This window comes from Lissotriton vulgaris, chromosome 3_1 (genome assembly GCF_964263255.1).
Source record: "Lissotriton vulgaris chromosome 3_1, aLisVul1.2, whole genome shotgun sequence".
In the NCBI taxonomy this organism is placed as follows: Eukaryota; Metazoa; Chordata; class Amphibia; order Caudata; family Salamandridae; genus Lissotriton; species Lissotriton vulgaris.
The window spans coordinates 840963087-841035175 of NC_141689.1; positions in this window are offsets into that span (position 1 = coordinate 840963087).

The following is a 72089-nucleotide window of genomic DNA, read 5'->3' on the forward strand; positions in this document are numbered from 1 at the left end:
TCAGAGTCAATTAGGATTATAGGATGTTATAATCAAACTGCCCATTCTGGCCTATGAGGACAGGTAGCCTTGCAATAGTGAAAAACGAAATTGGCGCCAGGATGCTCCTTTCGGAGCGACAGTTTGCGCTTTATAAATACCGAATAACAATAACAATAATCACTATCTGGACATGCCAAACACATCAGGGCATGTCCTACCTTACACATACAATGCACCCTGCCCTAGGGCCTACCTTAGGGGTGGCTAACATGTAGAAAAGGGAAGGTTAGGGACTGGTAAGTGGGTGCACTGCCCAAGTCACATGGCAGTACTAGATTGCACACAGGCTCTGCAATGGCAGGCCCGAGGCACACTTTACAAGATGCTTCTGTGGGTGGCATCAAGTGAGTGAAAAAATGGTACAACTAGTTATCGGAAGGAAGTTTGGGTCCATGTCAGTTCCCGGCAAAGGCTCGGAGGTCAGGGGGGATTTCCAGTGACACAGGGAATAAGTAAGTCTAAGCTATATAGACCCAAAGAGCCAAACTCTTGCAAGAGACACAATGCCATCAAATATCCTGAAGTTTCATCTGCCAAAATAAGCAAAAGGTCATCAGCATATAAGGAAATAATATGCTCTTGCCCCCAGTCTTCAGACCCATGCCAGCCCACTGCTGATGGAAAAGCTGGGCATTGGGGTTCAGGCAAGCACGAATAATAGAGGGGATAAGATGCACCCCTGGCATGTGCCACAGAATATTCTGTACTTTGGGGACACCGCCAGAGTATAGGAGCTTAACCCAACTATTCCACCTTTCCCCAATCCCATTCTCCTCATGACTTCAAATAGAAAGTCCCAGCGTACTGTGTGGTTTTGAGGAGAGGGATCATGATAGTGTCCCGGAGTGTGGCAGGCAACTCCCCTAATTGCAGAGACTCTGTATATAAAGACTCCAGTCTGGGGACTGTGTTTGCAGTGAATGCACAGTAGATCTCTGCAGGCATGCGGTTCAGGTCCGTGGTCTTACCTGCCGCCATACTTTTAATGGCTTTAAGGACTTCCAGGTCTGAAACTGGCCCTCTTATCTTGCAGCCCAGGGGGGTTCCCACATTGTTAGTTTATCTGGGAAAGGTGCTTCAACCTCTATTGTGACTGGGTCCAGTTCACTATACAGGGTTTCATAGTATTCCCAAAACAGGGCATTGATAGCCCCCAGGGTAAACAGGGAGTCACCAGTAACCGTCTAAACATGTGTAATGGGAGCCCCACAACGATTTGGGTCTAGTGGGCCAGGCCAGCAACATGCCTAGACGTCCATCCTCATAGTGTGCTCTGCCAAGGTAAGCTTTATAATCATGGCAGCAGAACCACTCAAATGTGGTGTTATATAATTCCCTGGCCTTTGGGTGGTTATCAAGGCTGGCAGTGTCTGCGCCCTGGGCATTGTCCAGCTCATGCAACCTATCATCAAGGTCCCGGAGCTCCCAGTGCAATTCTTTCTGTATAGCAATCAGATGACCTAGGCAATGACCATGAACCACCTCCTTAAAAGTTCCCACTCAATCAAGCCTGTAGATTCTGACTTTTGATTAAGATCAAAGTAGCCAGTGACCGCCTCCCCCAAGGATTCACGTAAACACATGTGTTCTAGTGACAGTGGATTAAGCCTCCACCGGGGTATCAGCGAGCATTTCCCCATCGGTCTGAAATCCAAAAAGAGGGCTGTGATCAGTGAGAGTGTGTCTCAAGTGTTCAGTATTGGATATGAATTGCCTAAGTCTGTGAAAGTCCATAAATGCATCTATTCTCATGTGCAATTGATAGATGGGGGGTAGTATGTGTAGTCTCTAGTGTGTCTGTGCTGCATCCTGCAGGCATCTGCTTAGGCCCAGTGTCCCAGTCATTCCCTAAAGCCTTCGGCAACCCTACAAGTAGAGGCACCCAGAAAGAGGGTGGGATTAGAGTGATTTAAAAATACATTGGCTTTGCAGGTAAAATCCCCAACAAGCAGGAGATTATCTGCCACCAAAGGGGGCCAATGAGGCTGAAAGCATATGGAGGAATGTCACCCCATCTTGGTTTGGAGCGTAAATGTGACCTAAGGTGAAATCCCGGCCCAGCAACTTGCCTTTGAGCAGTTCATAGCGGGCTTCCTTGTCCATAGAGTAATGGATAGGTTCAAACAGGACACCCACCCTAAACCAGATCAGTGGTCCTCATGTAAAGGTTGAGTAGGATGTGGCAAATAACCGCCCTCACCATCTACAGTTTAATCTCACCGCGGCTGTCTGCATGAGATGTGGATGGCCATCTGTACACTCCGCCTCCTCAAATACCTGTGTATATTAAAGCGTTTAGGAGCCAAGCCAATCCTTCAAATTTTCCAGGACAGAAATGTTAATGTGTAAGGTGTTCCAGAGATAAAAGTGTGGCATATGTGTCCCTCTCCTCGCCTATCCAATCCCTCCCATATCAGGGTTAACATCCATAATCTTCATTACAATCTTTGCAACAGAAAACAAGAACAAAACCCCCAAGCATTAACTTATATCCCAAGAGAAGCCCAGCAATGGTCAGCCGCCCAAATCTGAAGCATGTAAACATTAATATTGGAAGGACTTCACCATTTGCCTGGACCTAGACTAACCAAAGGGGGTAGGGTTCGACAATTAGGTAGCAGGCTCTTGTCAAGTCAAGTCTGCGCCGGCCCAGTTTAGCAGTGGTGACCAGGCGTTTAAGTAAGCCCATAGCCCTTCATCTGGATGACATACATAACCCCATGCCATAAAGCCAATAAATATGTGCATCAAATGAGTTTGTTATAATACCTTTCAGATATTATTAGACCTGGGTAAAATAAAAGATGTTTAAAACTGGTATTCAATTCTATTATTGGGGTGCTGGCATTTCTGCATGTTTGTCTGATGGTCTTGCATCTAATAGAGGGGCATATTATCAAGAAAGGGCGTTACATTATCGCCGCTTTTATTGGCAGGAAACTGCTGATAAAGCGGCGATAATGGGCTTGATAATATGCTCTATTGAATTCCAATCGAAGCCCATGTTAAATGTCTTGACATCTAACATGGGCTTCGATTGGAATTCATAGAGCATATTATCAAGCCCATTATCGCCGCTTTATCAGCAGTTTCCTGCCGATAAAAGTGGCGATAATGTAATGCCCTTCTTGATAATATGCCCCAGAGACTCTAACTGGGGCTGGTAGCCATCACTGTGAACCAGTGGCAGAGCCAGATGAAGTTCTACTGGGGAAACCCATCACTTCCCTATCTCCGATTGGTGTGGGGAAGCACAAATAATTTCTAGCAGATGCCCTGCATCTGCCAACCTCCCCAGTTTGCAAGGCATTACAGAGATGCATGTATGAAACATTTTGAATTAGGTCAACAGTAATTGCGCACTTAATCTGAATGATAGGTTAAAATGATTAGGATGATTCCTAAGTTACTTTTATGTTTTCTTTTGTTTTATAGAAAATAAAATTTTAACCTCATTGGAAAAAAGAACAACACCCCATTCTAACCAAAACTTACATTGAGGATTTGCGACAAACAATCCCTTCTTTGTGTCTCTGTGGCCACCTAGTTACATGTATTTCCTATGTAGATTTAGTGGCAAGAGGTGTCTGGCTGATTTTGCACTAGATGTTAGTTTTAAGCCTAGCGTTTGTGCTTCCAGTTCTATATATGTCAGTTTTGGAGGCTAGTTGACCAGCAAGGGGCCAAAGCCTAATATAAATACCCAAGTAGTACTTGAGAATTTTGTAGTGAAATTCGTAAGAAAAGAGATTTCCATTTATCGTAGCACCATACGTTATTACATATTTGCAGGGAAGTCTATTCTTTGCTACTGGATTCCTACTGTTGGAAAGATGTTTCTAACAAATGCTTTTTTGTTTATAGGTGTAAGTACCTGCTCCTAATCTCTAACCATACATCTAATGCCTGGTTTCAAATATTGTATTCCTCCTGATACTCATTAATAAACGCATCCAAAACGCCTCTGCACGACTGATCCTCGACTTACCGAGCCACAGCCACATCACCCCCCACCTGAGAAACCTGCACTGGCTCCCCGTCAACAGGAGGATATCCTTCAAGCTCCTCATCCACGCACACAAGGCACTCCACAAGACCAGCCCAGCCTACCTCAACAGACAACTTTCCTTCTACATCCAAACCTGTCAGCTCTGCTCCGCCGACCTTGCACTCGCCACTGTCCCTCGCATTTGAAGAACAACCACCGGTGGGAAATCCTTCTCCCTCCTTGCACCAAGACCCGTAACATCCTCCCAATGAGCCTACAACAGACCCAAGACCTGCTGACTTTCAGTAGTCTACTCAAGACCTGGCTGTTTGACCAGTAGGGCCCCGCCCCTCCTCCCAGCGCCTTGAGACTCTCACGGGTATGTAGTGCGCTCTACAAATGACTGATTGATTGATTGATTGAATAAAGGTTGGGCCATGTGGAATATAAGAAATAGCAAATTCTCCCCCTGTTAATGCTGCCTGGTGTTCTTTAATTCTCCTGTGTTGTTATCATGTAATTTACTTGGTTGGGTCTCCCTGGCCTCTTAACTATCTTTGTATATTTACCAGTCAAATAGCAACTCTTATTCTTGAACAGTCTGGTAGATGTAAAGATGTGTATCATGTTCCTTGTCAACAAAGTATCAGAACTGTGTGCACCAACCATATTCCCCAACTGTGACTCATGGGTCTGCTGACATTCAGAGAAGTGAAACCTTTCCTTTTCAGTTGACTTCTTCATTTGATACATAGTGATTGTGAGAAATTGGGTCACTGGCTGAAGGGGTAAAACCCTACTCAAGCATAAACAGCAATCCTTGTCAGGGTGAAGTCAGAAGCAATCACTAAATTGACTTGTGCTCAACCTCAGGGTAGCAAGGCACAGCACTGTCAGGCTTAACTTAGAGGAAATGTGTAAAGTATTTGTGCATTACTACGAAGAGTAATACAGTGAAAACACATCACAAAAGGAAGGGATTCCACACTAAATTTAGAAAAGTAGATTACTCTTTAATAAATACAAAAAGACCAAAATGGCAAAATCCATGCAGTAGAAACAGAGAGATGTAATTTTAAAGATGTTGATGAAAATAGTGCCAAAAGCCCAAAGCACCAACTGTGGAAATCTGGTCGCGCTGGACCGGGGCAAAGTCACCAGTTCAGGCTGACTGCGATGGAGCTACAGGAACACAGTAAATCCCGTGGAGCAAGAGTGCCTTAAAACCTGGTTGCAGAGAGCTGTGAAGTCCTGCATCGAGGATACATCATGTAGTTGAGGCAATGCGTAGGTTTCAAGGAGGTATGAAGCAAAAACTTGCATCTCTGTCGAGGCTGCTGATGAAAAGAGATTGATGTGAAGGCATGCATTGGGGAAGCTTCACATGGCAACGGTTCTCATGTGGGCTGCAAAATTGATGCGCAGTCCTTGCACTGAGAGAAATCTCGTTGCAGAATCAATTAGTTGGTCCTGCAAGCCGCAGGAGAGGAGATGCATTGATGCTGCTTTGTACACAGATGGACTTCAAGTGTTTTTTCAGTCTCACTTCTAAGGGTTCAGGACAGGGGTGGCACCACTTGGCATGGTAGGACTCACAGATCTCAGAGTCCAGGTGCTGGGTTCAAGGTTGTTTGAGCTTTCTGTCACTGAGGCGCTAGTCAGGAGGCCAGCCAACAAGGCTTTGGCGTCACTTTGGAGTCCTGGGTTGAATAGATGCAGGTCCATCTGAATACCTGCTCCCTTTTGGAAATTATCACTTATTAAAAGAAATAAGGTAAATCCAATGTCAGGCTGTGGGAGAAGTAGGCCCTGCAGTAGTGAAAGACGAATTTAAGTGTTTTTCACTAACAGGACATGTGACACATACTTCTGTATTATTTCATTTTTAAATGCACTATACCCTGCCTTTTTGGCTGTCCAAAGCCTACCCTAAGGGTGACGTATATGTATAAAAGGTTTTTTTTGCCAGGTCAGGATAGCAGTTTAAAACTGCACAAACAAAAGCTGCAGTGGCAGGTCTGACACATGTTTAAAGTGCTACTTAATTACGTGGCAAAATAAGTGATGCATGACCACTAGTACCATTTAATTTATAAGCCCTAGGTACACATAGTACCACTCTGCTAGGGACTTCCAAGTAAATTAAATATGGCAATTGGAGGAGAAGCCAATGTTATCATGTTTTATGGGGTAAGCACACGGACTTTAGCACTGGTTAGCAGTGGTAAAGTGCATAGTCCTAAGGCCTGCAAAAAAGAGAGCAGCATAAATAGGAGGCCGAAGGCAAAAAGTTTAGGAGGGAGACCACCCTAAGGCTGACAGGTCTAACAGTTACCATGCCTATGTATCACAGACAAGCATGATAGAATTTTGTTTCAAGCAGTACCAGTGAACTATTAACTTTATCACTTGCTACAGGTACATTTTATATCTCTGTGGGCTGACATTAAAAGGAAATATTGGAGCAGGCTTGGGTTCACTGGCCATTGACCTCACTGTCTGTGGCAGCAGCATGAGCCAATTAAGCCACAACGGGGAAAGGCTGAACACTGATTATAACGCTCAGGGGTACAGTCTTGTTCTTGGCAAGATATGTAAATTCAGCAGCAGCACAGACAGGCTGCTGTCGGCAACCAGATATGCATGACATGCAAAACACACTGGCCCTCATTTAGTGGATTTTGGCATAGAGCCACAAAGCAAGTCAGCTTGCTGCACTGCCCTCCACCAAAGTGAAAGGGCAGGAGTGTATTGTTTTGATGCAATATGTGCATTCCTTTCCTTTCTCAATGCGCTGGTCCCATTTCGGGACTGCTAACGTGGGCACCGTTGCACAATGGTGCCTCCTTTGCATGCAGGATTGTTTTTGCACTGGAACGGGAACCTTCCTGCATGGAAACAATCCCAAGAGGCGTTTTTACTACGTGTGCTGCAGAATGTGGCACACATAGAGAGAGGAACAATCCAAGAGAAATAAACATATTTCTCCTTGTTAAGCCTCACCTCTGGAGGCATAAGGATTTGTCACCTCCCCAGATTTACATGATTTTGTACATCTGGGGCAGTGACAAAATCCATGGGTGTTGCATGAAAACACCCACGCAGTGCCCATGGAACGACTCCAGAGAGCAGGGTAAGGCAACGCAACAATTTGCAATGCGCCACCTTACTCAAGATTTTGAAGCCACTTTAATCCACATAGGGTGGCTTTGCATGGCTTCATAAATCTGATTCAGAAACCTGCGTCACATATGTACCACTTTATATGGCGCAAAAGTGACGCAAGGCTCCCATAAATAAGCTTTACTGTTCTCTTTTCTAAAAAGTTTGAATCAAGCGTTAGAATACTTCTATGGCCTCCTCACACACTGTCATTTGCTCCAATGAGCCCACACTCTCTTTTGTTGTATCAGCCATAAGTATAATGTTGTTGCACTTGTGGCAGATTAACTAATGATTTGCACTTAATGCTAAATGCTCGAGTATGAGGAGGCTTCTATGTGTTATTAATGGTGGAACGAAACCTGAGGGGGCCCCCCTGCAAAAGCACAGGGTAGGTCCCAGGTGGGCAATCCGTGAGCCCCCTTCAGACTCAGACAATAGCTCTCTAGCTACCTCTGGAGCTTGCCAACCCCTGCACCGCACGGCTGTGGGTTATGTTGCGCCATTTTGTTATACATCCTCCTCTACAGCATATTTACGAGAACAGGAATTTAAAATAATAATCACAAAAAGTCCTTCAGGATAAACATTTTAAGATATAAGAAAACGAGCGTCGACTTGTGTACCTTAAACATTATCTCCGGTCATGCAGATATTTAGGGGCAGATATACAAGCCCCTTGCACCACTTTTGCGTCATTTTTAAAATGGGAAAAGTGACGCAAAGGTGGCGCAAGGGGCTCGTATATCTGCCCCTTAGCACATATGCTTACTTTTGCCTTGAATTTTGTACTGCAACTGGGAACCTTCCCAACATTTTTCTGCGCCACATCCCCCAGACAAGACTTAGCTTTTTACTTTCTGAACAGGTTTGATTCTTTTGTGTAAAAAGGAATTAACAGCATTGTATCTTAAGACCAACCTGCAGTCGGCTTCTGAAATGTAGTCATTTAATAGGAGAGGTGTTCTGAAACCTACACTGTATATTAATGACAACAGAGACAAAAGGAGAAAAGAAAGCTGTGAAAATATAATCAGCTCCCGCCCGCCAAGCTTCGAGTTTCCTGCTACTCACTTTGAAATTGCTTACCTCTAGGGCTCTGAGAACACACCGGAAGCACTCATCCTACTACTGTGAAAGAAAGAAAGAGCATAGGATAAAAACAATAAGGAATGACGTCAATGCTACCACAGCAAACAGTTTTCTCTAAAAATAAATTCATTATATTTTTCACAATCCCAGGTACATATCTTAATTTAGCCTCTGCGAATATCACCACAGCGGTGCTCAAAGTTCTTTCCCAGGAGGAGGTTTTTGGAAGACAAAAAAAAAGAATATTGACAAATTCAGAAAAATACACCTGCTGTTTTCATTCCAGGCCACCTACAATAATAAAATCAGCAGTACAGAAGGCATACTGGTATGAGGCCCATTAAAGATATCAGTGGAGCACCAACGACACGTGTTAACACCTGACAGTCTATTGTACTGATTTCCATTCATAGAAAGTATATTCACATGTTAATTATTCCAGCGAACCTCACAACATCGAATTCCGGCAAAACAACATATATCTTTTGTTCAATAATAACTCCAGTTTATATAAAGAAACTGCGAAAAGGAACCTACGACGAATGATTGCAAAGATTGTTATTTTAGTCTCTGCGTTGCTATTTAATAATGGTCCTATACAAAGGAAAAATCATTTTTTTTTATTTCACTGCTGAGAACTTTTATTAGTGCAACTATATGAATACATGCCAACATTTTAGAAAAGCAAAGTAGGAGATGAAAATAAAATATTGGGAGAATGCATTTCCCCCATCAACTTTCATTGAAGAAGAGGCAATTTCATGCGGGAGACAAAATAAAGCCATTTGTGGCTTCAAAAGCCGGGAGTCTCCAGTCTGAATCGGGTCCATTGGTATGTACGTAAATGGCATACAGATGCCCATACAGAGTGCAACACCAGCAATAAACTCCTCTTCTCCTTTCTCGTCCCACCATCCATTCCATCACTGAATGCATCAATGTATCATTCCCCACACATTGTTTCAAAGCTGTTTTCTCTTTCCATAGGTAGGTTGAGGAACTACCCACAGAACCATTTCTCTTCCTCTTCCTTTTTTGGCCCTTTTCCCTTCCTGATGTTGGGCTATTTCTTTAGTAATTGCTGTGCCAATCTCCAAGTTTTGGATGCCGGGCCCCTTTGCGGTATGTCATTTATTTAACTGGTATTATATCAGGAGTTTTCACCCTACCAGTGTTTCTGTCCCACGTTGTCTTTATTTCAGCTACCTCCGATACTCTTGCGCTGGCATTGTTTGTTTGTGGCGGCTGCCTTCATGCCACGCAAACTTTTCCTTCATTATCCAATCCGGTCTCAGAGACATCGCGATATTCATGACCTTTTGATACTGAGTTCTTGTTTGTTCTGAGGCTGCTCTTGGCACAGTGTTTCCACTATTTTCGCCGGTTACTACAGGGTCCTTGTTTATTTTTTGGTTTCCTTTGACTTTCTCGGCGGTAAAGTGTATTCCTATTCCACGCAGAAAAATCGGGTTACGTGGAGAGGAGAAGAGCCTTGTGGTAAGCGAGTGTCTAGTTTTCTTCACCTGAGGGAACCAAATTCACGCACCATCAGCTCCCCCCTGGACCAAATGTGTGCTACATAGGTCTGCAGAGGGGAGCAGAGTCTTGTCTCTGTGGCACTCTGACTCCAAAGGTTAACAAAGATTACAGACTCTTCCCATTGTTGGATCTTGAGCAGCTTCCTTATTGGCCAGCTGGAAAATAACAGGATTTTTTCCCCTTGCTTACTAACCCTTGTTTTGTTTGGATGGTTGCACGTAACTAGGTGATAATTTATTGCTTACCTTCAATCTATACCCTTCAAATTAATAAATAACTTCTGGCTCTAGGTTTGGCGTACTACTTTGAAGACCACTACGGGTATATGAGGAACCTGCCCTCTCATTCCTTTTGTTATTCACTCCTTTGTGATTGCTGACTCCCTATGAGAAAGCATTCTAGGAAGTCGAGCCACATTACGCCAACTCAAGAGGGATACCTGCATGGTCTTAGAGACAACAGATCTCTTTTTTTGTCCTGTTATGAAAAGAGACTTGGACATGGTTAGATCCTTCACTGAGGCATACAACTGGCATTGCAAGAAGATTTCCCCTTCTCATGATACTCTATATTCCTCTGATGGGCCTGCATTTATGGTATCTTCTTCATCATCTTGGACCCTCCAGAACATGTTGAAGAAGATACTGAATTTTCGGAAGACCCATCTTATAAATTGGGCCTTTAAGGCCAGTTGTACAGAGCATTTTTCTGGTTCCAAGTGGCCCCATTTGCAGAATCAGGCTGTTTGCAACTGGAAAAATGTTTTTTTTCAAACATACAAATCGCAAAATGTGGCAAATCGGTATTTAAAAAGGGGCATCCCTTCTAAACACTGCATCGATATGGTATGTATTTTTTTTGCGACAAATTCTTGTCGCAAAATAGTAATACTTTGCCACCAATTTTAAAAGTTGTGTTAACCCTTTGGCAAATGGGAATGCCTCCCCTAGGGATCCTCTCCCCTTTGAGAATGCTGAAAACAATGTTTTAAGAGCAGGCCGATGTCAAACAAAAAGCAGCCTACTCTTAATAAATGAAACTTTAAAGTTTCATTTTATTTCTTTTTAATGCATACTGTTTTCCTTTAAGGAAACAGGCTATTTTAAAAAAAAATGTTGCTTTATTTAAAAGCAATCACAGACATGGTGGTCTGCTGACCTCAGCAAGCCACCATCCTTGCGATGGCTGCAATTCCTAATGGGTCATAAATTGCGATCTACCCCATTATTAATCTTGATGTAGGCCAATTGCGACCCATAAGGAATCACACATTTTCTTACATAAGGAATTGTGATTTCCTAATTGCGAGTCTGTGATATCGCAATTTGGAAATAACAATTTCTATTTTTTGTACATCTGGCACTTAATTCTTTAAGTCCAAATCCACAGATATATACTTCTAAAGCCACCAAGACATTAGTGGAGGAACTTTCAGATTCATATAGTGTTGAGCAGAGGCCAAGAATATGGGCAGGTCCAGTTACCACTGGTCATCTCTGCAGTTGCAGTAAAGTCCTCTTATATCTTGTTGTATTTTTGTAGCTGGAACAAGAGGTCAGCCTTATGTACTTTTGAGTCCACTTTTTTGGCCTGTGTGAATGAGAGAGCAGGTGCAATCCTTCAGGGCTCCTATCAGGTCACTGACAGCAGGTTCAGCCCCCTTCTTCTCTGACTCAGGTCCAAGAGTGTTCTGAAACAAATGACTGGAGGTGCTACATTTAAGTCTCACATGAGGAAATGGATGTAAATGATTCCTAGGCACACGATAACCAAACGAATCCTACCCACTTTATACATTTTCAAGATGGTGATTGTCTTCAGTCACAATGACCTTGGGTTCTGAAGACTGTCTGTGTGTATGTGGGGAGTATACTGTAGTAATACTAGTGTCCTCCTACATATAACACTAAAATCCAATTTGGAGGAGCCACTGTTCCCTTCTCAAACTCTCAGACAGAATTCTGGTAGTACAAAAGAGAGTTGATCAGGAAACAGACAGTGCGTACTCAAGAATTGTTTTGCCATACTGTTTCTGCCTTTTCAAGTGCACCTCCAGTGTTATATGTAAAATTTTGAGACTTAGGTCTGGTGAGACAAAGCAGGGTGCTTCAGCAACCAGACAGTGGAAACACATAATTATCTTGGCATCTTGTTCTCTATGTTTCTAGTGTGCCCCAAAGTGTGGTATGTAAACCCAGCAGACCTGTCAAGTAGGCTTTGATACTCAAGCAGGATTTGACACCGTAACATCAAAAGTATGCTCACAGCCACCACCCTGCATATTCCTGGAGGTTCCAAGGAACCACCTCTGCCCATTCAGGTAAGCCTAATATTTGATTCTCTGAAGCATTTCACACATTTTCATACCTATTCAAACGCAAATTAGTGGCTGGAGAAATATTGGGCAAATACAGCAAATTAGCCTCAAGAAACCTCATACAGAAAAAGGTAAATTTTGAGAAGTTACTGTTCCTCAATGTTTATTATAAATCACAATTAAATTAGATTTTTAATAATTAATAGAAATTGTTGTTTCTTTATTTTCTAGTTAGTCCCCTTCCTGAGATACAGTGTTAGGATTATTAATCTTCCATTCCAACTTTGAAGACTGATTTCAACAAGTTAAGCAGACTCAAAGCATTATTGTTTAAAAAGGATGTGGCACTTACACCTTCCCGAGAAACCTTTCAATTATAGGTTTCAAGGACTTCCAGCGAAATACAGTCACTTTTAAGCACAAACCTGTCACAGCATTTTGGAGAGATTATGCATCGCATTTTTAACGCTTCCAATATAGCCGGTATCGCACACTTTTTTAAGGCAATCAGGACTGCCTTAGTCAGTACCTTCCAGAAACACTTTAGAATCATCCGGCCATCACACATTCTCCCTTTTTGGGTATGTTCGTGGGCATACCCTTTGTGTTATTTCCCATTTGTGACATGTTGGTTCTATATTTGCTGCTCCGCAATGGATGTTTAGATTCGAAACCCACTGGTCATGGAATTACCACAAGTAAAGCTGTGCCATGAACGCATGATACAATTTTTTTTAGCCCCCCTGCTCCAGGAACTGAACGATACAATTTTTTTTAGCCCCCCTGCTCCAGGAACTGAACGCTGACTAGTCCTTGCCTTTCAGACCCACCTGTTTTACCTGTGCGCAACCCTTGTTTCATTGCCTCTGGTGTCGCTTTGAGTTGGAACGCAACATCTGTCTCACAATAGACATAGACCTGTTGATAACTCAGATAAGGACCCATTTTTGGTGGTGTCCCATGAACTTGCACTTGTTTCAAGAGACATTCTATGAGCTATTTCTTTTTGAGAGTTGGATGAATTGGCTCCTAGACTCTTGACCTTTGGCTCTAATGACATGGATGCAGGGCACAGGATAATACTTTAGCATTGGCTGATAATGAGGATCATATCAGTTCTTTTAAGCTTTTGAATGGGACTATTGTAAATGTAAAATGTAAATTGACACTTGTATAGCGCACTACTCACCCGCAAGGGTCACAAGGCGCTTGTACAAATACCGCTGTGGAACCCATCATGGCTTTCCTTGTGAGGTGTCCACTCCTGGGCACCCCCAAGGTGGAGGCCAGGCATCCTTAGCGTTGTGGGGGTCGTTGTGGAGATTAGGCAAGCTATTGCCCAGAGTGGGACTCCATGATTGGAATAGGCACCGAGGCGAGAATTATCAGGTCCGTGGAATTTTGAGCCCAAGACCCACCGAGGCGGGGAATTGAACCCTGGTCCCGGGCTACACCTCTGCATCAGGGTCTGCCGCTTTAATCATTGAGCCACACTTCTCCATTGTGAAATCATCCTCTGTGGATGCTGAATCCATTCTGGAATTGATAAACATGGACCTTATGGATGAGATCTTGGGTGCCCCCCCTTTTTGAATTAAATATAACTCCGTTTTTATGACTATTTTTTAGTTTTTATATATTATAGAATGGCATTGCATTTGCTTGGCTTGTGATTCTTAATATTTCTTTAGAAACTGTTTTCCTTTCACGTACATTGCTCTGGAAATATGCTGTATATGTTGCTGGTTTTTCAGAGATACTCCCTGGGATTTATTCTGCACAGACTGTAAAAGGCTGCTCTGAATAGGTAACAACATAGTGTATTGTTTTTCTCTGCTTGTTGAGTAACAGCACCTAACGTTAGACATAACATGATCACACAGTTGCATCTTTCCAAGTTAGTATTTTTATCATATAAACTGTTTCCCGTTCCCTTGGGAGCTGGAGAGGAAGATTCTTGCAGAGAGGACTTCTCCAGCGACTGCAGAGCCTGATATGCCACCCTGCAAAACCTAATACAATCATGATATGGACCACCTAAATACATACACCAGGTACAAGGTTTTATTCCAATACCAGAGATTGTAAATATATCCCTGTGCTCACACTGTAAGTGTAGGCTTAGCCATAGGGATCATTTGGCATGGTTGGGATGTTTGTCCTATACATCCTGCTAGTAATGCAAATTACTTTGTTTAGATGCAGCTGCCTGATGATGGCAGCAGATTTGCTTAATAGACTATATTAAGTTGAAATAAATATTTTGTAAACCTCCTTTGTGTGTTTTCTGTATTTATCATGGGCCTGCATGAGTGAATGCGTAACGAAGGGGGAGGATCTGTTTCACAGTTCCCTTAGGGACTGCAGGGTCATGTTCGAGGTTGCCAACATCACCTGTTACTCTAAGAAGATTAGGAGTTCAGGTGAGGCACTGTGAGCTAGCCAGGATTTGGACAAATAGCTATTGACATTGTAAAGAGACTGTTAGACTTGGCATATTCTGCCATGTGTCCCCTGAGTTTTTTTTTTCCGCCATCCTGGTTTTGACTCTGTTTTTGCTGGTATAACATTTCTGCGCGCTTTTCACACTGCAGATCAGTGGTAAAGCGCTGGTGCTCCTGTGGTAAATTGTGTTATGATTGGATGTGCGACTTACTTGTCAGCCCCAAGTAAAGGGCACTACGGGTGCCACGGCTTGTGAGTCCACCGCTGCTTGTGGGCCTGCAGCACGGATTGTGCCACCCAGTTACGTAGCCCGAAAAAGGTATAAGTGAATGAAGTTTGGTATCCCTGGACTCAGCGTCTAAAGACGCAGCCTTTAGCAACGGTGCCCTTTTCATTCTGAGTTCATAAAGGACACTTTTAGAAAGTGGGTACTACTAGACCCACACCAATCAGGATTCAGAAAAGGATGCAGCACCAAAACCACAATCTTAAATGTCCTAAACGATCTTCACGTGTCACTTGACTCTGACCAATGTAGCCTTCTCATCCTACTTGACCTATCAGCCGCGTTCGACACAGTTGACCGCAACCTGCTCCTCAAAGTCCTCCAGGAGAGAGCGGGCATTGAAAGGACGGTACTAAAATGGTTTTCCTCCTTTTTTCACAACAGCACACAAAGAATAAAAATCAATAACTTTGAGTCTTACCCCCTTCCAATAAACAATCATGATGTGGACCACCTAACTACATACACCAGGTACAAGGTTTTTACGCCAATACCAGAGATTGTAAATATATCCCTGTGCTCACACTGTAAGTGTAGGCTTAGCCAGATGGATATTTGCCATGGTTGGGATGTTTCTCCTATACATCCTGCTAGTAATGCAAATTACTTTGTTTAGGTGCAGCTGCCAGATGATTGCAGCACATTTGCTTAATAGACTACATTAAGTTGAAATAAATATATTGTAAACTTCCTTTGTGTGTTTCCTGTTTTTATCATGGGCATGCATGAGTGAATGCGTAACAAAGGGGGAGGGTCTGTTTCACAGTTCCCTTAGGGACTGCAGGATCAAGTTCGAGGTTGCCAACACCACCTGTTACTCTAAGAAGATTAGGAGTTCAGGTGAGGCACTGTGAGCTAGCCAGGATTTGGACAAATAGCTATTGACATTGTAGAGACTGTTAGACTTGACATCTTTTGCCATGTGTCCCCCGAGTTTTTGCTTTCTGCCATCCCGGTTTTGACTCTGTTTTTGCTGGTATAACATTTCTGCGAGCTTTTCGCACTGCTGATCAGTGGTAAAGCGCTGGTGCTCCTGTGGTAAATTGTGTTATGATTGCATGTGTGATTTACTTGTCAGCCCCAAGTAAAGGGCACTATGGGTGCCAGGGCTTGTGAGTCCACTGCTGCTCGTGGGCCTGCAGCACGGATTGTGCCACCCACGTACGTTGCCCGAAAAAGGTATAAGTGAATGAAATTTGGTATCCCTGGACTCAGCGTCTAAAGACGCAGCCTTTAGCAACGGTGCCCTTTTCATTCTGAGTTCATAAAGGACACTTTTAGAAAGTGGGTACTACTAGACCCACACCAATCAGGATTCAGAAAGGGATGCAGCACCGAAACTGCAATTTTAAATGCCCTAGACTATCTTCACATGTCACTTGACTCTGACCAATGTTGCCTTCTCATCCTACTTGACCTATCAGCTGCGTCCAATACAGTTGACCACACCCTGCTCCCCAAAGTCCTCAAAGAGAGAGCGGGCATTGAAAGGACGGTACTAAAATGGTTTTCCTCCTTTTTTCACAACCACACACAAAGAATAAAAATCAATAACTTTGAGTCTGAACCCCCTCCCGTTAGCAGAGGAGTTCTACAAGGGTCAGTACTCTCCCTACAACTTTTCAACATCTACATGGAACCCCTCACCACACTTCTAAGGAACACCAACATCCCTTCCACCTCTATGCGGACGATACACAACTTTATCTGGACACCACCTCGATAGAAGACATACACAGACTTAACGTCACGCTCAAAGAGGTTCAACATTGGCTCTCAATGAACAACCTCTAACTCAACCAAGAGAAAACAGAAGTTCTCCTCATCTCTAATCGACGACGAAAACCCTCAAATCGAATATTGGCTCAAAGCCATAGACGCCCTCAATGGTGCCCTTGCTCCAATGGACTCTGTGAAATACCTAGAGATTACCCTTGACCCCAAGCTTGACATGAAAAAACACTTCTCAAAAGCTGTCAAAAGTGCGTTCCTAAATCTGAAACTGCTTGTACAAAATAAAACCCTTCCTCCCCCGGAAGATCTTAAACAGGCCAAACAGGCATTGGTGCTTTCCAGAATTGACTATGGAATCGTAGCACTGACCGGGACAGCAAAATCTCACCTAGGTCCCCTGACCACTACCCTCAATGCCGCAGCAAGAATGGTCACAGGAACTAAGAAATATGAGCACATTTCGTCGGCACTCTGAACTGAAGTGACTTCCTATTGATCAATGAGCCTGCTTCCGCACAGCCTGTCTCAATCACAAAGCCTTGCACACAGGTGAACCAGAATATCTGGCCACCAAACTTAAAAGGGCCGGTCAGTCCAGGAACCTCAGAAGTTCCAATACTCTTCTACTCATCCCACTGAAATCACGGAAACACAAAACAGCAAACAAATCCTTTGCGGGTAATGCGCCCAAGATTTGGAACTAGATCCCCCCCATATCAGAATGACCACCTCCTTCCTGAAATTCAAGATACTACTCAAAGCCCTCTTCCTAGAGCGCTCTCGATTGTAACAAGTAATCCACAAATGACTTGGGGAAGGACAACTTACTAACCCCACTCTTGAAACCACACAGCCTGAAGATTTGTTCTGTAACTGTGTACATATTTCTTAAGCTGGTAAACTGAAGACTATTAGTTTTTTTCTCTGTTCTTGTTTTCGGCCCAAATTGTCTTTTGTTCATAAATGTACATGCTGTGAAGCGCTCTGATACCCTCGGGTCCAGCTAGCGCTATACAAAACTTCAATAAATAAATAAATAAATACATTTAGCTTGGTCATCCCGTGTGCCTCCGCTGGAATGTGGATTGCATGTCTGGTTTATGGAACGACAGATGGCTGGGGAGTCGGGTGGTTCCCGATAGACAAGGTAGGTCAGGAAAGGGCTAAATAGACCTGGGTTACTATGGGGGAAGAGGGAGGGAATCTCCTTATACCTCAAAGGGCCTGGTCTGCCTCTGACAAAGCCGTCTCCATGAAGATCCGGGTTTTAGAACCCAGCGACGCCAGGGGCACGCCCAATGTCTTCGGGTTTACCTGTCTTAGAATACAGAGACACGGGATACTTCTCGGTTACGTCAAATACCAAATTTATTGGCTGCAACCAGGAACAGAGGTCTACGAAGCACAACACGGGTGGTTCGTCAGAGACTGTACAGTTGTAGTATTGCGAGACATCGTCTTTTATGCCAAAATTCACATTCCTGACTAGCATCAATTATTTACAAACTGTCCAATCACACAGTGACATTTCAAAAGATATCGCATAATGACAAGCCCACTTTCAGTTGTCCAGCCCACCATAAATGTCAAGGCAAAATCCAACATTCTTGCTTGGACAGGCCGGACAAAACCCATAATAAAAGGACCTCAACCCAAACCATAAATAGGCCATAAAAGAAGGAACAGAAACAGATGAGAAAAAAGATAGAAGGGTGTATGCATGTACCATAAACTCAGCAATGTCCTGCTCTTTGATCTCTATCTGACCAGCTACCTAACAAGGAACAGGCTCAACAAGATCAGCTTCGGGCAATGGAGTCAGTTCGTTCAGGTCACACAGAAGTCAGCTAAAGGTGTACGTGTCCCAAAGACTCGTTCGGCTGTAGTCATCGGCTTATATGAGGGCAACCACAAAATGTCTGCCGAGCACAAAATGGAACCCGGAGGTTCGAACGAAATCCCTGAATATGCAGTGTATCCTTCAATCGAACATGACGAAAACACTTGTACATACCGCACTCTTTATTTGCGGTCCGCTGATACCAAAATCGTCTTGATACGACGACCTTTATTGAACGGGTTCAGAATCACGGAACCTCAGACCCTCCTTTTGCCCTTACATAGGCAATAAACCCAAACTCATCTCAGTCTGAATCCAGGTCTATATTCATCAGATCATCAAAATGTTGCTGTAGCATCAATCCTATTACTTAGACACTCTCTCTGGACAGGTCTCCTAGCAAACGAAGTAGCACAAAGGCCACATATAGCAGGAGCACACTGAACGCAAAGACAGAACAGGAAAAGGATAGCTAAGATCATCCCAATTACCTAATCTTCCATCCCCAGGTGGATAACAATCCCCCAAACCATCCCATCAACAACCAATCTCCCTCGTCCACATGTACAGACTTGGAGATCTTATGTAGCTTGGAAATGGCTTGGTACACTGTTGGAGCGGTGTCTGGAATAAAAACACAGCAGCTTGATTGAATCAATTTACATACCCCTCCTCTATCTGCAAGTATGACATCTAACGCAACTCTGTTCTGAAGAGTCATAAGACGATCCGACTGGAGCTCAGCAGTCAAGTTACTAAGGGCACCGGCAGCTTCAACTATGGTGGACTCAACCACTCTCGTCAATTATCGAATGTTCCTGCTGTTAATCATAGGTCCCCAAAACGGCAGAAAACCCTTCAAGAAATCTCCTAATTCTTGTCCTGCAGTATCTTCCTTACTGAAGACACCTCTAACAACTCTCGTCTTGTGGTAATCTGCTGCAGCTGTATACGTAGGAGGCAACAGGAACGAAACAAAACATGTGCCCGAGAAATCAGGGGGCAACCATGTGTACGCTCTATCATAGCAAACAAAATAGGTACCCCTAGCTGCTAGAAACGATGGGGAAGTCTTGGACGCAAAAACATACGTCTCAGTGCAAACACTCTTCCCTAACTGAGCTCTCAGACTCTTGCCATTACCTTTCAGACAGTAATGACTCTGATGGGGTACAATCCAAATCGGAGAGGATCTTTTCGCGCACTGGTTCTGACTCAGACTAACTCCATATCCAGTAACGTTCCATCCAATATATGCTAGTGTCTCATCTCTCGGGATAGTCTCATAGGAACTAAGGGGCATATTACCAACAACTAGCGATAATTTTTGTCTCTAACTTGTTTAGAGACAAAAATTATCGCCGCACATCGGCGATTTTTATCGCAGATAAACCTTGCTATTAACAAGGTTTATCGCAAATGCGATAAAAAACGGCCGAAATGCATGAATATCGCTGAAAAGTCCGCGATATTCATGCATTATCGAGCAAATGCTCTTAGCCATGTTATCCACCTCCCATTGGATAACATGGCTAAGAACTGCTCAGGGCAGGTGTTAGCTTTTGGAGATATTTCCGCTTAGCGCGAATATCTCCAAAAGTTGGTAATAGGAGATAGCGATGTTAGCGACTGTTTTCAGTCTCTAACATCTTGGCACGCCACTTTGCATCTCATTAGTGATAAATATCACTGACATGCAAAGTGGGGCCCAAGATGGTCGCTATCTCCTACTAGCTGTTGCTAACTGGTGTTAGCGACAGCTTGGTAATAGGGAGATAATTTTATCTCCGCTTTCTTGGCTTTTAAAGCCAAAAAAGCAGAGATAAACCCCCTTGATAATATGCCCCTAATTCCTCTAATCATATCGACTATACCCTTGACTAGAGCACTATTCTTTGGACTATCCTTCACAGAACGTAGGGGGTAAACTTCACGAGCATAGATGAACATCGTTCTTTATGCCCACACAGAACCATTGTAGCTAAAAGGCAGAACCAGGTAAGGAATACCTTTATCAGTAGTATGAGGCATAAGACCACACACCCAACAATTAGTCGTGTTCACTACTAGCTGGTGTTGGTGCAGAAGCTGAACAAAGGAATTATTGACGAATTCCAATCTTCTAATAGATTCATGTTCGGGCAGAGGGTGAAAAGAATGCGAAGAAACAGTAGGAGGAGGCATAGGTTGTGTAGTGGGTGCAAATGTCACTTTGAAAGAGAATATTATATATCCCATCAGAAACATCATTAAACTAAACAGCATCAACAAACATAATATTAAAAAACGTTTTCTGCTCATCACTGTACATATTTTGCTCTTGATGCTCATTTTTTCAACAGGTCTCTCCATCTCGAAAAACTCCATCCTCTAACTGTGCTGTTCGCGGCGGTTGGGTCTTCAGTGCTAAGGAATGCGTCTGTCAGTCCAGGGAACGCCCTGAGACCAACCAGAACCGTCGACCTTGTGTCTTCGGCTTGCACTCCCAAGTCTTTGCACCGCGACCTTACAGCTGAACCAGGATGGCGGTTCGAAAAAACAAAAATCAATCAAAACAGTTCCTCAGAGGAGAGAACATAATTTCAAAAATAGCAAAGAAAAATAATTTCATTTTATTCGTCCCACGACTCTTGGTCGCAAATTATAATGGCCTTTGCCAGGCAATGTCTGATCACGGAACACAAGTTCAGGTTCAGAAGTGTCCAAACGATTTGACGGAGGCACAGCTTCTTGCAGAAGATCGCCGCTTTCTCGTTCAGAGTTTGTCCCAATTAAACGTGCATCGCTAAAAGGCAGAAAACGAGGCACGGTTTCAGTTTCAGAGTCAGGAATACCATTCTGGACCCTCTGGTCGTACGGCAGAGGCAAAGGGGCCCTCTTACAATGTACGCAGTGGATCCAGTTTTTTTTACCGCGCACTCGCACTGCTGATCGCTTGGACAGTAGCACCAAGTAGGGTCCAATCCAGCGGGGTTGATCGTTCTTGGTCCGCTGGAAATTCTTTACCAAAACCCAGGTTCGATAACATGTCCTGGATCTTCAGATGCTTGTGGCAATGTATCATGAACCTGTTGGTGCAAAACACGCAATTTAGGCGTCAATTCGTAAAGGTAATCAAGCAATACAGGGTGCTCTACTTCACTAAATTTGGTCGGCCGCGGCACTCCCCATATATTTGCCGGGCGACCAAAAACAACTTCATAGGGACTAAGTCCCATTCGCGAATGTACAGTCATTCTTGTAGACAGAAGTGCTAATGGCAAGGCATCGGGCCATTGTAGACCGGAGCTCGCCTGAATCTTGGCCAGTTTTAGCTTAAGGGTGCCATTATAGCATTCTCCCAAACCAGCTGATTGGGGGTGATTTGCAGCATGACATTTTTGGCGGATTCCTAAACCATCACACACTCTCTTCATCACTTGACCCACAAATTCACTCCCATTGTCTCTCCAGACCATTCTCGGCAATCCAAATCTAGGGAAGAATTCCTTGACAAGGGTTTTAGCTGTGGACAAAGCAGTGTTATCTTTCAGGGGATATGCTTCTACCCATCTCAAAAAGGCACAAACAACCACAAGCACATATTTTAAGTTGTTGCACCTCTCCATGTGGATGAAATCTAGCTGCAAAACCTTGAACGGATACGTCGGAGGTGCAAAATGACCAGCTGGAGTTGGAGTTCCGTTACCAGGATTGTACATCAGACAAACCATACAATTCTTAACCAGGATCTCTGCACACGTAGGAATTCCAGCATTTTGCCATACTGGAGCCAACAACTTACAAATCCCTTTCACACTGATATGAGCCATTCCATGCGCCATCGTAACCACTGGAAGCACATACGCATCGGGTAACAACCTTCGCTGATGCTCTGACAACTCAACCCAACAACCATTCGAATCCAATTTACCCGTACTTTCTCTCCATTCATTCAACTCTTTCTCTGTAGCTTCAGCTTGAATGGACTTCACGCTCTCTATCGTATCTTCACACATACTTCTATCTGGAACCCATCTCGCCGGACCTGCAACATACATTCGACTCATTACATCTCTGGCTGTTTCTTTCGCAACTTCATCTGCAAACGCATTACCACGACCAACATCATCAGTAATTTTCTTATGCGCACTGCATTTCACGATCGCAACTTGCATTGGCAAAGTAAGTGACTCAAGAAGTTCATTCACCAACTGACCATGTTGAATCTTGGTTCCATGCGAAGTCAGGAACCCACGCTCTTTCCACAAACGTCCAAAACTATGAGCCACACCAAACGCATATTGGCTATCAGTGTACACAGTCACTCGTTTCCCTTTCGACAACACACACGCTCTTGTCAATGCAATCAACTCCGCTGCTTGTGCTGAATTATGTGGGATACGTGCAGCTTCAACATTCGTATGCAAAGTCGTAACAGCATATGCCACAGTCGTATCACCATTCGGAAGCTTGAAGCACGAACCATCAACCCATAAGGTACCATCACACTCTGCAAGAGGAGTGTCCCTAAGGTCTATTCTACCTTTCGTTTCTTCCTCTGTCCTAAGGAAGCAATCATGCTGTTCAATAATATCTGTCTCAACTAAAATCGGCAACAACGTAGCTGAATTCAACGTATTACATCTCTTTATGTGCGCATGACTCGCTAAGAGCGTTAACTCGTAACCTGACAACCGAGCCCTAGTTAAGTGCTGTGTCTTGGTCCTGTTCAACAAAGTATCCACTGCATGTGGAACCATCACAATCAACGTATTATCCATCACCAAACCAGCAGACTGCCGAATAGAGACAGCCGCTGCCGCTGTAGCTCTCAGGCAACTCGGCAACGCTCTAGCTACAGGATCCAAAGTCGACGTAAAATAAGCACATGGACGTTGTTTATCGCCAAACTGTTGTGTCAAAACTGACAATGCACATCTCTCTCTCTCGTGGACATAAAGTGTAAAAGGCTTAGTGTAGTCGGGAGTACCCAACACAGGAGCCGAACACAACGCATCACGCAATTCTGAAAAACTCTTCTGACATTTGTCAGTCCAAGGAATGGGATTTGGAGTATCCTTAACAGTAAGAGCTATCAAAGGTTTCGCAAGAAGTGAAAAATAAGGGATCCACTGACTACAGTACAATGTGATACCCAGGAAAGCTCGCACTTCTCTCTGTGTCGTTGGCACACTCATTTTCGCAATCGCTTGAATTCGTTCTGGGTCAATCTTCTTCCCTCCTTCGATAAGAGGTGACCTAAGTAGGTCACTTCTTGTCGACAATATTGCAACTTCGAAAGAGACACCTTATGATGGAAATCAGACAAATGACCTAACAACGACAAAGTAGCCTCTTTACAAATCTCTTCATTGTCAGCAGCAACTAACAGATCGTCAACATACTGAATAAGGGAGGCACCATCAGGTAAGACAATCGAATCAAGTTGAATTTTCAACGCCTGACTGTAGATGGATGGACTCTCACAATAGCCTTGAGGAGCGCCCTTGAACCGGAAACTTCGGCCTCCTAAACAGAAGCCAAAAATATCCCTACTCTCCTCCGCAATCAGGATGCTGAAGAAAGCATGCTTCAAGTCAATCACAGAAAACCAAGTAGCAAAAGCTGGAATCAAAGTCAATAAAGCAGTGATATCTGGCACAACAGGAAATTGCAGAACTACGATCTTATTCACCTCGCTAAGATCGATCACAAACCTATATACAGGCGGTTGTGAAGAATCTGTACGTTTCAAAACAGGCAAAACCGGACTATTGCACACATTACCTCTCGTTTCTTCAATCACACCTTTCTCAATCAGATCATAGATGATTGCTAAAACTGCTCTCTCACCATCACTGGAAATCCGATATTGGGGAATACGTGGCAATCTAGCATTCGCTTTCAACGTTACAGCATATGGTGGAATATGGTGGAATCTCCAAAAGACCCACATCATTAGGACCAGTAACACAAAGAGAATCAGGAAGAGAAGACAATTCAGCTGGAAGTTGATCTTTAGACAAATACATCGGAGAGACCACTCTCTTACCCAATGTAAGCTGTACTCCTAAAGGAGAGCAATGTAGCGTCGCATAAAATCTTTTCAACAAGTCTAATCCCAACAAGTTTCCGCCACAACCTGTCGTCAGAATAAGGGGTGCTTCGAATTCACAAGGTCCAACAGAAAGAGACAAAGGACTAGAAATTGGATTACTAACTGGGGCGCCAGAAAACCTACTGAAACATCCGTCAAGCCAGACAAAGGTGCGCCAGGGAGTTTAGAGTGCATAATAGAACTCTTCACAGCACCAGTATCCAACAGAAAAGGCTCTGACACACCTGATGTAATCACATCAACATAAGGTCCACTCTGATCTACTGGAACTGAAACAACTCCCTCTCTTTGTCTATGGCTGTCCTAGCAATCATTACCATCCATATTCTCACCTTCAACATAATAGTCGTCCGCATAGTACTGAGCCGTCCTACCAGACGCACCATTCTGCTGATCAAAACTATTCAGAGAATTCTGTGGAGGCAAGGAACGCGCATTCTGAGGAAACACACCACGTCCTCTACCTCTAGGAGCTTGCCGAACACCTCGACCTCTCACACCAGAAGCACCATTCGTGCGCTGTAACAGAACTGGACAACTACTCTTGAAATGACCCTCTTCTTTACAATACGCACACTGATTAGGGCCTACAAGAAAACGCGGCTGAGAAGACTCGAACCTTTGCGAGTTTCTCTGATACTGCTGAGGCTGCTGATAATCGCGCTGATTATTATGAGGCGGATACGCTTGCTGCAAAAGAACCTTTGTCTTTAACTCTTTAGTCTTCTTGTCGGCTCTATCTTTCTCGTCCTTATCACTATTCTCGTAGTACTGTGCAGTAGCCAAAATATGTGCTGACGACAAAACAGCCCAAGCACTCTCAGAATCCTTCAACTTAGTGCACAAATCTGGAAGCAAATTATGCACGAACTTATCAACAAACAATCGTTGACCACCTTCCGTACTCATGTCCTGGCCACTATGGTCGATAAACGTCTCTTCAAACCTAGTGAAGAAATCGGACACACTTCCGTCTTTCTTCTGCTTACATGCAGACAATTTGTCCCAGTTTACACGCATAGCAGGCATCAACGTCTTCATGTAATTAATAATCCTACCAGGGAGTTCTGCAACTAAAGGCTCAGGTTTAGCACCACCAACATGTCGGCCATCTGCAGCACCAATATTAGCCCATGTATCACCTAATTCCTGCGAATGATCCGTATGACCATCAGTCCCCATAAAGGCTGTGGAACTACATTCCCAAACAACATGTCTATGTCTGCTAAATTCATAACACATGAGTCTGCAGTCTGTGATAATTCCTTATAGTACTCTGCAGGATTTTTACGTGGAAAAGTCTGCTTAAGGGCCAAAACGTCAACTCGCTTCCATGGAACATGTACCGAAACACGCTGAAAATGTGGGAGAATAGGTGGATTAGCGGCTACATCTCCCGCTCTCCAAACTGGGGGAAGCTCTCTCATCGGTTATTGACGCACTGTCCTCCTAATAGAAGAATCAGGCTCAAACAACGGCTGAGAAGGAGACTCCCTCCTAAACGACAACAATGTCGCAATTGCCCTTTCAACGTCGAGACCCACTATAGTTCCCTTCGCAAACTCGGACTGTACGCGGAACAACTCAGACGGAGTCTGTCCCAAATCACCATCTTCCCATTCTTCACGAAGGAAAGTACACATATTCTCTAAAACATATTTTTGCTTCAGTGCTTCCCATTGACGGAAGACATCCATAACAGACTCTAAATTATATCTTAAAGAATGAGTCACCCATTTATGCGCTAAATGATCCAATACTTCCCACTCATCGGGACCAGGCAGTTGGCTACGCAACTGTGTATGCGGCGAAACAGGGGTCATACCCAATGACCCAAAGAGAGGAGAGAAGAGACCAGTAACAGTATTAGTCATTCTTTGTCGAACAGAAGGAGAAGTTGACATAAGAACAGGAGACAAACCAGACTGAGAGGAAACCAACGTAGGAACAATAGCAGACAAAGTAGCAAGTACAGGAAACAAAGTCGTAGGAGTTGGAGACGGAGCAGGTAGCAAAGTCGGCGGCCCTGGAGAAGGCTGCACCAAAGGAATAGGAGCCAACTGAAGAGGAGCTGGTGGTTGTACAATAGCAGGAAGAAAAGCAACCGGAGGTTGCGCAACTAAAGGTTGCGGAGGTGCTGTAGCACTCTGCACATAAGGGGGTGGCGAACTCAACAAATGTGACATCAAAGGATCTTTCTCAAGGTCCTTTGTTGCACCTTGCTGTTGAGGTGGCAAAGCTGGATAATACTTATCAATCCCCATTTTACGTTGCCTGTGCAACTGCTCACTCACTTGTTCTTCTTCGTTATCTTTAAACTGTATAGCAGCTTGCATTATCGAAATACCTTTCTCTCTTTTATTTCTTTTGCTAACTTAATTTCTTTCTGTTTGGCTTCCTTTTGCCAGAGGCGGAAAGAGTCAAACATCGCCGGCCGGGCTTTCTTCTTGAAAAGTTTAACTTCTAAATTATCTAAAATCTCGGTGTCATAACTACCATATTAGGGCCACTTTAGGACACCATCCTTCCTAGTATATCTAATCCATACTTCATTATACGTGATAGGGCCCACGCCATGTTTTAAATAGAGCTCATAGGTCGGAGTTCCAATCGGAGGCACCGGACACGAGTCCTCCAATCGGGAATCCCTATTACAACCACAACAAAATGTCTTTCCAAGTCTGCTGAGACCAGGCATCTTCGCTCACTAGTCTAGCTTCAAACTTCAAGGGAATATCGAATACGATAGCTCGTGAATACACGAGTTCCTCGGCTTTGGATCTTGCAAGTCCCAAATCAAAGATCCCAAGAGGATACCCAAAACAAAACTAAGGACTGGGAGATGCTCCACTCATACTTAACTGAAATATCGATGACGTCGCTAGAAGACCTGTCTCGCTCTACAGATCCTCAAAATGCTCCAAGACAGGGCGACAGTCACGGCAGCACTCCTTCGTAGCTGTCGGAAAGCGGGGAACCTCACAGCAAAGACTTTCGGACCACGACAACATACAGGGGTCGATGAAGTGGCAGGCCTTCCTCCAAAATTTTCACACGAAGCTCCTCACAATCTTCAGGCTTGGACCGGTACCGCTGAAGTCGCCCCACGTTGGGCGCCAACTGAAGAACCGGGTTTTAGAACCCAGGGGCACGCCCAATGTCTTCGGGTTCACCTGTCTTAGAATACAGAGACACGGGATACTTCTCGGTGACGTCAAAGACCAAATTTATTGGCTGCAACCAGGAACAGAGGTCTATGAAGCACAACACGGGTGGTTGGTCAGAGACTGTACAATTCTAGTATTGCGAGACATAGTCTTTTATGCCACAAATCACATTCCTGACTAGCATCAATTATTTACGAACTGTCCAATCACACAGTGACATTTCAAAAGATATTGCATAACGACAAGCCCACTTTCAGTTGTCCAGCCCACCATAAATGACAAGGCAAAATCCAACATTCTTGCTTGGACAGGCCGGACAAAACCCATAATAAAAGGACCTCAACCCAAACCATAAATAGACCATAAAAGAAGGAACAGAAACAGATGAGAAACAAGATAGAAGGGTGTGTGCATGTACCATAAACTCAGCAATGTCCTGCTCTTTGATCTCTATCTGACCAGCTGCCTAACAAGGAACTGGCTCAACAAGATCAGCTTCGGGCAATGGAGTCAGTTCGTTCAGGTCACACAGAAGTCAGCTAAAGGTGTACGTGTCCCAAAGACTAGTTCGGCCGTAGTTATCGGCCTATGTGAGGGCAACCACAAAATGGCTGCTGAGCACAAAATGGAACCCAGAGGTTCGAACGAAATCCCTGAATATGCAGTGTATCCATCAATCGAACATGACGAAAACACTCGTACATACCGCACTCATTATTTGCGGTTCGCTGATACCAAAATCGTCTTGATACGACGACCTTTATTGAACGGGTTCAGAATCATGGAACCTCATCCACCTCCCGCCAAGAATTCATGCCAGAGAAGGTCCAACTAGTTCTGGCTGGACACAGACACCCTATGCCTGAAAGATCAAAGTATTTTTAGATACAAATGTTGGGTCCTAGACCCCTGAACTTTAGAATTCATCTGGATCAAGAAGACTGCCCAGAAGAAGAGCCCGAGAAACTGCTGAAAGGAACAACCAGTTTGCTGTGTGCTTTGCTGGGCTGACCTGCAGTGGTTGCTTCTGTCTTGGGCAGTGAAAGGCCTGGACTGGACTTTTTGCAACCAAATTGGTGCGAATCTTCAAGGGCTTGAGGAAGAGCTTGCCCCCTGTTCAGGAAGTCCCAGGAACAGCAAAGACTTCAGGTTCTTCGACCCACAGTACTGGGGACTGTGTGTTTTGTGCTGCAACCTGAAGAACGCCACTCGACGTCTATGACGACCCTGCCAAATTTGTGTCCTGAAGGTACCACAGAGGGCACTGCCGCAATGCCACACCGTGACCCTGGATTCACCGACGATGCCTGCTGATGCCATCACCGAGCCGCTGCTCGCTCCGCGACCTGTGGACACTGTACTCTGCACTACCTCGCTTCACGCCAAAGCTTTGGCACTGTATAAGGCACTGCCGACAAGTCGCACTGTGACCCTGGTCTCACCGACATTGCCTGCTGATGCCATCACCCTGATGCAGCTCACACCGCAACCTGTGGGCCCGCACTCTGAACTGCCTCGCTACACAACAATGCCGTGGCTTTCCTGATGCCGCCACTTCCTGCCGAAATCGACACCGCTGCTGCACCGTGGTTCGGGGGCACCACTCGTAAGTTACACGATGCACCGCCCTCATCCCACACCAAGCCCTGGCATTCCGACGCGTTTTTTTCAGTTTGGCAGGCAACGACAGCACTTCAGCAACGACGATGCCGCTGCATGCACCGTGACCTGCTAGCACCATGACGAGCACGCCTCCATCTCGCAAAGGACCCTGGTCTTACCGACGACGCTATCTAACTCCGCCACCGAGTCGCTGCTCGCACCGCGACCTGGGGGCACCGCAAGCTGCACTGCTGAGCTTCACACCGCAGCACCCATTGCCTGTTGGTTCCAGCACTCCGGATCCCATCAGAAAGGAGCTCGACCTGCAATGTGAATGACTTCAAGGGCCCCATCGCCCTGCATCTCTGAAATGTACTGTCTGCGGGTTATCCCGACACCATAGTTGGTCTGCGACCCTGCGATCAGCCACAACTGTTTTTGGATTTGTTGTTCATGACACTGTAATAGCCCCGGACAGAGCTATCGACATTAAGGAACTATTTTTAAAAGCATATTTTGATAGGTGAAGATTTTGAAGTATAGTATTGGGGATTTTTATTGTATTTTGTCTTGTCTTAAGTATATAAAAATTGGATATTTTTCTAAACTGGCGTGGTGTCCTTTTGTACTGCGTACACTGTATTACTGTTGGATATGTGCAAATGCTTTACACACTGCCTCTAAGATAAGCCTGACTGCTCATGCCAGGCTACAAAGGGGGTGAGCAGGGGTTATTTTAGAACTGTAATTCCCTTATCCTGACTAGAGTGGTGGTTTCTGTCTCACTTTGGCGCAAGTCTCAGCTAGCCAGAAATCCCATTTCTAACATAGACTCAGTTCCTAAATTCTAACATCTTGTTGTCCTAACCCACAGCTTTGTTTTACCAGCTCAATCCGTGCAACATCACCTTGATTATTAAACATTGTAAGCATCCTTATCTGTTTGTTTTCATTTGTCATTCATTTGTGCATACAGCATACCTTCTCTTGTTTTATCATTCACTTTGTGTACATCTTTCTCAAGAACCCATGTTCAAAACCTACTTTAAAAAAATTTAAGCAACACATTCTGTCATTTTTTTAAACAAATGTCATTATTACAGTTGTGTCTTGCCCCTAGTAAGCCCCAAATAGCATTGTCTATTTAGGGCAATCTTTTGACTGCTCTGGTCATGTATGAGTCTGTTGCCAGCAGTGGATGAATGGTGTAATGTGGTTGCTATCCCAAGCTCTTTATATCACAACTTCTACATTTCATTATATTTTAGCAGTTTTAATGGTGCCAAATGATTTAAGGTTCAAGCCATTCACTTTGAACAGTTCAGATAATTTTCTAGGTTTTCTCACTATGAGTTTCAGATAATAAAAATGTAATTGATGAAGTCGATACCACGTTTTCTGTTGTGTTTTGTAATGTACCCCACAGTAGGCCTGGGTAGTCACCTAACCTTTCACTTACATTTTCCCTGTTATTGTACTACCTAACGGTTTCCTTGGTATTGACCTTTTACCTAGTAAGGTGCTGCATCAAATATCGTGTGGTTTTCCCAGAAAACTAGCCTCATTAATTATGCTTGAGGATTCTCAGTATAACAGCAGGATTACCATCTTCTTCATAATAACTATGTACAGGGCCATCCCTTCCGTAATCCTCGGCCGACATGACACAGCAAGTTAGAACCCCTGAGTGTCCCTTGTGGGTATATATGTACCATATCTTTTCTGGGACAGGTAAAGGAGAAATACTTCAATGCTAATACACTGATGAGAGAAGTTGAGGTTCCTCTACACAGACACTCCAGCACGCAGTAGTCTGACATATCTTGCGAGATGTCCATCTCAATACCAAGACGGGTTCCTTCATTTTCTCACACCAGGTAATGGGGTTGGCCTCATCCTAGGGGGATTCTTGGCTATACACCTACATACATGCTAGGTACACTTAGGTACATCTAGTTAGGGTTGCCTCGTAGGAGTACGTATTATTACTGTCAAGTATTTATATGCTTGCATATATACATTGTTTTAGCACTATGGTAGAAATCTACCATCCATTTACTCTGCTGGTGCTTATAATCGTTTATCCCTGTTTCTGTCTTATGGTTGTTCCAGCACACCTATTTTATACTAGAATGACTCTGGTTCAATAAATGCTTATTGAAAACGTCCCCACTGTTTATTCGGAAATAAAGTACTGTATTATTTCCATGATCCCTGATGGGACACGGTTGTCATGTTAAATAGTTGCCAGGAACTTTTCTCTCCTTATAATAGGAGTTTACAGTGGCACTGTGAGCTAGTAGGTATACAGGTGAACATACCCTGTGGGGGTGTCCAAAATTAGTCTGGACACCAATCCCACAGTTTATGTTGTCTAAAGGCGCAGATCCTATGCAGATTTATAGGAAATACTAGACAGTTTCACATGTTCTATGTATTCAGCTTGACTTTGCGACCCAAACACAAGTTCCCCAAACTAGACTGGCAGCAAATTAGCATAGCTAGGCAAAGCAAGGTCCCATCGCACTTCTGTACATTTTTTTTCTATCCTGTTTTCAAATAGAAAGGTATTGTTGCCAAAACAAAACTCCATTATGCTTAAAACCCTTTGTTTGGGGAAAGTAACAGAAGTGCCTAGCCCTACGGAAATGTTAACATGCTGCTATACTACAGTTATGGTTAATACTAGCATATAGTGATGTCACATGAAAAGATAATCATCTTCCAATGTAATGGCATCAGTGCTCAAAAGGAAGTCCTTGCTGTCAATAATTTAGTAGGGTAGGGTCATCCCCAGAGGTCTCAAAACGTTATCTTTGGATATATGATCCCACAAGCATTGCCTCGATGAGACTATATATTTCCAACGGTGTTTAGGAGCATATTCATGGGGGTCTGGGCTGTCGGTACAGGTAGGGAATCCAAGGTGATAATATTGGAGATATTTAAATTCTTCCACTCCAATTGGTACCCTATCACTCCACTCTCACCTACTGATAGCAGTTATGTACTAATTATCGTAAATCTCTAGATAATACCTTGAATGAGATAATTATCTGCTGGCTTCATCTAGGTGCATGTATCTGGGCATGATAACAACATTAAACCCCCGCCTTCTATTTTTCCAGCCATACTGCTTTCTTTTCTTTTTCAAGGCATCTAAGAGCTTGGATTTGGTACCATGTGATTTTCTTTCTACCACTTTCATTTTCTACATCTAAAGTTCTTAAGATTCTTTACCACTATGATGATGATAGCAATTTCTACCACTCACAGCTACGCCAACTCCGTGAGACAGCACAGATCGGAAGGTGAGCAACAGAAGATCAAGCCTGCACAAAAAGCCAGATTTTCAGTTATTTCTTAAACATTGCAGCATCACTCACTGCCCACAACAACGGAGGAAGCTGATTCCAGGTTTTGACTCCAAATACGGTAAAATCTTACTCCTGCTCTCGCATGCAAAATTCTGGGGATCTCTGTCAACAAATTGTTGGTGGATCTCAACTGTCTAGAAGGATTATAGAATCCATATCTGGATCTGGGGTAAGATGCACCTAAATGATATAGGGCATCATGCACTAGAACAAGAGCCTTTAATTTGACTCTTTTCCCTAATGGGCAGCCAATGTAATGTACCTAAGTAATCCGTGTTCTCAATGGCACATTTAACAGAAGGTTGGCCGCTGCATTTTGGATCACTTGGCGTCTGTCCAACAGGTACTTCTGTAACCTGAAGTATAAGGCACTGGCATAGGAAATTCTGGACGTTATTAAAGGCCGAATTGCCAAATTCTTTGCTGGAAAGGATAAGAGCTGAAACATTTTCTTTAGGGACCTCATGATGCCAATACAGGTACCTACCAATGCTTTTACTTCGGGCTTAAAGGACAAGCTGTATTCAAATTAATACACAGATTTTTGACCGAATCTTTCCGGGGTCATGGGGAAGAGGCATCATCTGGCCAGAAAGTCAGCCAGAAATCTGGTGGAATATTACCAAAGAAAAGAATTTACATTTTCTCTTCATTACATTTGAGTTGGCCAGTTGCTAACCAGTGAAAGACAGATAAAGAACATGTTTTTATCTGGGTGTCCAACAACTCTTCTCCCTTGGCCCAAGAGACTAGTAGTTGCAGTGAAGAAAACACTTTGGCTCCCAGATTTTCTGCTATTTGGGCAAGAGGGGTGAAGTATATGTTAAAAAGGGTGTGGCTTAGGGCACAACCCTGGAGGACTCCCACCAGTACATCACATGGACTTGAGGAGCAGAAAGGAATCCAATCCTGTCAACTCCTATTAGCCTTATTAGCTACAAATATTGTTAGCGAGTCCAAGCCCTTGTTACTTGTTACTCCAATGGTTTGGAGACGGTCCAGCAGCATAGAGTGGCGGACGGTGTCAAAGGCTGCCGATATATCTAACACAATCAGTACAACATTTTCCACAGCATCACAAGTTCCTCTAATATATTCTGACCTCTTCCAATGCTGTCTCAGTGCTATATTGGACTCTAAATCCAGGCTGGGGTGTAGCAGATTGTTAACTTCCAGAAAACTGGACAGCTGTTTATTCACCTGTTTTTCAAGTATTTTGGATAGAGCAGGCAGCAAGAAGATCGGCCGATGGTGGATAGGATAGCCGAATCCGCTGCAGTCTTTTTCATCAGTGGAACAATCTTTGCTTGCTTCCACAAACTGGGAACTGTGGCAGTCTTTATTGATCCACTAAGGATCAAGTTAGCTACAGGATTAATAATGTCAGCCCCTGATGCAAATACATTAGGGGGACAAGGATCTGCAGGAGAGCCAGATTTAATTGCTTTCAAAGCCAGCAGAGAGCAATCTAGTGAAATAGGTTCTAGGTTACTCAGCTTTGCCTCAGAAATAGGGAACATACTGACTTGCTGATGACTCTTCGTTTCATCATATACTTGATAACAGACTGGCTTGAATGCTGAATATCTTTTCATTGTAAAAACTAGCTAGCTGTTCTCTGCAGAGATTTAATGAGAACTGACACATGCTGATGGAGACATAACACTCCTAACAATTGAGAAGATTCCCTGCCTCTCCAATCTCCTATTTAGCTGTTGGTATTGCAGCATGGTATTACCTTAATGTTAGTTTTTAGGCCTCTCGTCCAGTAAGTTATAATATTTCCTCTATTTCTATTCAAGTGCATTGTAATTCTTTTGTGTGATTTAAGAATGTAAGAGAATCCAAGGGCTGGAAGGCTTCCTTCCGCTCATTCTGCTCGGGGGAGACAGTGTTAGTTCCTCTGTAGCAGGTCTAATACAATTATGAAACCATGTAGTCTCATCCTCAAACAAACCTGATGTGCTGTTCCAGAGCGCACATTAACTCCACAGGCTTTATCTTATCAGAGGCTTTCAAATTGCTAGTCATCCCAGGCTAGGTCAAATTTTACTGTGACCTGCCAAGAGAATCTAATTAAATAATGGTCAGACCAGATTACGGGCAGTGGGTCCTCCGATCGTATAACGATACTGGAGAAAACTTGATAGTTGTGGCAGCCCTGAAGGGTCAGCTTCACTACATATTGATTAAAGCCAAGAAAATCCATCATTTCTCTAAGCTCTGTGGCCTCGGTGTTGAACAGTTTATCCAAGTGGAGGTTACAATGATCTAAGCGAGTATCTTAGCACTAAGTGGATGACTTCTTTATGTAAAGACTTCAAAACAGAACCCACCAGTCCCGGTGACCTGTAAATTAAAATCCAGCACTGAGCGCTGGTGTGGTAAGGAGATGCAAAAGCCCAAGGCTTCTGCTCCCAGCAAGTCTATAAGTTCAAAGGATTGACAGCTACGGCCTTCCCTAAGTATCGAGAGCATACAATCTCCCTTCCCCATCGGCCATCTTTATTGTAGATCTTAAACCCATTGGGGATTGCACTAGCAATGAAGGGATTATATAGGCCAGATAAACATGTTTCTAATGCAAATAGGATCCTTTTCTCTCTGTGCCCATTATGCATCAGTCGCTGTGTCTTTCCTTCTCCTATCTGTTTCACTTTTGCCTTTAACTTCATCTCGTATCCATCGCTCTGTCCCTTGCTCTACTTGGGACCATATAATAATCTGTTTGTCTCCATACTCTCCCTGTGCACTCAGGCACCTCTCCAGAAAACTTAAATAAAACCATCATACTAAGGGGCTGCTAACCGTATCTACCTGCCAAAAATGCACCCATATCCCACAGCACTCTATCTTCGACCACCTCCTTCATCGCACTCTACGTCCTGTGACGCGTCCTTAGGCCCATCTGATTTGTCTCAAATGACAAAAAAACACTCCACACACAAGATCCCAACAATACACTCTGCCTACCACTCATTCACCACTGTGCAGCATGCTACCCGCTATGTGTAGAAAATGTGTCAGCTTCCGAGAGAGATTTCTCTGAGCGAAGGATGTGCAATACTTTTGATGGGAGAGTGCCAGCACTTCTCAATGACACAAAGGCACTCTTGGTCACTGAGTACCTACACCTTTGTATTTCCTTTTCATTCACTGTCCATTACTGAAGTGTGCTGTTGAATAAAAGACTTTGCCACACGTGCAGTTGACTTGGCGCATGGAGAATAGACGAGCCACACATCTCCCCTTGCTGTGATATACCCACTACGACAAATGCTTGTGACCCGGGACAAAACAAATGACCTGCGGTGTTCTTGGTATCTGTTAGTAAGCCCAGAATGTGTGTGCCAGTAGCTGGACTCAGCAAGAACAATTGTCACAGTTAAAATACAATCTACAGCAGGAAGTCTAAAATCGGAGCAGTACATTTCATACGTAAATGGTATTATTGCTGATATTAATCTTTTACATCACACATAGCAACAAATAGCAATGTATCTTGGTGCTTCATCGTCGTACCTGATATACACAATGTACAAGAAGGAATATTCCCCGCTGCTGCTGCTTCACAATACAGTAACCATCAAAATGGGTTAGAAATGAATTATACCCGTACTGCACCCTGTAAAACAACACCTCCCTGCATTGATACTGACCATAGAAAGAAAGTACACTGAACTCATAGCCAATGGAATGTAACCACATTTATGGAGTGATTCAGTCACCAAGAAAGGAACCCTGACAGTACACGCATTTAGAAAGTAACAGGAACCTGTAAAAACACATATGCCTGGTACAGCGAGCACTCTCAAAAATAAAACACTAAGGCACTGATAGCACCCACGGAAACATAGAACCTTGGAGCTGGTCACTCCTCTGAAAGAAGGCTTCCAAGAATCAGTTACATCCACAGATACACAGAACCCTGGTGCACTTAACATACTCTAATGAAAACTCAGTCACAGAACCCGAACGTTGGTGTTAATAACTCACTTTGAAATAAAACCTTAAGACCGCCCAAAGGAACAAAAAGCCCTGCTACTGGGAGCACCATCGGAAACAAGGCCGAAGGTCAAAGGAACTTACAGAAAACACACAATGTTGCTCATGTTGACCCCCTCAGAAAGAAAGCACCGCAGACAAAACAGAACCCACTGAAACTGAATCCTGGTATTGTTACCACACTCAGAAAGACAGCACCATAACAGACAGCATCCAAAGAAGGATCTCCCAGTTATTGACCATACCCACAAACCCATACACTGACAGCAGCCTGATAGGGATAACACTGGCACTGGGAGCACCCCTTAAAACTCATATGGCCGGGATGCCTGTCACCCCCTCCCAACACAATCCCCAAGAATGGGAAGTCGGACGCAGTTGCTGAACTTTTGGAAGGCGGGAGGGAGTCACCCTTCCGGCCGTATTTATTAAAATATGAAACAAAATTAAAACATTAAATAAAAGTTTCATATCAAGTACAATTTTCATTTATTACATTTTGATGAAGACATGTTCATTGGCTAACCTTAACAGATCTCTAATACAAAGGTTTCCTAGCCGAGTCTAACATCCTCCAAATGCATACATTTCTAAATTAAAATTGTACATCCTAGCATTAAGGGCCAACGGCAAGGTCGCAACCGGTATCAGATCCCTACTACCAAAAACTCTCGCCCTCACGGTGTGAGTGGCGGCCGCGCAGAGGACTGTACCCTCTGTGCCAACTCCAATTTCCCTTGTCTTGTTGGGGGCCCCCATTTCCGCTCGACGCCATCTTAAAGGTCGTCCGAGCACCCGTGTGAGGTATCTGTAGGAAGGCAGCGTGGACTCCCCCCCCACCCCACACTCTCTATCACATCCGCCGTCGCGGATATCCGGGCCCCGGGAAATTCGTAGGAGGGGCATATAGCCGCCTCCTCCCCTGGAAGGGGCCTATGGCCGTCTCCCCCTAGGCGACCCCTTCTTAGTGGGTGCCGCCTCCCAGTGGGAGGGGCCAATGGCCGCCTCCCCCCGGGCGCTCCCATCCATAGTGGGTGGCGACCCCCTCTAGGGACCTTGAAATTACTGCTCACCGATCATGACCTTACCGCCCGACCAAAAAATAAATACAACATTTGTTTACCTACTAAGGGAGAAAAAATTATCACGTGTCTACTCGCATCATTTGTTTATTCCTAAAAGAAAACAGTACCTTCAGACAGAAGTCACATTCTTGAGCTAAACTTTCATTCTACTAAACGGAGGGAAGATGATATTATCAGAAGAAGACTTTATTGCAAAACTAACATTGCCATTAGGGGCTGGTGGGTGGGTCAAAATTGCTCCTTGTTCCGTCGAGGGCTCACGTGCAACGAGTGGGTGCAGCTTCCAAGCACCGGAACAAGAGGACGCTTCTTCGGGTTCCCGCTCTCTTTATTCCTCTTCAGGAGGGCGTGAACCCTCCGCCGGTATGCCTACTGGGCGTGGTCATCGGTGTAGGTGTCTAGGATAACCCCTCTTGGGCGGGAAAAGGTGCGTCCCGGCTACGCCACTTCGAGCATACCAGCCGGGACAGGCCCCCCGCCCAAAATGGTTTCCCGGGAGGATCGGGGCCCCCAACCATACGTTCGGGGGGACCGAGTGGTCGCCCCTTTCCATATGGCCAGGATGCCTGTCACCCCCTCCCAACACAATCCCCAAGAATGGGAAGTCGGACGCAGTTGCTGAACTTTTCGAAGGCGGGAGGGAGTCACCCTCCCGGCCGTATTTATTAAAATATGAAACAAAATTAAAACATTAAATAAAACTTTCATATCAAGTACAATTTTCATTTATTACATTTCGATGAAGACATGTTCATTGGCTAACCTTAACAGATCTCTAATACAAAGGTTTCCTAGCCGAGTCTAACATCCTCCAAATGCATACATTTCTAAATTAAAATTGTACATCCTAGCATTAAGGGCCAATGGCAAGGTCGCAACCGGTGTCAGATCCCTACTACCAAAAACTCTCGCCCTCACGGTGTGAGTGGCGGCCGCGCAGAGGACTGTACCCTCTGTGCCAACTCCAATTTCCCTTGTCTTGTTGGGGGCCCCCATTTCCGCTCGACGCCATCTTAAAGGTCGTCCGAGCACCCGTGTGAGGTATCTGTAGGAAGGCAGCGTGGACTACCCCCCCCCACCCCACACTCTCTATCACATCCGCCGTCGCGGATATCCGGGCCCCGGGAAATTCGTAGGAGGGGCATATAGCCGCCTCCTCCCCTGGAAGGGGCCTATGGCCGTCTCCCCCTAGGCAACCCATTCTTAGTGGGTGCCGCCTCCCAGTGGGAGGGGCCAATGGCCGCCTCCCCCTGGGCGCTCCCATCCATAGTGGGTGGCGCCCCCCTCTAGGGACCTTGAAATTACTGCTCACCGATCATGACCTTACCGCCACAGGCCGGATAGTTGACCGGCTATCCGGCCACCCCACAAACTCCTCATAAAGGTCATGCTTCTTCAAACCCTTTAGGCATGCTATGAAGTCTCCTATGAGTAAGACATTCCCCTCCCGGGACAGGTGAACCCCATCATTGAGATACATGTGATCACCCCGAATACACCCATGCGGAATGCTATGCAACTGCGCAGAGCGATACAATCTACCAATTTTGTTGTTAACCTTCTTCACGGAATGGTTTAGTGCTGATACTGAAAGGCCCCCCCGCCAAACCCTTCTGGGAATAATGTGGGACCAAGCAATTGTGCACCCCGGGATTCTTTTCGCTAACCAGCTAACGGCCGACAAAACTCGCTCGAGTAATACTCGTCTACCGAGTGTCACCAAGTCATTGCCCCCCGGGTGTACTATGATTACAGATGGCGGTGACCTCTGCCGCCCTAAGAGACCCTCAATAAAAGATTCGAACTGGTCAATACAGAGCCCGCCCCTGCCGTGGAAGGCCACTCTGTACCCGTATTCCCCAGCTGCGTGAGTCACGTCACCTGCCTTGAATACGTCCCCGGCCCGCCTCACGTATGAGTGGCCCACGACCCACACCACTCTCTCCTCAGCAGGTGATCTCTGACCGCTGGTCCCCTGGTGCAGGGTCGACTGCCAATTCCGCCCCGCATGACATGCTCCCGAAACTGTAAATCAAACAGAAGACAAGAAGCGTGAGTGCATGTAACTTGACTTCACAACATGTGCAATCGCACATACCTTTTAAAACAATTCGAGGACCATCGTCCTAACTGTTTCACCTCTTCCGCCCTCTGACCCCTGGCTGTAGCCTCAGTAGCAGCCCCTATCCTAAAGGAGTGGGTCCCAAAATCGCACGGGTCCATGCCCGCCGCCGCGATTGTCAGTGCTAGCACCCTCTGGAACTGAAACCTCGTCAGTGGGGTGGCATCCATGTGCCTCAGCAAACTCCCCCCCCATGTATCCGCCCTCAGTGCCAAGTATTCTTCAATGCACCTTATCGGGCACGTGGGGGACCCTCGCATGCGTTGGACAACAACACTGTTTCCCTTAGCTCCCTGGTCTGTCTTGGACCTAGCTATCGTGACTACCATCGAATCACCCCTAATTAGGATGCGATCCCTGCACAAGCCTCCCTCCACATCTTTCTTATTCTTTGCGACCAGTTCGCTCACCCGCATAGCCCCATGGAATGCTAATGCGAAAGCTGCCCGGAACAGAACTGTTTCGAATTGGGAGGAGCATGTCGTGGGTAGTTTCGCCATAAGTAGGGACAACCTTTCTAAGCCAATCGGGCGCCTCTCGTCTTGCTTACGGCCCTCGAGGCGCTGCCAGCCACGAAGGGCTTTTCTTGCCAAAAAGGAAGCTGTTGGGTCTTTGATGCCATGCACCTGCACCATGAATGAAATGGCCACCCTGTGTCTATTGGCCGTTGCTGCTGATCGGCCTTCCCTGTGAAATGCTACTAGGAACCCTAAGAAGGAATCCTCCTGACCCCATTTCTGATTCCCTGCCGGACCCAAAAATGCACAATAGGAACGAAACGCTCCTTCGTATGCCTTCCTCGTCCTGGGGGCTAAACTTGCTGCCACGAGGTCTTGTAATCCGGGGCACCGAGTAGCCAGAGTGCTTCAGGGAATGGTGCCACCGCTAGGTCCGCTGTAGGTAGATAACTCCTGAACGCCTGCATATGTGAACGAGAGAGTGCATCAGCCGCATGATTCAGTACACCCGGCACGTGTTTTGCCCTGAACTGTACATTCAGTCTCATGCAAAGCAGCACAACTTCCTTCAACAATCTCAAGATCCATTTGCAGCGTGCTGCCTGATTGTTAATACATTCGACAACAGTCATATTATCAGACCAAAATACCACGGAGCGGTCTCTGAACTCGTCCGGCCATGCCATCAGAGCGACAAAAATAGGGAATAGCTCGAGGAACCCTATGTTACCTGTGAGACCGCTGGTGTGCCACCACGTCGGCCATGTTTGCGCCGACCATTGATTACTAAAGAGGGCGCCAAATCCCACGCTACCCGCCGAGTCGGTCCACAAGCCCAGCTCCTCTGAAGACGCTGGCGGCTTGTTCCACACTACTCGACCGTTGAAGTCCACCAGAAATGCCAACCAAATGCGCATATCCTGGTGAACCTCTGCAGACAGTCTCGTGCGGTGGTGTCCTTCCTTGAGACCAACCATAGCTTGTGCAATAGAGCGTGAAAAAGGGGCGGGCCATTGGCATTACTCTCAAGGCAAAGGTAAGCTGACCCACTGCTTGCTGTAACTGGTGCAGGGTCACTTTCTCCTTACTAAGGCACAGTTCCAGGGAAGCCCTAAATTTCGCTACCTTTCCCACTGGCAAACGGAAACATCCCTCCACAGAATCGAGCTCAATTCCAAGAAACTCCAGTGAAGTAGATGGTCCGACCGTCTTACCTGGTGCCAATGGCACTCCAAATTCCCCCATGAGGCTGCAAAAATCCTGTAGCGCCTGCGCACATTTCGTGTCGCCGGCTGATCCCAAGAACAGAAAGTCATCTAGGTAATGCATAACATTCCTATGCCCTGTGGCCTCGGTGAAAGCCCACTCTAAAAAACAGCTGAATTTTTCAAAATAAGCACAGAGATGGAGCAACCCATCGGCATGCATCTATCCATGTAGTAACGTCCTTGGAACACAAAACCTAGCAGACGCTGATCCTGTGGGTGTACCGGGAGCAACCGGAATGCCGACTCGATATCTGATTTCGCCAGCAGTGCTCCGGGGCCCAGGCGATTCAACATGGTGACGGCATCATCGAAGGATGCGTACCGCACCGAACAGACTTCTGGGTCAATCGCATCGTTCACTGAGAAACCCCTTGGAGCTGACAGATTATGGATCAGCCTAAATTCCCCCGGGTCTTTTTTGGGGACCGCTCCTAATGGGGAACAGACGAAATTCGCCACTGGCGGGTCCTGATATGGGCCAGCGACCCGGCCTAGGATGACCTCTTTTGCAATCTTTTTCTCCAACACACCTGGATTATGTTGTGCCTAAAGCTGGTTTTTACAAAACGGTTCCCCACGAAAATCCTCCGCCGGGATGTGGAAGCCATATAGGAATCCCTTCCTCAACACCCCAGCGGAGACATAATCAGGGTATTTGTTTAGCCAAGGAGTCATAGCCATGATATCAACGGGGGTAGGTGAATCAGAATGAGATTAGAGCATCCTGTGACATGCTGGATCAAAAAGTGGACGGACTATGCGCAAGGACAGAGGTTTTGGAAGGTTCGGTGGGTCTATTGTCATCTAAACTCGAGATAGCTAGATCCAAAATTCAAGCACTGCAGAAGGATGGTGAAAGTATGCGAGAGCGAGTTGAGAGTTTGGAGAATTATTCCCGGAGAAATAACCTGCGACTCTTAAAGATCCCGGAAGGAAAAGAGGGCACAAATCTTAAAAGCTTTGTGATCAAGATCCTAAAAGATTCTCTTAACTTGGAGGAGTCAGCTGAGATGCTTGACAATGACATCCAGCGAGTCCACCGTGACCCATTCCGCCTAAAGCCAGGGAGAGATAAACCTAGAAAGGTTCTGATTAACTTCCTAACGTTCTCACTTAAAGATAAGATCTTGAACCTCGCACTGAAAGCTAGATCATTACAGGGCCCGGACTTCTCTTTTGAGGTGCGATCAGACCTATCTAAGACCACGCTTGACAGGCAATGGGAGTTGGGGCAGCGCATGGAAAAATTTAGAGCTGTAGGCGCCACTGTCCAGATGAGGTTCCCAGCATTTTTGCGTATTATGTACAACAATAAAATGCATAATGTTCGTTCACCATCGGAAGCAGATGAGCTATTAGAATCTATTAGAGACCATGCCCAGGCTCAGGCTCAGAATAAAGGATAGTGGGTTATTTGGGTCTGATATAGGTTAATCGACACTACAAGTTATGTCTGGTCTATACTAGTTTTGTTAAAGTCTATATAGCCCTGAATCACAATAGGTAAAAATCAGGGTAGGAAGGGAAATGAATAGAAAAAAAAAAAAGGGGGAAGGGAAATAGCAAAGGGGGGGTGAGTAGGAATGAGTTATAATAAATAAATAAATGCATAAAAAATAAACACATAACTACACCTGCTATTAGTAATGATATAAAAATAAATTCCTTCTCTATTTTTCTCCTAACCTATCTTATGACAAGAGTGAGTGTAGGGGAAACACAAGTTAAATTAAAATCTAATAAGGTTTGTGTGTATACGAGTGACCCACTCGCTGCATTTCCCTCACCTTGTAAGAGTCCTCTGACATCACAAATATAAGTTTTCTCTCAATAGCCATATTGGTTCTGAGTTTGTCTACAGACTATACCAATAGGGTGGAGGTGAGGTTGGAGAGTCGTTGTGGGTGTAAATCTGGCCATTCACCAGGTCAGAGTAAGTAGGGGAGGGTTTTCCTGGGGAGGGTGGGTGCAGGGGGGGAGGGGGAATAAAGCAAAAAATCCTCATAAGTCTGCCTACTATTTTGCGGAGTGGTTATTTCTGACATCTGTCCAACATCAAAAATGGCAAATATTAAGGTTCCCGCAAGAGCTATTGGGAAAGGTTGATATGAGGGGGGTAGCGGTGGTAACATGACAGCTCTCCACTATTTGTCCTGGAATGTCAATGGCTTACGAGGGAGAAGTAGGAGGGAGCGTATAATGCAGTACCTGAGGGACTCCCCGGCGCAAATCATTGCAATTCAAGAGTCACACCTTCTTAAATCAGAGGCAGTAGAGATACTCAAAAAACAGAAATGGGTCGATAAATTCAGCTCTACTGACCACAATGCTAATATTAGGGGGGTTATATTTATTTTTAAAAGAGCTGCGAAAGCCCAAATCTTGGAGTGTATAGAGGACCATACATGGAGATGGCTGATATTGAGAGTTCAGTTGGTGGGTCAACGGTACACCTTGGTGGGCTATTATGGCCCAAATTCGGATGACCCATCGCATTTGGATGCCGTCAGAAATCATTTGCTACTTTTTCAGGATCCGGTGATTTGGATGGGCGATTTTAATATTGTGCTGAATCCTAAATTAGATAAATCAGCAAATTCGCGGGCCTGTAGCTCACCAAAGTCTAGGCGAACTCTATTAGCTATTATGGTTCAGCTAGGCCTGGCGGACCCTTGGCGGGAAAGAGCAGGCAGTAAATTGGGGGTTTCATATCGGAACAGTCGTTTCAAGCACTCATCCAGAATTGACTATGCTCTGTTTACTTATAATTTGAAAGACGCTTTAATAGCGATTGATTATCTCCCATCTCACCTGTCAGACCACTCAGCTCTTGTTTTTTCAATCAGATCCGACAGTAGGAGGCAACATCCTTCTTGGTCTTTTGACCGGACACTCCTACTTGAAGAAGGTGAAGTGAAATTCCTGGCCGCAGAGACAACTGCTTTCTTTGAAATTAATATGGAGTCCTCCTCTCCAGAGGTGGTTTGGGAGGCCTTTAAGGCCTTTATGAGAGGCTGCATCACAAATAGGTCCTCATATCGGAGTAAAAAATACAAAGATATGATAAATAGTTTGGAACAGGAAATGAAGGGCATAGAATTCAATCTAGGTCAGTCTCTAGGTTCTCCTGAGGAGCAGTTAAAATTGGCTGAGCTAAAGCACCAACTAGAAAATATACTACAAGAGAGGGTTAATAAAAGATGGAATGCAAGTAAGATTTCCCATTTTGAGTTTGGAGAGGCCGCGGGTAGAGTACTGGCGTGGAAAACTAAATCAGATCAAGCTCAGAAATATATCAGAGAAATCAAGGTGGAAGGGGAGGCAGTACCAAGGACAGCTAGTCATGAGATAGGTAAAGCCTTTTATGAATTCTTTGAGAATATCTATAGGGAAGAATTGCCTGATGATCAGATGGCACGAAACACGTGGCTGAATGGAATATTGCTCCCAACCTTATCAACAACACAGAGCAATAGTTTAGAGATTGCAATAACAGAGGTAGAGGTAAAGGAAGCAATAAGACAGGTAAAAAAAGGGAAAGCATCTGGTCCAGACGGTCTCCCTGGGGAGATCTATAAAGTTTTGGGGGAGAACATCGTCCAAGTAATGACAACCCTTTTTAATGGTATCCTTAGGGAAGGAAAGCCACCACCAAAATCTTGGGGTGAGGCCACAATTGTTCTTATACCCAAACCTGGGAAGGACGTATCAGAGTGTGGGTCCTATAGACCAATATCTTTGCTGAATAGCGACTATAAGATTTTTGCCGCAATACTTTCAGCAAGAATGGGTAAGGTAATGGGCACCATTATTCATCACGACCAGAAAGGCTTTATTAAGGGGCGCCATCTTTCAGATCTTACACATGATTTGGTAGGGGCTATAGATATTGCCTCTGCTTTTTCCCTTCCACTGGCCACCTTAACCCTCGACGCAGCTAAGGCCTTTGACAGGGTCAATTGGCCCTACCTAAACGATGTGTTAAAAAGGTTTAACTTTGGGGAGGGCTTTCGCAGAACTATTGCCTTACTCTATCAAGCCCCTTCGGCTAGGCTGCTGATTAATGAGATATTGACTGAACCCTTTAAGATCACTAGAGGTACGAGGCAAGGTTGTCCGCTTTCTCCCCTCCTTTTTAATTTGTACATTGAGCCGTTTGCCCAGGCTTTGCGAGCAGACGAAAATATACCATCATTCAAGTTTAAGGAGTGGGAGAGGCGGACGGCATTATATGCCGATGATATCTTAATCTTTACCTCGGATCCGGTGTTGTCCTTCCCTGCCGTGATTCAGAAGGCCTGTAGAGTTCGGCAAGATCTCGGGCTATAATATCAATTCAAGTAAGACCGAGGGTATGGTCTGGAATATTCCGGACCCACGGTTAGGCATAAATATCACCACTTCTATGCGCTATCTCGGGATCCGAATCACCCAAGACATTGGGACCATTGCCCAAACTAACTTAGATCGAGTCTCCAGGGAATGTAAGGGCCTTTTGAAATCTTGGACTCACTTGCCACTTTCTATAATGGGTAGGGTCAACTTAATAAAAATGTCTATCCTTCCCAAGTTTATATTTATATTTGGTGCCATTCCTTTGGGGTTTGATGTGAAGATGTTGGACAGATGTCAGCGAGAGCTTAACTCCTTTATTTGGAATTATAAGTCAACTAGAATTGCGTGGAAGAAGTTGAGGAGGAGAAGGGAGAAGGGGGGCCTCGCCCTACCGGATTTAGTGTATTACGCTTGGGCCTTTCAGTTGTCCTACTCCAGGATGTTACTAAAAACACCATCGAGTCTTCTGGAGGTGTCAATGTATAAAGCCATGTTAACCGGAGCAAATCTACCAGCTGACGGATTTCTATTTAAATTTGGGAGTCAGAAATATTTTAAGAAAATAAGACTGAAAATCATACAGTCTTGGGCTAGGGGCTGGCTAGCCATTAGAAGAAGATTGGGGCTGTCTTACTACTCTAATTTCGCTCCCATATGGGACTCCCCGGGTTTACCGGAGTGTCTTAGGGATAGCTTATCTTCCTCACTAGAGGAAGCTGGAATTACTAGATGGGGAGAGTTATTGGTGGACGGATCGATACTTCCTTGGGATGTATTACATGAGCATATAGGTCCAGCATTCTCTAGATTTAAATTCATCCAGCTGGAAAGCTGGGGGAGAGCCCAGCGGTGCAAAGATGTATTATTTGGGAAATCAAGCTCCCTGGAGCAGCTGCTACTAGAAAGACCTAGGGGTGGTAAGGAGGTGGCCTTCTGGTATTGGCAGCTTCTGGAGGAAACCGATGGGGACTTCACCCTTCCAGATGAATTGTGGGGAGAGACAATGGGTTTACAATGTGAGGAGATATGGTTAAGATCTTTTGCGCTCCTCTATAAAGTGGTGAAGCCATCATGGCTGAGGCGTAACCATCTGTTCACAGCACACCGGGCTTATATAACACCGCTGAGACTTTCCAAATTTCTCCCAGACAAGAAGTGTAATAAATGTAATTTACCAGGAGCTTCAGATATTCACATGTTCTTGGAATGCCCCAACATCGGTCAGTTCTGGGAGGATGTGCTGTCTACCTTAAATTCCATTATGAACACATCATTAGTAATTTCTTTGCCACTAATCATCTTTGGAATCGAGGACAGTATTTCTGGCGAAGCAAGATCTTTTCTGTTTTATGCTATTCTGTTGGCTAGGAGGCAGATTTGCATACGGTGGGTGGAAAAATCTGCTCCAATATATTCGGACTGGCTCACGTCTTTATATGAAACATCAAAGGTGGACATGGCTAGAGCTTGCAATAACCGTAATCTGGCCTTTTGGGATCTGTTGATACAGTGGAGATAGTGTTCCGGGTTTTTTTTTTTTTTCCCCCGGGTCCTATGATTATGCCAACAACACTCCTTGGACCGGGTCTGGCCCCGATACGGTTTTTTGGTCCTGCAGGTTGAGACATACCTAGATGGAGTCAGCGTAAGAATTTAAATTCCCCTTCTTCTTGGGACTTCTCTGCCACCAGTAAAATATCTCGGAGTCCAGTTCCAGAGATGGGTATCATTTTCTTAGTTCCCTCTCTTGGTCGGGGACACGCAAGGTGGTTGGCATTTCCTAAGTAGGGGGTAAGGCAAATGAGGACAAAAAATTAAAAAAAAAAAAAAAAAAGAGAAGGAGAATGAGATCCTGATCACTGAGGTGACAGACCTTCAACACCAGCTGTCTGTCACCTCTAAGTTGCCATTATCAAAGAAAGAAGCCATTTGGCAGTTCATACTGGCCAAGGTCAACAGTGTGGGACAAGCTAAGAGGACAGCAACCATCTTGAAAAAACCCTAGCATGACATAATGTACAGGATGAAGGAGAAAATGGAAACAACCTGAGGGCAGCAATGCAGACCGAAGAGGGAGCCCAGGTGACCAGGAGGATCTGGATGCCCCGGTGGAGCTGGTGGCCACTGTCTTTTCATAGGAGTTGGTGGCTGGACTTCCAGGACAAGATAGTGCAGACCATGAGGAACATCAATACCTAAAGGATTGGTGGCAAAAAAGGGCAATGGGGGGGTCCTGTACTGTTCGCATCATATACATATGTCAGTCACTCTGGCCAGTTACATGTTGCACAGCTTACTCCAGCTCTGTCATGTTATTTACTTCCATGCGTGCAGTGCAGCATCAGTCCACGGTCACCTCTGTTAACCGCTACTTGTATATGTATATACAACATGCATCACCTTAACTACTAGTCGCACAATACCAAGCAAAGCTACATGGGACCTCAGTCAGTAGAGGCCTGTGTTGCTGAGAACCTTACTACTTTTCATAACACTTTGTTGATGCTGGTCTCTCAATTATGTTTGTGCTAAGCCATCCTGTGTGGGTTTGAATGGCCTATTGAGAATGGATTAAGGAAAAGAAGTCCCAAGCGCTGCTTTGCCTTACTCTATGCCCATGCCTTACTGCTACCGCCCCTTGCCCGGGTAGAGGTGGTGCGTTGAACCATGCTCAGTAGGTTAGACTATTGTAATTCTCTGCTGTTGGAGTCTCCAAGTTATCTTATGGATAGACTCCAGAGAATTCAGTCCGTGGTGGGAAAACTAGCCCTGGGGTAGCCAATGAGATCCTCCTCTTCAAGGGCTCTGGCTCAGCTGCATTGGCTCCCGGTGAAACAGAGGGTTAAATTTAAGTCTCTCTGTTTGGCCTTCAAAGCCCTCCATGGGTTGGGCCCTGTTTGTCTACAAAGGAAGTTCATGTGGCATGCGCCGGCCCGTAGCCTACGATCCTCCTCAGCTAGGTTGGTGACAATTCCTAGGTTCAAGAAATTCAAAGCAGGAGTAAGATCGTTTGGCGTGGCCGCGGCGAAACTGTGGAATGCCCTTCCGGATGAGCTTAGACACACTTCCGACCTCTTCTTGTTCAGGAGGAGTTTAAAAACATGGCTTTTCCTGAATCCCTAGCTCGCCATCAGTTCGGCCCCCCTCCGATATGAGTCTGCCAGCGCCAGGATGCCTTTTTTAGGTGACAGTGCGCTTTAGAAGTGAAATAAATAAAGAAATAACATGTGGCTCCGACTACCCCCCAAGTGATGTTTCTGCACTGTGAGGCTCAGGGCCATCAAGAAAAGTAACACAATGGGGCCAAACTGGGGTTGTAATAGGCACCTGGTGTGGGTTTGAATGCAAGTAATGTCCACCAGAGAACCCTGTGGGTTGAAACAAACCATGGTGGGGCTAATTGACAAGACCATTGTGCCACCTATGTATCACTTTTTGTGATGCACCAGCGGCACAATGGTACTGCGCATATTTACAAGGCCAATTAAAGCCACCATGCAGGGCTGTTCATGGCATGGTAAATATGCCAATCTATCACGCATTACTCTGTGTGGAAGGGACGTTCTTTGGGTGTTGCTGTGGGTGTTTCCACGCAACATCCATGGAATCTGTCACGCTCCGAGATTTACAAGGTCTTGTTAATCTGTTAATGTGTCAGATGCCCATGCCTTCAAGGTGAGTTGTAAGGGAGAGGCAACAATGAGAAAGACCTTATTTTTCCCTCATTTTCCCTTTTTCCATGTGCGCTGCATTCTGCTGCACACATAGAAAGAGGAAAACACCTCTTGTGATAGCATCTGTGCATGAATGTGTCCCTTCCTTCACAAAAAGAATCACCTCACAATGCAGATACCCTTGCACCATGGCACAAGGGTGTCTGTGTTGGGGCATGGCAGCTATTTGTTCACCAGAACAATGGAAAAGGACAGGAATGCACCATATCACATAGATAAGGTGAATTCTTGCACTTTTCTTAAGGCGCAGGGCAGTGCAGCAAGAATTCCTGCGGAGCTGCCCAGTGCCAATGCGTCATCAATGAAATCCAGTGTGTTGCCATCGGGGCCCTCTGGTTGTTCAGTGCATTGTAGGTGCTGGCTGAGCACATACAACTGACAGTGTATAGGAAGCATGTGAAAAGGCATATGTGTACAGCAAGGTTGGCTCACAAATACACATGCACTGCTGTGTCAGACATTGTCACATTTATGTTGTAGTTGGGTAGGCATGACAGAGAGGAGCCCACTGGCGAACTATATACAATACCCATGATGTGGGCCTGGTTGAACATGGAGCATGTGGCACGGGGTGTCTGAAGGCAAAGGGCCTTATTTGCTATATATTGATTCACGACTGAGCAGTAAGAATTCCTGCTGCACTGAAGTGTGTCAAAATAAAAGGGCACAAATATGCCATATCTACAAGACAAGGTGTATTTCTGTCCCCTGCGCCATTGCACAAACAGCAGTTCTGGACAACACAGACACCCATGCCCTATGGTACAAGGGTCCCTGCATTGCAGGGATGATTGTTGTGGTGCAGGAAGGGATGTCTTTCAGCATTAGACAATCATTAATGGTGATGTGTTCCTTCAATGTGTGCTGCAGAATGCAGCACACATAGAAAGAGCAAGGGGAAAAAACGAGGGGAAATAAATGTATTTCTCCTTGTTGTGCTACTCCTATGCCTCCACTGGGGAGGCGAGCATTCTGCTGCATTCCCAGGTTTACGACCCTTTATAAATCTGGGAATGTGTCAGGCTCCATGGATGTTGCATGGGAACACCCACAGCAACACCCAAGGAATGCCCCTTTGACACGAGTAATGCGTGAAAGGAGCCCCTATTTAAAAAGGGCATAAAAAGCCATGCAAGGTGACTTTACATGGCCTTGTAAATATGGACAGGCACAATGCACCGCCAGTGCATCAAAAAAAGTGACCCAAAGTGTCTCACCATCCCTTATACGTCAAAGTTATTTGACGTATAAGGGATGGTGAGACGTAAAGGATGTAAAGCAGGGATCAGACAAGGTATAGAAAATAATTGTTTGCCACCACAAAGATCTTAAGTAAGGTATGGTAGGAGACTGAGGTGAATGGCCCCAGTTGAGTGCCAAACCGGGCTAAGTACATGTCACCAATTCCAGCACTACTACCATGTGGGGTTCAGGTTGACCGACAGTCCAAAAAATACAGGCTACCATGTCAGTCCAATGGATATATGCATGCATATTATTGGTGCTGTAGGCACATGGGACTCAATGTAGGATCTGGGTTACATCAGTATGTGGCTGTAAGTTGTGTCCCTCGTCCTGAAAAAGAAGTGCCAAAGGAGACCTGTACATGTCTAAGTGGGTGAGTCTGAGTCATGCAATGTGTGATACTCTGAATAACAACTTCCATGCTTGCAATATACATGGTTTCACTGAGCTGATCCCATCAGAGTTGCTACACTGTGCCCACTTTCCACTAATATGAGGTCAAGTGTGTGTGCACTTAAATCACATCAGTATCTACCACTCAGACAACTATCCTGAGACCAAGGCCTCACACAATCCTGCAGTGTATCAAAGTTTGAAGCTGTGTAGAGGACATGTGTGAAGTACAGAACCCCCAACCACATGAATGCACTCTGTACAGGAAAGACGCCGCAAGAAGCCACAGTGCTTTAATGTACCATGAGAAAGGCAGAATGCTGGTACATAACTAATTAAGGGGCATATTATCAAGGACAGTGTTAAAATTTATTGCCGGTTTAGCGGCAGAAAACTGCTGCTAAAGCAGTGATAATGGGCTTGATAATATGCCCTTGAGAATTCCAATAGAAGTCTATGTTCTGGAGTTAACATGGGCTTCTATTGGAATTCTCCAGGGCATATTATCAAGCCCATTATCGCCGCTTTAGCAGCAGTTTTCTGCCGCTAAACCAGCGATAATTATAACGCCGTCCTTGATAATATGCCCCTAACTTCCCAAGCCAGATCACTTCCACAAGAGCAAAGGACAGAGTAATGTTCACAGGGAATGCTGGCTCCCTGGGGATTATGGTGCATTGTGCATAGTCGTAGTGTCAATACATACAAATACTTGGGAGCATATTCACAAGCCCAGATCTCCTTGGACCATCACTTATAAATATGAGGGTGCCGCCCATGTATACAAGCCCACTTGAAGCCACCCTGAGTGGCACTTCATGGCTGTGTAGACATGGAGAGAGTCAATGCAGTGCAAGTTGCTGATTTCTACACACTACAATAGGGTGGCATGCGGTGGGACTCATGGTGGGTGTCCCCAAGTAACACAAATGATATGTAGCGGAGGAACATTGAGCTATCACATCATATCACCACACATTTGCCTCTTTTTTATGTATGCTGCATTCAGCACCACAAACATATCCAGAAACATATCCTGTTTCTGGTCAGAGTGGTGCCCCTACCTGTACCAAAATAACCATCCCAACAATGCATGCACTCATGCACTCTAGTACCATGGTGCACAGGTGCCTGCATCACAGCATGGCAGCCATTTGTGCACCTGCCCCGTGGAAGAGGGCAGGAATGCACAGTATGTCACAGATATGAGGCAGTCATGCCCTTTTCTGTTTGAGGGAGGGCTGCATTGCAGGATGCTCACAATGCTGACCTATGCCATAAACTAAAATGAGGCCATGATTGTTAATATTTTGCCCCCCTGTGAGCAACTAACAAGTATTTCCATCGAGATTAATCTTTTCCATTCCAGAGGAGGAAACACCTACTCCTGACCTGCTGCAGGGCCTTGAAGTGCATTCTGCAGAGGATGATAGGCTGTCAAGCCTCGATCAAGATACCCTCCAGGAAATCCTTGACTTCACATGATCTGCCTCTCACACACCAAACACCACCTGCGAGCCCACCCCTAGCACAGGACTCTGTTACCCTCTAACAGTTTTCCAACATCCCGAGATAGCAGTACAGCGTGAGCAGGTAGATGAGGTGCGGGTGGGGATGGAGACTGTGGGGGGCTCCCTGGAGGAAATCCGTAGGGGCCTCATCCACAATAAGGACACTCTGGAGGCTGTAAGAGGCCCCTACTCTCTGCTCTGTCGCTTGGACAGCTCCCTAGCTAACATTGCAAATGTCCAGCCAAAGTGTCACCAGTAAGGCTGCCAACCAGCTGGAGGCAACGCAGAGCATCATAGAGTCCATGGAGCAGAAGCAGGACTTCTACATCACTAGAATTGTTGCCTACCACCGTCATGTTGCTGCTATGCTTGCAAACCAGCAGGTCCTTATCAGTGTTTTGCTGCCTTACTTGTTGGTGCAGGGAAATGCTTCTGGCAACCATGGGTCTACATCATCAGCCCCTGATGTGTGTATGTCTCCGTACGCTCTTGGACCTTCAACACCACCCTCACATGAGGCACTACACACATCATAGGAGGAAGATGTTGACTTCAGTTGTTTGCAAAGAAAAACTGCCCAGTAGCATATCTCTGTGCCACATGGCCAGTTTCTCCATTGCCGTGAGCTAATGTCCATACTGGTGTACTTCTCAATGGATACTGTCCTCCATTAACTCTGTAGGTGTTATCTTATGAGATGCTTTCAAATTGCTAGTCAGCCCAGATGGGGCTAGGTCTAATTTTACAGTGACCTGCAAGGAGAATCACTTAAATAAGGGTCAGACAAAATCACATGCAGTGGGTCCACCTGTGGATCTCATCCTTGTGTGGACCGTCTATGGGGACTTTCTTTCATAATGGTAATTTGCCTTTCCTTCTCACTGGAACATTCCTCTCCTAAACATGTCCCATGACATGTATCCCCAAAGGACTGTGTCTGGAGTCTGGACATCCAATGGCTCACTATGTATGTATAGGTTGTTGCCCCAAGGACTGCCAGCTGCATCTTGCTCTATGGTTTACATGTACATAAATCTAATCTCACTTATTATCATTTTATGAGTGGAGTAAGTAGTCCATGGTGGATATGCTGACTGTCAAGGCACTATCTGATATCTAAAGTATGATGTGGGTCTGAGATCCAGGGATAGATATGTGCAGTGCATGTAGAATAGCACATGTGATCCATATCTATTAAAAACCTATAAAGTCATAATCCAAGGTCAAATACATAAAGTGCAACAATAGTCAATCATTCAATTAAGACCATGGAGTCAATTACGATAGCGGTCGGACCACAACCAATGGCTCATCTGTTGAGGCTCGACTGCCATCTACTGCTGCAGTCCTACCGATGCATTACAATGTGTGTGTTTGAAGGCAGCAGGCAGAAGGACTGTCCAACGCTTTTCGACAGGCTCAAAGAGCCCACCGGTGCATCAAACAGACCACACATTTCTTGTCAGCCTTTCCTATGTGGAAAAGTGACATTGGGGGCCCCTAGCATGGCCTCCTTCCCCTCAACCCTCCGCAATGGTGCCTGGTGGGCACCTATGGTGCCCCCTAAACATCCCTGCAATGTTTGGCAGGCAAAATGGTGCAGGAATGTTTACACAAGCTTCCACTGACCAATGGAGATTAGCGACCGCCTTATAGGCAATAACATCGTAATACTGCAGTCAAAACTGCTGACCTATGGTTAGGCGGTTCCATTCCGCAACATCGGCCCAATATCGTAATTAAGCCCAAAATGTTGGTTCTGGCCAGATGGCTGATACTACCATGCATACTAGCCAATAATCAATGGTGATGTTACTACAATTTGGTGCGATGGAGAAGGGATAAGTGACTGGCATCAGTATGGCACCAAACACATCCTAGATTATTGACAATGATTTACCTTTGTTCATCCATACTAAACATTTAGCTTCACGTACACACCCTAAGTTGGCAGGGTATTCCCAGACGTAGGCCCCTTGCTCATTTTGTCACTGGATTCTTGCTAGCCTGGCTGATGAGAGCTGTTAGCCTGAGACCGGTCCCAGGATGCTTATTTCTGGTCCAGGGAAGACTTGGCTTGGCAATTGAGGTTGGACTATTCCCATGAGGCACTGGGTCAAGACTGATTTGCATATAGATGTGTCCGAACTGGGGGTGGCAAAGTGAGCTAAAGAAAGATGATGGATTGAACCCAGATTTGTGACTGGGGGTGAGTGACTGAAAAGTTTCAGCACTCCCTCATTCATCTCCTTGTGGTTACTTTGTTCGCCCTAAGTTGGCAGGGTATGCCCAGTCATGGGTCCCTTGCTCACTTTGCCACTGGATTCAAGCTAGCCTGGCTGATGAGGGTTGTTAGCCCAAAATGGTCCCAGGATGGTTGTTTCCGCTCCAAGGAAGACATGGCTTGGCAGTTCGGGTTGGACTGTTCCCAATGGACAGGGTCAAGGCTGATTTGCATATAGCTGTGTCTGAACCGGGGTGGCAAAGTGAGCTAAAGAACGATGATTGATTCAGCCCAGATCTGTGACTGGGGGTGAGGGTCTGAAAAGTTTCAGTGCTCTGTCCATCATCTCCTTGTGTTTGCTTTGTTCACCCTAAGTTGGCAGGGTATGCCCAGATGTGGGTCCCCTGCTCACTTTGCCACTGGATTCAAGCTAGCCTGGCTGATGAGGGCTGTTATCCTGAAACCAGCCCCAGGATGCTTGTTTCTGGTCCAACAAAGACATTGTTTGGTAGTTCGGGCTGGACTGTTCCCATGAGGCACGGGGTCAAAACTGAATTGCATATAGCTGTTTCTGATTGGGGTGGCGAAGTGAGCTAAAGAATGATGATGGATTCAACGACTGGGGGTGATTGTCTAAAAAGTTTCAGCACTCCATCCATCATCTCCTTGTGTCTGCTTTGCACATAGGTAAACTAGGCAGGTCTGAAATACAACGATCAGTCAGTGTTCATTTCCAGGAGCAGAGGGACTCCAAAGAATTGCATTGTGCATTCATGGCACATGGACTGGTAGCAATTTCATGAGCAGTGGGCTTCAAAATGAAACATCCATTGTTGAGCAGAAAAATAGAACAAAAATGTTGAAAATGAGTAATAGCATCAAGGGTATGCCCCCGACCACACTCTAAAGGAGAGAATGCATTATGGCCAGTATGAATCCAAAGAGTTTGTGGAAGTTACTCAGAAAGCCAGTCCGAGTTGACTTAAAAAATTGTGCAATACCGACTGATTTGGAAGCGTTACAAATGTGATGCACAAGCTCACCAAAACGCTGTAGGAGGTTTGTGCTTAAAAGTGACTGTATTTCACAACCTATAATTCAAAGGTTTCTCAGGCAGATGTAAGTGCAACATCCTTTTGAAACAATAAGGCTTTGGGTCTGCTCAGCTTGTTAAATCAGCTTTCCAAGTTGGAATGGAAGGCCACAAGGAAATATCAGAAGCCTTGTCTGTTGGAGAGAAAAGCCCATTATTGCAGCAAGTCCGTATTTGGTAGATAGACATGATGTATGGGACACAGGCCCTCGTCCCACAGCAATCTTGGTCATCGAACATCCAATAACTTCAATTGGAAAGTGCAGTAACGAGAGGGAAAATTGAAGAGGATGGTATTCCTTTACAAAATCTGGCTAAATTAGCTACCGAAGTGTTTGTTACATGTTCTGTGAATTATAAGATGTTTATAAACAAGTGAGTGGCTGATGGAAGAGTAGAATTCATTTCCAGTAAGGAACACGTCTGTGTCCACCCTTTCACATCCGTAAAGAAATTAGGCCAAATAATAAAAACACAATTGAAGGTGTTTCAGCTACTGTGGTAGGCAGTTGTTCCAACTTTTCAATTTGTAACATTGTGTAAGTGGCATCCTCTTTTGCGATTAGTCACTGTTCACATGTCAGGTTAAAAGGCAAGAATAATTGCGTAGCATTCAAAGATGTTAATACCTGAAGTGTCCAACTAAATTGCATAATAGATCTAAGCTGATTTTACCCATAGTATATAGAAGACATGTCATTTTGTATAATATCAGTTACAGACAAAACAAAATTATTCAACCTGTAAATGTGAGAAGGCAACGCATAATGCTATTATCAATAACAGCAAGTAATTTATCCAAATTATCTTGATCAATTTGCCTGAAACATGCAGCTGCTTCGATCTTTGACAGTTTCCAATTATAAGCGGCATAAATGAATCTTTCAGAACACGGATACTTAGGGCCCAACAAAAAATACGACATCCAACAGGAGGGAGAAATGTTGTTTTACTGCAGAGAGTGTGGAATGTTCTAACCAATGTTGACACAATGTCCCTACCAAATAGGTGATGACTATTCCTGAGTGTTGAGATAGGGAATAGCGAGGGTCGGGTCTGCTTACCTAAACCATGGTGTGGAATTACAAAAAACAAGCATAACAACAATTTTTGTCCACTGGGCCAGAAACCATCCATTTTGACATGTACGTTTGGAGATGAATGTACCAAAATGCACTATACTATTGAGCTGTTCTTTGCTGCAATTTGTCAAACGTTGTGAATTGTCAAATCAGGCAATGGAAAGGATATTAGGTGATTTAATTTTAGCAAGTCCCAGACATGTATTTTGCTGAACTGGGTCATTTAGAAAAACCAATTGTGTCAGAATCAAGCACTTTATAAATAAGTTGTCTGTTCCCTGAGCCTGCCAATGTTTTGTACCCCAAATTCATTTCACTTCAATGGTATCTTTCCAATACTCATAACCCTGCAAGGCTATTTGGGCAACAAACAAAACTGTATATAATAGCTTGGTTTGGGTCAGCATATATTTTTTTGCTGGTGTAAGGGTCAAGTTTTTGGTCTGATGAACCATGGCCAGAAAAATATATGAGTTTATCCCTATATTGTTTTGAAATCCCTCCCGGGGCAAAGGACAATGTTCCCATTGTGCATAATTAAAAGTATGCATTGAACACTAGCTCTATGAAAATAAAGAGGTGTGTAATGATGATAACAGAACCTTTCCCAATAATTGGTAGAATTAAAGTACAAATCTTCACTTTGAAAAACAGTATAATATTCAAGTTCTGAGAGCATGGAATTAACAGTTTCGACATCCCAGTCATCAGAATGTAACAAAGGTATAAAAACATCACCTTCAATATATAAGAATCTGCAGAATTTCTGTAGGACCAAAAATAACATAGAGGACCTTATGCCAAACAACTCCATCAGTTGCTGAGAGAGCTGTAAGGTTCATAAGGGTCAGGTCTCTACTCACTTTAGTGAGTAGGAGTGAGGTATTAACGCCTCTTCCACCAGTTCTGTGGCTGAGAGTGCTGGAAGGTAACAAAAAAAAATTCAAAGAAATATAAAGACGAAGGAAAGTGTTATCCAAACATATATCCAAGGAGGTACCAGATAAATGTGTTTCAGCCATAAAATGAAAACATAAGCACGTTTAGGTGTAGTGCCTAGAATATTAGACCTATCCAATGAAAAATCATCTAGTACTCCAAAATAATCAGAAGCAGTTTATTGAATAACAGAAGCAACATCTGAAGAAAGAGAACTGATAGATACATCAAAAAGCAGATCATCATAAACAGCTTCATCTGCAGGAGGTGCAGTAGCAAAAACATTACTCACCTCTGTCGTATGGTTTGGCATTTTTAGTGGAATGAGGAATCAACTGAGGTTTATTCACTGCCACCCACCCCCATCTGAGGAGAAACTGCTCTAATGTTGCTTACAAGCTCTAGAGGAAATTCCTGTGTGGTAGCGAAACCAGTTAGGGAACTATAATGGAGTTCTCATGGCCTGCTTTTTAGAATCAGGCATATGATTAAACTTTACTTGATCAATAGAGACAAAATGATTGTATTTACAACCAGCCAGGGGTGGCAATATCACAGTTCTTGTAACCTGAACTATAAGGACTGGCACTGATGTACAGTATGATGAGCCAAATTTCTTCTTCACAGCATTGTTCCACGAACAAGATCCCCAACTTGTAGAATCCAGCCAGAAGGCGCTGGCAGCTCCATAATTTCAGCAGAGGCAGACGTCTTTAACTGTTCTTTAGCTTGGTCATCATAGAAGTGTTGTAAATTCTGTAAGAAAGCAGAATGATAATCACATCAGAGTGTGGTTGCTGCCATGATGTATGGACCATAAAGATCTGAAAAATACATTTAGATGCCAAAGAGGACCACAAATGGGGTATAGCCACCCAGAGATCGTTTTAAAAGATTTATTGCTCTTTGTATCCCACATAATTGATTGATCTAGTTACATCCTGAATCAACTACTCTAACTGTTAAGGATTACTTTAAGTCATGGTTTATCTTCTCAACTACCAGAATGGCCTAAATAAATGCAGCTTAATAGTTTGTTGAAACTTAACAGGTGTGTCTGTGGTGTGCGAGCCACAGTCGATCCCTTAATTTTTTGGCAATTGTTACAACAAATTGCATATTGCTTGGTCTGGTTGTATATGTCATGCCACCAATACCGTTTTTGTAATAAGAAAGGTTTGGCCGCCATACTTGCACTTGCAGAAGTACACCTTAATGAGCAGCTATCACTAATGCTAGCCTGCGGTCTTTGTTGGGAATCAGATGATTACCAACCCCTGTAACTGTAGTAAAGGGAATATTTTGTTCACTTAACTGGTAAGTGTCAGGATTCCTGCCACAGTTCACCTCTATTGACTACCATAATTCACCAGGATGATTCATATTATTCCTCCCAACACTTATTGAATTAACAAACATTTTGTACCCTGACTTTTGACCATATTACATGCTGTTGGTAATTTCTAGCTGAAGCTGGTGCTTGCTAGTTTGTTTGAAAAGGCTTAATAGCTTTTACAAATGTTTTGCCATGCATTTGCAAAGTCAGGTTTCGGACTCCACAGAAACATCTAGAAAACCCACCAGAATAAGCATCAAGCAACCAGCATTAATGACCTCAATGTAAACCTTCCGGAAGACAGCCTTCATCAAATGAAACCCCTGCACCTATTTCTTGCTATATGCAATTAGAATGTGATCTATGTGAACATTATAAAAGCACCTTCTTGAAGACAGCCTCATCAAATTAATCGCCTGCACCTGTTCCTTGCTTTAAGCAATTATAATGCAACCCTTGTGAACATTCTAAAGAACCTTCCAGGAGGCAGCCTCATCAAGTTTATTATGTGCATCTGCTCCTTGTTACAAACAATAAGAATGTGACCTTTATTAACATTCTTCTAAAGCATTCTTATTTAAAGAGTGTCCAAACTCACCCGCTTCACTTCGCCTCTTTGTCTGCCACTTACCTGTTTCCCAGCTTACAGGACTCTGTCTTGCCAGCTACCTTGATCCTCCCACTTCGACCTCACAGCAAAGAACATCCAGCTTTAGTCTCGCACCTGGATGGAAAAAAGAATAAGAGGAAAAGGAGAGCCCCATTAATAGACTTTATTTTACTAAGCGCTGAGATCAGTCGCAACATCATGCTGAAAAGAAAGGTAACTTGTGTTTTTGTTCAACTTGTACACACTGTTGTAAGTATATTTATCTGGCAATCCCCTAGGCAAAGAGGAGTAGTTGGGTGTTACATTACAGACAGCCACTATATCATCATCTACCCTCGTATGAGAATGTATAATCACAGCAACCATTGCAGTCCAAACTGCAGATTAGGCAGCTTTATCAGCTAAAAAATTCCTTACAACGTGTTTTCCAACATGTTGATGGCTCAAGGTATGAATTACATGAGCCAGTGGCAACATATCTTTAAGGCATGCCACCTTCAACCAAAGCAATTTATGCTTTAAAGTGTTTCCTTTTGAACGTTTGAATCCATTTAGGTGCTACTAATGCAAATTTTTATGGAACGACTGGACACAAAAATACAAATCACACACTATGGGCCAGATGTAGGTTGCCAATTACCGGCCGGTAACGGCCGATTTTGGCCGTTACCGACCGGTATTTGGGATTTGGCATGTAGGGGGCATTTTATTTACAGAATCGGTATATTTACCGATTCGGTAAATTTACAGAATCGGTAAAATAAAGAATCAGTAAATTTACCGATTCTGTAAATCAAGATGTGGGTGGCACTGTAATCAGTGCCACAGACCCTTACCGAATCGTTATTTACCATGGAATACTATTCCATGGTAAATAACGAATTCCAGTGTACATGCACATCTGTGCATGTACACCAGTGCCATGTGGCACACAGAAATGCCCTACAGGCATGTCTGTGTGTCACATGGCACACAAGCCAGAAACAGGGGTACAACAGGGTGTCAAAGTGACACCCTGTCACCCTTGCAAATTCGGTAATTTTACCGATTCTGTAATTACAGAATCGGTAAAATTCGGTATTTACCATTCGGTAATTTGCTATTACCTACATCTAGGCCTATAAGTGTGAAGAATTCAGGATCCATATTTTCCAGTGCAATAATTAATGCTTTCAGGTCATCCTCCTGCATAGTTGATTCAGTCTAAGGACTGCATGCAAGGTATTTGTGGTTGGAATTCACCAAACCAACATCATACCATGAACGTACGCATATACCGCCGAATATTGGTACCTGGTGCATATAGCAGGCTGGCCTGAACCATCAGTATAAACTATATATTCATACTGCTCAAGAGGCAAAATATTGCTGGTGATCAATATACATGCTGATATTGGAGAAATTCTTGTGTTTGTAAAGATGGATCAAAGACAAAGTCTACGTCCATGGCCATTGAAGAGGTTGCCCATTGTATCTAATGGGTATGTGGGGCTTTAACATTTAGAATGCTGGTTTTTTGTGACAGCCTCTAAGGCTGGAATTGAAGTAATGACAATAATGTGTTTCCCTTGTACAAGTGGCTGTTCCTAATGAAAGCCAGTGGAAGAAAAACGCATTTCTGCATTGAAATATAAATGTCATTCATATGTAATCAGCACTCTCCCAACTTCATTAAATGTGACTTAAGTAAAGCCAATGCCACCCGCAACTATAGGGATGAAAAGGTTTGTGGAATTGACACTTGTATGTAAGTGTAGTATAGCAAGCAGATAATCAGATTGTAGTAATCTGAGCATGTTTGTATGGTCTGAAGCCCAATGAAAGTTGGAAAGGTCAGGCTGTATTCATTCATACAATGGTTTAATGCATTGTGCTTAATCAGGAATGTAAGTTCTGCCAACATTTTGGAATCCTAATTAGATTTAGAATTTCTATTGTATATTTGACAGTTGAAGCAGAGCACACTTCTCTAGGAAGGCCAGTGCAAGGCTCTTTTACTCATGGGTAAGTTTGTTTCCTGGATACAGGACACTTAGGTATCCTCTATTTGATTTCTTAAAGTTCAATTGGTAGCCATGTCTCAAAATTATGTGATATACTTTGGCTACATGTGTGTTTAATTATTCGCCCTTGTGGTAGACATCTTCTATGTAGGACAATGCGGCTGGGTCAATACCATATAGAATTGACACAATGTGGGCTGCAAACAGTCCCAGACTGGTCTTATACCCCATGGGGAGCTGGCAAAGGCAACTTTGGGAACCTAGCATTTAGAAATCAACCTGCTTACAGATGTTCTATTCTTGCAGCAAAAAAACATTGGCGAGATCCAAGGTTGTTTTATATATTGTTGGGACTATATAATTAATTAGTACTGCACTATGTGTACTTTGAATTGAATGTGCAGATATGACTATTTAAATGTCTATAGTCTAAGACTATACAATATGGGTGATATAATTTGAGCACTGGAAAAATAGAATTATTCATGGGGAGACACAGGGTTCAATTGCTTTCTGGTATCCTAATTGAGAAAATATTTTTCTAACAGGTGCTTTAGCATCCTGCTTAATTGGGTATTTTGGTTGCACTAGTTAGCTGGACTGTATTGGTATGATATGATGAGGAGAATACTTATGCGAGTCAACATGATTGTGGTATAAACCTGGGGCTTGTGCAAGAGCCCATTTTGTTGCATAGGCTTGTTTGACCTCGTCAGGGAGAAGCACAGAAAGTAATTGTGGGTATATTCTTAGAAACTCTGGGGGCCAATCCACCCTTGTCAAAAGAATGTCATAGGATAATATCAAAATGGTGCACTGTATGTCACCCTCAATGTGTTTATCCAAATTTCTAAAATCTATCTAGAGGGCTAACACACTGGTCTGGGGTTTCCACTTCTAAGTATTAATCACTTGCTTTCACGGCCAGAAACTCCTTGAGATTCAGGCACACTATATTGATCTCTGCTGCACTGTCGAGATAGGTCCCTGTAGTTCTCAGTGTCTCTCCCTGTAGAGAGTTCTCAGTGTTTGTGGCATATCTTACGGTTACATACGCAACTTTCTTTTTCTGAAATTGGGGTTTAGGTTGCAGACATTTTTCATCCTTCTTTAACTTCACATCAGACAAGCATTGGGAGTCCTTTTTTGGTTTCATGTACTCATCCTTTTTGCATTCAGAATGCTCTCCTCTCTCGTATCATGTATCCAATGAGTCTTCAGAGGAACGAGAAGGATGAGTATCAGAATACTGATACCTATCAGGTTCTTTCAACTGTGGGCAATCACAAATATTATTGCATCGTCAGAGGGCTCCCTTTGCAGAGATCCTCTGCGAGAGCTAGCCTTTTCTTCAGGTATAAGTTTGTCCAAGCACCTTAAAAAAACTCTGTGTTCTGCTTGGCATTGTCCTTGCCAGAACTAGGCTTGTTAAGTTGTGATTTATTTGGTCTGGCCCCCGAATTATCATGTCCTATATAGGTATATACCTCAGCAATACTTATTGGTAGCTCAAGGTCCTGGTCAACTGGTGCAACCTACTTTAGCCCTTAATGTTGGATAGAATAATTGAGTACATGGTGGGAACATTACCCACTGATTTCATCCCCAAATTCAGGGTAGAAGCTGCCCTGTGTTCATTTTGTATTTATTTTAACAACTCAGGCAAGACTGTCATAGATGGATTACCATTTGTTATGGTATAGACTGCAGCAAAGACTGTGACCCAACTGGTGCAGTCACCTTTTTGGGAGACCACCCCAAATGGTAAGCAAATACTTAATAATATATGTTTGCCCTGTGGTCTCATAAGGGGAAACATGGCTTCAAGTTGATTAATCCATTGAGCTATCCAAAAAGGAATTTTGTCCTATTTTGAGGGCTTTTTACCCACAAATCAACACGGTCACACTCTTGACAGGATATTCTCCAAGAATCCTGCCATACCAATAAAAGTACTCTTTCATTACCTTGGCTGACCACAAGTCTATCTTTTTTGAGGTTCTTGATAGCTATAGTTGCCCCAGCATGGCCACTATAACTTCCTGGACATCATCTTGAGCCTGGTACACTTTGTAGGCCAACAAACTCTTGCCGATTTTTCTCAATTCCGCTCTTTATCTTCCGGCAGACCCTGAGTCTGCAGTCAAACAATATACGCCCTGGCTGGACTCAGCAGCTCATTCTTTAGTTCCTCTGAAACAAGTTAGATCTTGAAGATTTAAGCCCTCTGTTCCAAGGCTCTCCACTGATCTTAGAGCTCAGAAGCAACGCTGTGGGAGAAAAGAAAACTTATGGTGGCCCAGCTACACAGAAGCTAAACATACCGCTTACAAAAAATGCATAGCGGATTACAAAGCCTTGATCATCACACATAAATCTGCTTATTTCACCAGCATAATCAAAGCCACAACAAGCACATCTGTGAGGGACCACAAGAATGCCCTGATAGAAGCCGCCCCAACGTCCATTTCTAGCCTTCTTTTCCGGATTCCAACAGCTTTTATCAAGGCCTGGAAGAGACAAGGACCAACAGTCAAAACACAAAAGTAGGACTATGCTTCTTTACACAGGCGGAACGGGACTATGACAAGACAGAGAGCTGTTAACACAGCAAGAAGGAGGAGAAAAGGAAACTCTCAGTGAAAGGATGGAGGTCGGAGAAAAGTGGAGGAGCCAGGGAAACCTGGAAGACACTTAAAAGGAGAAATCTCATGGTGAGTCGCTGGAGAACTCATAAGACACAGGAGAAACCTACCTGTGCGAGTCCAGAGCGATAGACGCCGAACTCGACGGGAGTCCAGAGGAGTGGTGGTCACCCACGGAGGATGTGCGCAAGCCTCTGCAAATCAGGAGTTACGGCGGAGGCGGTAAGTAATGCAGAAGGGGGGAATTGGTAACTAAGGGGAGGTCGAGAGGAGGGTTTGACATTTGTTTTTCTCTTCAGTGATTGTTTGATTGTTTTTTACTTACTTAGCTCAGGCGCAAAAGGGGCCACTTCCAGATAAAATATAGACAGGCGCAGGTTCACTTAAACTGTAGGCCTAAGGCTCACATTTCAAGTCAGCATGTGCTTTTCTTTCTCACTGGGTGTTATGCCTATAAAAAAAAGTGAGGGTGCCCCTCCCTCTTCAGTAACCAAATAGAGTGTGACGATAAATGCTCCAGAGATCCCTAGAAAGGGATAGAGGTATTTTATCTGGTCTTGCACCAAAACACGGTCACCTCCTAGTTATTCTAGTGCGCAAAAACAAACCTAGAAGAGGCACAACTGCAAGAACCCTCCAATCAGGAAGATTCCGACCTTTTATTGTACTCCTCTATCTCTTTTGGGCCATTAATATTCTTTTTTTTCTTTTCATTTTTTTCCTCTTTCACCAGGGTGTGGTGAAGGTATCTCTCATTACCCTTCGTGGGAAGGCATACATACTTACTGTCTCTTTCTTATTTTTTTGCCTTTAAGCCTCCAAGATGCACACTATGGGACAGAGCAGAAGATCTGGAAGATACAAGGGAGAAGAAAGAAGTTACAGAAGATCTTTATGATTAAAATATTCACCTGCACTTGACCTGTGAATAAACTCAAGCCAATATTAAGAAATGCATATAGCCTCGTTGCTTCTTTTTTTGCCCGACTCTCCCAAAATATCTAAAGAACTTTTTTCTACTGTCAAAAACATACTACTTTTCCAATCTTGTCCTCTAACAACTTCAATCTACCTTTCTGCAATCTAGTGGCCAACACATTTCATTGTAAAGTCGAAGACATTTCTGAAAATGTCTTTACCAAGTTGCCTTTCTCCAACAGGCAGTCAGATGCTTGACCTCCTGTTCCACTATCATGCTCCTTGGATTTAACCACACTACAACCCTTTAAGGAAACCATTATTCTGACCCATTCCTCTAAGCCAGGTTGCCACACACATCCCTGCCTACCTAGGGATCTCTCCTTAGCTGCTGAGACCATCGCACCCACTTTATCTCACATTTTTCCCCGTATGTGCTGTTCTGGCTGTTTTCCATCAGTCTGAATAAACGCTTCAGTCACTCCCATCATTAAGAAGCATTCCTTGGACCCTGCAGATCCCAATAATTATTGACCAAACTCTTGCCTTCCTCTGTCCACCAAGTTGTTTGAGAAAGTTCTCATTAAACAATTCATGCATTATGTGCAGGTTTATAATCTGCTCAATGATGCTAAATGTGGTTTTCGAGCAGCTCACAGCACTAAAACTGCGCTCATTAAAGCTAGAGAGGAAATCCGCTCTTCATTAAATCAGGGTGGTTGTGCTGCTCTCATCCTGTTCAAATTGTTGGCAGCCTCTTACACAGTAGACCATGGGTTGCTGATGCAGCAACTGAGCAGGTTGTCATTTAAGTGATTTCACCTCTTCATTATTATTTGTTGCAGTGTGGGGGTCCCTCAGGGATCCTAGCTTAGCCCTATATTGTTAAGTATTTACATCACCCCACTGCCATCTCTTATAAAATCTTTCAATTTCTCACGGACATCTTATGCAGACGATATGCAAATTGTTGTTGAATTTGATTCCATTGTCTCAGGGACGGTATCCAATTTTCAGGACTGCATGCAGGCTGTCAGTTCGTGGATGTCCTCCAACCTCCTTGAAGTTAAACTCAAGTAAGACAGAGGTTCTGACTTTTGGTGCTTCATTTTCCTTCTGGTCCCCTGGCTGGTGGCTCTCAGAGCTGGGCTCTGCACCGATCACTGTAAGGAACGTCAGCTATCCTACCTCAACCAGTCAAGCTCTGTTATGGCATCAGCTTTTATTCACTCCGGCGTGTCAAACAAATCCTTCTGTTCATCCCAGCTACCCTACAGACATCTTTAGTCACTTCCCTGATTCCGTAAATAGAATATTGAAATGGTCTTTAACTCAATGCCCATCAACAGTCTTTCAACAAGCGTCAAACTTTGCAAAACACAGGGGCACGCTTGTTTGTCAAAATTCCCAAATATCAATCAGTTTCCAAATTTCTAGGGAAGCTTCACTGGTTACCTGTCAGGCTGAGGATCCATTTCAAAGCACTGTGTAGTATTGTTTTCAAGGCGCTTCACAATCTAGGACCCATCTATCTTCAAACCAGTTTCACCCGGTGCATGCTCACCAGAGCTCTCCACTCGGCCTCTGAGCTGTTAGTCGCTCCCATATTCAGGCAGGCTACCTGGGGTGGGAGAGGCTAACCACACTGCTGCCAAACTATAGAGTGACCACCCTCTTGCCATTAAGGCTCAACCAACTCTTCTGGCCTTCAGGAAGGCACTGAAAAAGTGCCTGTTCTCCACCGCTTAATTTCCTTATCTTAGCTAATGTGTAGCGTTGCAAGCACCAAGATCCTCCGGGAAATCGAGCACTCTATAAAACCTCATAGCATAATTGAATTAAAAATAACTGGACAATTTTTATCACAGCAGGGAACTGTAGTTGCCTTGCTTGTGCTGCTTGTTTAGGGACATGGGGTGCCTGGGACCTTGGTGTTACCTCAAAACCGGTCCGGTCCTCGGATGCTTGATTCCGTTCTGGGAAGGACATGGCTTTTGTAGTTCGGACTGGACTGTTCCCATGGGGCACAGGGTCAGAGCTGATTTGCATATCGCCATTGTCTAACCCAGGGTGGTGTGGAGTGCAAAAAAACGATGGATTTGGGCCCAGATATTTGGACTGGGGTGAATGTGTGACATTGATCCACATTCGGTCCATCACCTGTTTTGTTTGCAAATTCCGCCATAAGTGCGCTGGGGATGCTCAGACGTGGGTCCCAGGCACTCCACACCACTGGAGTCAAGCTAGCCGGGCTGATGAGAGGTTTTAACTCGAAACCGGTCCGGTCCTCAGATGCTTGATTCCGTTCTGGGAAGGACATGGCTTTTGTAGTTTGGACTGGACTGTTCCCATGGGGCACAGGGTCAGAGCTGATTTGTATATCGCCATTGTCTAACCCAGGGTGGTGTGGAGTGCAAAAAAACGATGGATTTGGGCCCAGATCTTTGGACTGGGGTGAATGTGTGACATTGATCCACATTCGGTACATCACCTGTTTTGTTTGCAAATTCCGCCATAAGTGCGCTGGGGATGCTCAGACGTGGGTCCCAGGCACTCCACACCACTGGAGTCAAGCTAGCTGGGCTGATGAGAGGTGTTACCTCGAAACCGGTCCGGTCCTCGGATGCTTGATTCCGTTCTGGGAAGGACATGGCTTTTGTAGTTCGGACTGGACTGTTCCCATGGGGCACAGGGTCAGAGCTGATTTGCATATCACCATTGTCTAACCCAGGGTGGTGTGGAGTGCAAAAAAACGATGGATTTGGGCCCAGATCTTTGGACTGGGGTGAATGTGTGACATTGATCCACATTCGGTCCATCACCTGTTTTGTTTGCTAGTTTAGGGACAGCCATCCTGAGTTAATCATCTATATAGTCTCACTAGACCACTGCATATTGCGGAAGCTCATTAGCATTGATATTTGTCGTATTCGGTAATGGTGTGTAACCAACTAGTGCTGCCCATATGGTCTCTTCATTACTAAGGATGCCTATCCGCAAAGTAAGATGGCAGCTGACGGACTGTAGCACACAGTCACAGATCTTCCCCCTTCCTCTCCGATGGAGGTTGGCGAGCTGAGAAGGATGCTGTAGACCCCTACTAGCCAGGATTTCCCATCGATGGTGAGGCAGCAGGATTGCGGTACAACGCAGTGGATATCACATCCAGCAGCTTCATTTGTCGCATTTATTCAATACGGCTACACAAGAATAGCCTTCTGCTACTAAGATCAAGGGCGGGGTATAGGATGGCTCCAAGGGGGCCAAAGCAGGCGAAAGACCAGAAGGATCTGGGAAACCCTAAGGTAGGCACCAAGGAGGTCAGCAAGGATATCCCAGCCTCGACTGCAGCGCTGTGCTCCACGAGGACGGCACAAAGGCCCCCCGTGATGCTTACGAAGAAGACGAGCGAACAACAAGCGAATGGTGGCAGAGACACTGCCGATCAAAGCTCCAACACAGAGAGGCATGAAAGAAGTATCGATGCCCAGAGACGCTTCCCTATGCCAGCCTACCTTGGACAAGACTTTCACTGTCAAGCTGCTGGAGCCGCTGGAGATTACAGAGAGCGCGGAGAAAGGAGACGGCAAAGCCTGCCTCAAGGACGCTGGGGACGCTGGAAACCTGGTAACCAAGCAACGCTACAATACAGTGTTACAGGCTTCACCCGGGGAAGTATCGAGGAGTGGTAATCGGAGTGCAGAGCACATCTATACAGAGCAGATGGGCAGAGGACAGAGAGAGCAATCTGGCATCATTGGAGATCCCGTGAAATCTGTAATTCGCAACAGTGCAGAGAAGAATGCTTGAGATCCGGCGGGAGCAGAGCTGGCCACATCAAAGGGAACTGTGAGTACCTGGGAAACTGATCCTATCTTTGTTAGATATAATGCTGAAAATGTGCCACAACATCTGGGGATAATGTAAGATAGAGGGGCACGGGTTCGCCTGAGGGAGACTGTTTCTTTTCACTCAACAAAGACTCTGAATCATTACTGTCAACTGAGGGGAGTTCACCTGAGGACACAGACTCTGTAAGCAGTTCCTCTGCTCAGAAAAGCACCCAGCAGAAAAGGAGGTCTAAAGCAAAAGCTGAAGTGCTGGAGAGCCCCTCCAGCACTGCTAGGAAGCTGGTATGGGATTTATCAGCCACATCTCAAATGAACCAAGGCGGCGGTATTGGGACTAAGCAAGCAGGGCAAACCGCGTCAAACATTCCCCCTCAGCCTCAGCCACAGGCTGCCTCATTGGATTTATTGTTTAGTACATTAAAACAGATGCAGAGAGAAGCTAGGATGGAGAGCCACAGGACCAAACAAGCAACTAAAAGGATCCGAAGTTCATTGAGGAAAATGAACAAGTTGTATGAAGATATGGCAGACTTAGTGGCCCACGTGGAAGAAAGAACAGGAAGGCTCGAGGACGATGTTAGCAGATGGCAAACTTTCAAACAATCCCAAGAGAAGATGGCTGAGGATGTCCAGTGGAAGCTGGAAGATTTTGAGAATCGCTAGCGATGGAGCAAATTAAGACTGCTGGGTGTGGCCGAAGGGGTGAAGGGGCAGGATGTCAGGATGTTTGCGTTTAAACTATTGAAGGGTGCATTTCCTGAGATGCCCTCCTGGAATTGGGAGAGTGAGGTACAGAGAGCGTACCAGGGGGAGCACATACAGTCTACTGGCTGAAAAGGCGGGCCACCCATATGATGTATTTTAATGAGTGTGCAGATCGCGTCAATTAATGACGGTGGGATCAATGATCATGTTAAAAGACAAAGAGTGGCTGCTGTGCTAAGGTCAATGTGATTAGATCTTGTCTGCTTACAGGAGACACACATAGAAGGGACGAGGGGCTATCTGTTGGAACATCTGGGTTTCTCTTTGCTTGCACATACTAAACAAGGCTTGAAGATCAAGGGTATGGCTGTATTAGCTAAAAGAAGTGGCATTATAGTTAAAAGGAAGCATGAAGATCAGTTGAGTAGATGGTTTCTCCTCAAGTGTATAGTGTATTGGGAAACATTCACTGTAGTGTCAGTCTATGGGTCAACGTAAGATGACCCAGACATCTTTGAGTTCTTGGATTCAGAACTGGCCTTATGGCCAGAGCCAATAATCTGTTGTGGAGACTTCAACATTAACGGGCTGGCTGGTCTAGGGATTGAGGGGGGGCAGGTCTATCTGGGTCATAAGAAAAAGACATATTGTGCAATAGTTAACCTTGCTCTGCATAATTCATTAACTGACATTTGGGCACGCCTGATCCCTCTAGACACCAGCAGCACATGTTATTCAGCACTACACAGGATCTGTGTGAGACTGGATTATTTTTTAGTCACCAACTCTTTAATGACAAGAACCCAGATTGAGAAATACCCCCGGATTATCTGCAACCACAATCCACTAGTAGTCAACCTTAAGCGGGCATAAGAGGGGAGACCCTGAGTTTTAGCTTACATAAACAAAAACAGGAAGATGTAACAGTGAAAGGGGTGCTGCTCCTTCAGCGCGCCACCTGCCTGAGCGCTCTAGTGCTCCGTTAGGAGACCAGGTGAGGCTCTACTTAAGGCGAGCACTGTGAGCAGCTCGACCTTGGGAAAGGTTTATCCTTCATTTGCAACGCGCGTTACTGCTAGCGCTTCTGCAGGCGTGCTGCGCTTTTGATATTTTAATAATTACCGCTTTTCTATCTTTGTTAAAAATTTATTTTATTTGCCCCTGTTTTTAACCATTTCGCCGCGCCCACAGACTTGCGCCATAATTGTGCCCCCCACCACTTGTAGAGCGGAGTTTATCGTATTATCATTGCCTACTTGTGGCGCCTGGCCCCCATATTGGGGGTGCTGCTCCTTCAGCGCGCCACCTGCCTGAGCGCTCTAGTGCTCCGTTAGAAGACCAGGTGAAGCTCTACTTAAAGCTCACTCCACCCGCGCAGCGGTGACACGCAGCGGTAGCGCCTGAGTCAAGCCAGAGTCTGCCCGTCTGCGCCCGTCAGCGCTAAGGAAGTGCGGGTGCGGCAGAACTCTATCTTTTTCGTCTCAAACGCCATGGCCTCTTCTACCATCAGGTATCGCAGAGCAGACCTACTGGCCATTCGAGAACGGCTCCCCATTTGTTCCTTACCGCTAGTAGCGCCGCTAAGTGTTGTTGCTGGCGACTGCCTTCCCCCTTCCGCATCCGCTCCTTAGAAACATCATCCCGGCAGATTAACGTGTCTGGGGTGAATGCTATTAGTATATATAGCTTAAATGTCAGATCTTTGGTTAAACATCATGCGGAGATCTTTGATATCCTTACTAATGACTCCCCGGATGTGTTTTTCATGACCGAGACCTGGCTACAGGATGCAGACACCGCAATATTAAACCTTGCTTTCTCCCCTGATTATGCCGT